We start from the raw sequence: 67661 nt of genomic DNA on the forward strand, positions 1-67661 counted from the left end.
TTGTCTTCTGCTGCTGTGCTGCTGCGCTCTTGCCTTCTGCTGCCGCTGCTGCTGCGCTCTTGCCTTCTGCTGCCGCTGCTGCTGTGCTCTTGCCTTCTGCTGCCGCTGCTGCTGCACTCTTGCCTTCTGCTGCCGCTGCTGCTGCGCTCTTGCCTTCTGCTGCCGCTGCTGCTGCGCTCTTGCCTTCTGCTGCCGCTGCTGCTGCGCTCTTGCCTTCTGCTGCCGCTGCTGCTGCGCTCTTGCCTTCTTCTGCCGCCGCTGCTGCGCTCTTGCCTTCTGCAGCCGCTGCTGCTGCTGCGCTCTTGCCTTCTGCTGCCGCTGCTGCTGCGCTCTTGCCTTCTGCTGCCGCTGCTGCTGCGCTCTTGCCTTCTGCTGCCGCTGCTGCTGCGCTCTTGCTTGCTGCTGCGCTCTTGCCTTCTGCAGCTGCTGCTGCTGCGCTCTTGCCTTCTGCTGCTGCGCTCTTGCCTTCTGCTGCTGCGCTCTTGCCTTCTGCTGCCGCTGCTGCTGCGCTTTTTCCTACTGCTGCCGCTGCTGCTGCGCTCTTGCCTTCTGCTGCTGCTGCTGCTGCGCTCTTGCCTACTGCTGCCGCTGCTGCTGCGCTCTTGCCTTCTGCTGCCACTGCTGCTGCGCTGTTGCCTTCTGCTGCCGCTGCTGCTGCGCTCTTGCCTTCTGCTGCCGCTGCTGCTGCGCTTTTGCCTTCTGCTGCCGCTGGTGCTACTGCGCTCTTGCCTTCTGCTGCCGCTGTTGCTGCGCTCTTGCCTTCTGCTGCCGCTGCTGCTGCGCTCTTGCCTGCTGCTGCGTTCTTGTCTTCTGCTGCTGTGCTGCTGCGCTCTTGCCTTCTGCTGCCGCTGCTGCTGCGCTCTTGCCTTCTGCTGCCGCTGCTGCTGCGCTCTTGCCTTCTGCTGCCGCTGCTGCTGCGCTCTTGCGTTCTGCTGCCGCTGCTGCAGCGCTCTTGCCTTCTGCTGCCGCTGCTGCTGCGCTCTTGCCTTCTGCTGCCGCTGCCCTCTTGCCTTCCGCTGCCGCTGCTGCTGCGCTCTTGCCTTGTTCTGCCGCCGCTGCTGCGCTCTTGCCTTCTGCAGCCGCCGCTGCTGCGCTCTTGCCTTCTGCTGCCGCTGCTGCTGCGCTCTTGCCTTCTGCTGCCGCTGCTGCTGCGCTCTTGCCTTCTGCTGCCGCTGCTGCGCTTTTGCCTTCTGCTGACGCTGCTGCTACTCTGCGCTACTCTGCGCTCTTTCTTACTGCTGCCGCTGCTGCTTAGCTCTTGCCTTCTGCTGCCGCTGCTGCTGCGCTCTTGCCTACTGCTGCCGCTGCTGCTGCGCTCTTGCCTTCTGCTGCCACTGCTGCTGCGCTCTTGCCTTCTGCTGCCGCTGCTGCTGCGCTCTTGCCTTCTGCTGCCGCTGCTGCTGCGCTCTTGCCTTCTGCTGCCGCTGCTGCCGCTGCTGCGCTTTTGCCTTCTGCTGCCGCTGCTGCTACTGCGCTCTTGCCTTCTGCTGTTGCTGTTGCTGCGCTCTTGTCTTCTGCTGCCGCTGCTGGTGCGCTCTTGCCTGCTGCTGCGTTCTTGTCTTCTGCTGCTGTGCTGCTGCGCTCTTGCCTTCTGCTGCCGCTGCTGCTGCGCTCTTGCCTTCTGCTGCCGCTGCTGCTGTGCTCTTGCCTTCTGCTGCCGCTGCTGCTGCACTCTTGCCTTCTCCTGCCGCTGCTGCTGCGCTCTTGCCTTCTGCTGCCGCTGCTGCTGCGCTCTTGCCTTCTGCTGCCGCTGCTGCTGCGCTCTTGCCTTCTGCTGCCGCTGCTGCTGCGCTCTTGCCTTCTTCTGCCGCCGCTGCTGCGCTCTTGCCTTCTGCAGCCGCTGCTGCTGCGCTCTTGCCTTCTGCTGCCGCTGCTGCTGCGCTCTTGCCTTCTGCTGCCGCTGCTGCTGCGCTCTTGACTTCTGCTTCCGCTGCTGCTGCGCTCTTGCCTTCTGCTGCCTGCTGCGCTCTTGCCTTCTGCTGCTGCTGCGCTCTTGCCTTCTTCTGCCGCTGCTCTCTTGCCTTCTGCTGCCGCTGCTGCTGCGCTCTTGCCTTCTGCTGCCGCTGCTGCGGACCTCTTGCCTTCTGCTGCCACTGCTGCTGCGCTCTTGCATTCTGCTGAAGCTGCTGCTGCTGCTGCGCTCTTGCCTTCTGCTGCCGCTGCTGCTGCTGCGCTCTTGCCTTCTGCTGCCGCTGCTGCTGCGCTCTTGCCCGCTGCTGCCGCGCTCTTGCATTCTGCTGCTGCTGCTGCTGCTGCTGCGCTCTTGCCTTCTGCTGCCGCTGCTGCCGCTGCTGCTGCGCTCTTGCCTTCTGCTGCCGCTGCTGTTGCGCTCTTGCCTTCTGCTGCCGCTGCTGCTGCGCTCTTGCCTTCTGCTGCCGCTGCTGCTGCGCTTTTGCCTTCTTCTGCCGCTGCTGCTGCGCTCTTGCCTTCTGCTGCCGCTGCTGCTGCGCTCTTGCCTTCTGCTGCCACTGCTGCAGCGCTCTTGCCTTCTGCTGCCGCTGCTGCTGCGCTCTTGCCTTCTGCTGCCGCTGCTGCTGCGCTCTTGCCTTCTGCTGAAGCTGCTGCGCTCTTGCATTCTCCTGCCGCTGCTGCTGCGCTCTTGCCTTCTGCTGCCGCTGCTGCTGCGCTCTTGCCTTCTGCTACCGCTGCTGCTGCGCTCTTGCCTTCTGCTGCCGCTGCTGCTGCGCTCTTGCCTTTTGCTGCCGCTGCTGCTGCTGCTGCGCTCTTGCCTTCTGCTGCCGCTGCTGCTGCGCTCTTGCATTCTGCTGCCGCTGCTGCTGCTGCTGCGCTCTTGCCTTCTGCTGCCGCTGCTGCTGCGCTCTTGCATTCTGCTGAAGCTGCTGCTGCTGCTGCGCTCTTGCCTTCTGCTGCCGCTGCTGCTGCTGTGCTCTTGCCTTCTGCTGCCGCTGCTGCTGCGCTCTTGCCTTCTGCTGCCGCTGCTGCTGCGCTCTTGCCTTCTGCTGCCGCTGCTGCTGCGCTCTTGCCTTCTGCTGCCGCTGCTGCTGCTGCTGCGCTCTTGCCTTCTGCTGCTGCTGCTGCTGCGCTCTTGCATTCTGCTGCCGCTGCTGCTGCTGCTGCGGTCTTGCCTTCTGCTGCCGCTGCCGCTGCGCTCTTGCCTTCTGCTGCCGCTGCTGCTGCGCTCTTGCATTCTGCTGCCGATGCTGCTGCCCTCTTGCCTTCTGCTGCCGCTGCTGCTGCACTCTTGTCTTCTGCTGCCGCTCTGCTGCGCTCTTGCCTTCTGCTGCCGCTGCTGCTGCGCTCTTGCCTTCTGCTGCCGCTGCTGCTGCGCTCTTGCCTTCTGCTGCCGCTGCTGCTGCGCTCTTGCCTTCTGCTGCCGCTGCTGCTGCGCTCTTGCCTTCTGCTGCCGCTGCTGCTGCGCTCTTGCCTTCTGCTGAAGCTGCTGCGCTTTGCATTCTGCTGCCGCTGCTGCTGCGCTCTTGCCTTCTGCTGCCGCTGCTGCTGCGCTCTTGCCTTCTGCTACCGCTGCTGCTGCGCTCTTGCCTTCTGCTGCCGCTGCTGCTGCGCTCTTGCCTTTTGCTGCCGCTGCTGCTGCTGCTGCGCTCTTGCCTTCTGCTGCCGCTGCTGCTGCTGCGCTCTTGCATTCTGCTGCCGCTGCTGCTGCTGCTGCGCTCTCTTGCCTTCTGCTGCCGCTGCTGCTGCGCTCTTGCATTCTGCTGAAGCTGCTGCTGCTGCTGCGCTCTTGCCTTCTGCTGCCGCTGCTGCTGCTGTGCTCTTGCCTTCTGCTGCCGTTGCTGCTGCGCTCTTGCCTTCTGCTTCCCTTGCTGCCGCGCTCTTGCATTCTGCTGCTGCTGCTGCTGCTGCGCTCTTGCCTTCTGCTGCCGCTGCTGCTGCGCTCTTTCCTTCTGCTGCCGCTGCTGCTGCGCTCTTGCCTTCTGCTGCCGCTGCTGCTGCGCTTTTGCCTTCTTCTGCCGCTGCTGCTGCGCTCTTGCCTTCTGCTGCCGCTGCTGCTGCGCTCTTGCCTTCTGCTGCTGCTGCTGCTGCGCTCTTGCCTTCTGCTGCCGCTGCTGCTGCGCTCTTGCCTTCTGCTCCCGCTGCTGCTGCGCTCTTGCCTTCTGCTGCCGCTGCTGCTGCGCTCTTGCCTTCTGCTGCCGCTGCTGCTGCGCTCTTGCCTTCAGCAGCGGCAGCAGAGGGCAAGAGCGCAGCAGCAGCGGCAGCAGAAGGCAAGAGCGCAGCAGCAGCGGCAGCAGAAGGCAAGAGCGCAGCAGCAGCGGCAGAAGAAGGCAAAAGCGCAGCAGCAGCGGCAGCAGAAGGCAAGAGCGCAGCAGCAGCGGCAGCAGAAGGAAAGAGCGCAGCAGCAGCGGCAGCGGAAGGCAAGAGCGCAACAGCAGCAGCAGCAGCAGAATGCAAGAGCGCGGCAGCAAGGGCAGCAGAAGGCAAGAGCGCAGCAGCAGCGGCAGCAGAAGGCAAGAGCACAGCAGCAGCAGCGGCAGCAGAAGGCTCTTGCCTTCTGCTGCCGCTGCTGCTGCGCTCTTGCCTTCTGCTGCCGCTGCTGCTGCGCTCTTCCATTCTGCTGCCGCTGCTGCTGCGCTCCTGCCTTCTGCTGCCGGTGCTGCTGCGCTCTTGCCTTCTGCTGCCGCTGCTGCTGCGCTCTTGCCTTCTGCTGCCGCTGCTGCGCTCTTGCCTTCTGCTGCTGCTGCGCTCCTGCCTTCTGCTGCAGCTGCTGCTGCGCTCTTGCCTTCTGCTGTCGCTGCTGCTGCGCTCTTGCCTTCTGCTGCCGCAGCTGCTGCGCCCTTGCCTTCTGCTGCCGCTGCTGCTGCGCTCTTGCCTTCTGCTGCCGCTGCTGCTGCGCTCTTGCCTTCTGCTGCCGCTGCTGCTGCGCTCTTGCCTTCTGCTGCCGCTGCTGCTGCGCTCTTGCCTTCTGCTGCCGCTGCTGCTGCGCTCTTGCCTTCTGCTGCCGCTGCTGCTGCGCTCTTGCCTTCTGCTGCTGCGCTCTTGCCTTCTGCTGCCGCTGCTGCTGCGCTCTTGCCTTCTGCTGCCGTTGCTGCTGCGCTCTTGCATTCTGCTGCCGCTGCTGCTGCGCTCTTGCCTTCTGGCGCCGCTCCTGCTGCGCTCTCGCATTCTGCTGCCGCTGCTCCTGCCCTCTCGCCTTCTGCTGCCGCTGCTGCTGCGCTCTTGCCTTCTGCTGCCGCTGGTGCTGCGCTCTTGCCTTCTGCTGCCGCTGCTGCTGCGCTCTTGCCTTCTGCTGCCGCTGCTGCTGCGCTCTTGCCTTCTGCTGCCGCTGCTGCTGCGCTCTTGCCTTCTGCTGCCGCTGCTGCTGCGCTCTTGCCTTCTGCTGCCGCTGCTGCTGCGCTCTTGCCTTCTACTGCCGCTGCTGCTGCATTTTTGCCTTCGGCTGCCGCTACTGCACTCTTGCCTTCTGCTGCTGCCCCTGCTGCTGCGCTCTTGCCTTCTGCTGCCGCTGCTGCTGCGCTCGTGCTTTCTGCTGCCGCTGCTGCTGCGCACTTGCCTTCTGCTGCCGCTGCTGCCGCTGCTGCTGCGCTCTTGCCTTTTGCTCCTGCCGCTGCTGCTGCGCTCTTGCCTTCTGCTGCCGCTACTGCTGCGCTCGTGCTTTTTGCTGCCGCTGCTGCTGCGCTCTTGCCTTCTGCTGCCGCTGCTGCTGCTGCCGCTGCTGCTGCGCTCTTGCCTTCTGCTGCCGCTGCTGCTACGCTCTTGCCTTCTGCTGCCGCTGCTGCTGCACTCTTGCCTTCTGCTGCCGCTGCTGCTGCGCTCTTGCCTTCTGCTGCCGCTGCCGGTCTTGCAATTTGCTGCCGCTGCTGTTGCGCTCCTGCCGCTGCCGCTGCGCTCTTGTGTTCTGCTGGCGCTGCTGCTGCGCTCTTGCCTTCTGATGGCGCTGCTGCTGCGCTCTTGCCTTCTGCTGCCGCTGCTGCTGCGCTCTTGCCTTCTGCTGCCTCTGCTGCTGCGCTCTTGCCTTCTGCTGCTCCTGCAGCTGCTGCTACTGCTGCTGCTGCGCTCTTGCCTTCTGCTGCCGCTGCTGCTGCGCTCTTGCCTTCTGCTGCCGCTGCTGCTGCGCTCTTGCCTTCTGCTGCCGCTGCTGCTGCGCTCTTGCCTTCTGCTGCCGCAGCTGCTGCGCTCTTGCCTTCTGCTGCCGCTGCTGCTGCGCTGTTGCCTTCTGCTGCCGCTGCTGCTGCGCTCTTGCCTTCTGCTGCCGCAGCTGCTGCGCTTTTGCCTTCTGCTGCCGCTGCTGCTGCACTCTTGCCTTCTGCTGCCGCTGCTGCTGCGCTCTTGCCTTCTGCTGCCGCAGCTGCTGCGCTCTTGCCTTCTGCTGCCGCTGCTGCTGCGCTCTTGCCTTCTGCTGCCCTTGCTGCCGCGCTCTTGCATTCTGCTGCTGCTGCTGCTGCTGCTGCGCTCTTGCCTTCTGCTGCCGCTGCTGCTGCGCTCTTGCCTTCTGCTGCCGCTGCTGCTGCGCTCTTGCCTTCTGCTGCCGCTGCTGCTGCGCTCTTGCCTTCTGCTGCCGCTGCTGCTGCGCTCTTGCCTTCTGCTGCCGCTGCTGCGGCGCTCTTGCCTTCTGCTGCCGCTGCTGCTGCGCTCTTGCCTTCTGCTGCCGCTGCTGCTGCGCTCTTGCCTTCTGCTGCCGCTGCTGCTGCGCTCTTGCCTTCTGCTGCCGCTGCTGCTGCGCTCTTGCCTTCTGCTGCCGCTGCTGCTGCGCTCTTGCGTTCTGCTGCCGCTGCTGCTGCGCTCCTGCATTCTGCTGCCGCTGCTGCTGCGCTCTTGCCATCTGCTGTCGCTGCTGCTGCGCTCTTGCCTTGTGCTGCCGCTGCTGCTGCGCTCTTGCCTTCTGCTGCCGCTGCTGCTGCGCTCTTGCCTTCTGCTGCCGCTGCTGCTGCGCTCTCGCCTTCTGCTGCCGCTGCTGCTGCGCTCTTGCCTTCTGATGCCGCTTCTGCTGCGCTCTTGCCTTCTGCTGCCGCTGCTGCTGCGCTCTTGCCTTCTGCTGCCGCTGCTGCTGCGCTCTTGCCTTCTGCTGCCGCTGCTGCTGCGCTCTTGCCTTCTGCTGCCGCTGCTGCTGCGCTCTTGCCTTCTGCTGCCGCTGCTGCTGCGCTCTTGCCTTCTGCTGCTGCCGCTGCTGCTGCGCTCCTGCCTTCTGCTGCCGCTGCTGCTGCGCTCTTGCCTTCTGCTGCCGCTGCTGCTGCGCTCTTGCCTTCTGCTGCCGCAGCTGCTGCGCTCTTGCCTTCTGCTGCCGCTGCTGCTGCGCTCTTGCCTTCTGCTGCCGCTGCTGCTGCGCTCTTGCCTTCTGCTGCCGCTGGTGCTGCGCTCTTGCCTTCTGCTGCCGCTGCTGCTGCGCTCTTGCCTTCTGCTGCCGCTGCTGCTGCGCTCTTGCCTTCTGCTGCCGCTGCTGCTGCGCTCTTGTCTTCAGCTGCCGCTGCTGCTGCGCTCTTGCCTTCTGCTGCCGCTGCTGCTGCTGCTGCGCTCTTGCCTTCTGCTGCCGCTGCTGCTGCGCTCTTGCCTTCTGCTGTCGCTGCTGCTGCGCTCTTGCCTTCTGCTGCCGCTGCTGCTGCGCTCTTGCCTTCTGCTGCTGCTGCTGCTGCTGCTGCGCTCTTGCCTTCTGCTGCCGCTGCTGCGCTCTTGGCTTCTGCTGCCGCTGCAGCTGCGCTCTTGCCTTCTGCTGCCGCTGCTGCTGCGCTGTTGCCTTCTGCTGCCGCAGCTGGTGCGCTCTTGCCTTCTGCTGCCGCTGCTGCTTCGCTGTTGCCTTCTGCTGCCGCTGCTCCTGCGCTCTTGCCTTCTGCTGCCGCAGCTGCTGCGCTTTTGCCTTCTGCTGCCGCTGCTGCTGCACTCTTGCCTTCTGCTGGCGCTGCTGCTTCGCTCTTGCCTTCTGCTGCCGCTGCTGCTGCGCTCTTGCCTTCTGCTGCCGCTGCTGCTGCGCTCTTGCCTTCTGCTGCCGCTGCAGCTGCGCTCTTGCCTTCTGCTGCCGCTGCTGCTGCGCTCTTGCCTTCTGCTGCCGCTGCTGCTGCGCTCTTGCCTTCTGCTGCCGCTGCTGCTGCGCTCTTGCCTTCTGCTGCCGCTGCTGCTGCGCTCTTGCCTTCTGCTGCTGCGCTCTTGCCTTCTGCTGCCGCTGCTGCTGCGCTCTTGCCTTCTGCTGCCGCTGCTGCTGCGCTCTTGCCTTCTGCTGCCGCTGCTGCGGCGCTCTTCCCTTCTGCTGCCGCTGCTGCTGCGCTCTTGCCTTCTGCTGCCGCTGCTGCTGCGCTCTTGCCTTCTGCTGCCGCTGCTGCTGCGCTCTTGCCTTCTGCTGCCGCTGCTGCTGCGCTCTTGCCTTCTGCTGCCGCTGCTGCTGCGCTCTTGCGTTCTGCTGCCGCTGCTGCTGCGCTCCTGCATTCTGCTGCCGCTGCTGCTGCGCTCTTGCCATCTGCTGTCGCTGCTGCTGCGCTCTTGCCTTGTGCTGCCGCTGCTGCTGCGCTCTTGCCTTCTGCTGCCGCTGCTGCTGCGCTCTTGCCTTCTGCTGCCGCTGCTGCTGCGCTCTCGCCTTCTGCTGCCGCTGCTGCTGCGCTCTTGCCTTCTGATGCTGCTTCTGCTGCGCTCTTGCCTTCTGCTGCCGCTGCTGCTGCGCTCTTGCCTTCTGCTGCCGCTGCTGCTGCGCTCTTGCCTTCTGCTGCCGCTGCTGCTGCGGTCTTGCCTTCTGCTGCCGCTGCTGCTGCGCTCTTGCCTTCTGCTGCCGCTGCTGCTGCGCTCTTGCCTTCTGCTGCTGCCGCTGCTGCTGCGCTCCTGCCTTCTGCTGCCGCTGCTGCTGCGCTCTTGCCTTCTGCTGCCGCTGCTGCTGCGCTCTTGCCTTCTGCTGCCGCAGCTGCTGCGCTCTTGCCTTCTGCTGCCGCTGCTGCTGCGCTCTTGCCTTCTGCTGCCGCTGCTGCTGCGCTCTTGCCTTCTGCTGCCGCTGGTGCTGCGCTCTTGCCTTCTGCTGCCGCTGCTGCTGCGCTCTTGCCTTCTGCTGTTGCTGCTGCTGCGCTCTTGCCTTCTGCTGCCGCTGCTGCTGCGCTCTTGTCTTCTGCTGCCGCTGCTGCTGCGCTCTTGCCTTCTGCTGCCGCTGCTGCTGCTGCTGCGCTCTTGCCTTCCGCTGCCGCTGCTGCTGCGCTCTTGCCTTCTGCTGTCGCTGCTGTTGCGCTCTTGCCTTCTGCTGCCGCTGCTGCTGCGCTCTTGCCTTCTGCTGCTGCTGCTGCTGCTGCTGCGCTCTTGCCTTCTGCTGCCGCTGCTGCTGCGCTCTTGGCTTCTGCTGCCGCTGCAGCTGCGCTCTTGCCTTCTGCTGCCGCTGCTGCTGCGCTGTTGCCTTCTGCTGCCGCAGCTGGTGCGCTCTTGCCTTCTGCTGCCGCTGCTGCTTCGCTGTTGCCTTCTGCTGCCGCTGCTCCTGCGCTCTTGCCTTCTGCTGCCGCAGCTGCTGCGCTTTTGCCTTCTGCTGCCGCTGCTGCTGCACTCTTGCCTTCTGCTGGCGCTGCTGCTTCGCTCTTGCCTTCTGCTGCCGCTGCTGCTGCGCTCTTGCCTTCTGCTGCCGCTGCTGCTGCGCTCTTGCCGTCTGCTGCCGCTGCAGCTGCGCTCTTGCCTTCTGCTGCCGCTGCTGCTGCGCTCTTGCCTTCTGCTGCCGCTGCTGCTGCGCTCTTGCCTTCTGCTGCCGCTGCTGCTGCGCTCTTGCCTTCTGCTGCCGCTGCTGCTGCGCTCTTGCCTTCTGCTGCTGCGCTCTTGCCTTCTGCTGCCGCTGCTGCTGCGCTCTTGCCTTCTGCTGCCGCTGCTGCTGCGCTCTTGCCTTCTGCTGCCGCTGCTGCTGCGCTCTTGCCTTCTGCTGCCGCTGCTGCTGCGCTCTTGCCTTCTGCTGCCGCTGCTGCTGCGCTCTTGCCTTCTGCTGCTGCGCTCTTGCCTTCTGCTGCCGCTGCTGCTGCGCTCTTGCCTTCTGCTGTCGCTGCTGCTGCGCTCTTGCATTCTGCTGCCGCTGCTGCTGCGCTCTTGCTTTCTGGCGCCGCTCCTGCTGCGCTCGCACATTCTGCTGCCGCTGCTCCTGCCCTCTCGCCTTCTGCTGCCGCTGCTGCTGCGCTCTTGCCTTCTGCTGCCGCTGGTGCTGCGCTCTTGCCTTCTGCTGCCGCTGCTGCTGCGCTCTTGCCTTCTGCTGCCGCTGCTGCTGCGCTCTTGCCTTCTGCTGCCGCTGCTGCTGCGCTCTTGCCTTCTGCTGCCGCTGCTGCGCTCTTGCCTTCTGCTGCCGCTGCTGCTGCGCTCTTGCCTTCTGCTGCCGCTGCTGCTGCGTTTTTGCCTTCGGCTGCCGCTACTGCGCTCTTGCCTTCTGCTGCTGCCGCTGCTGCTGCGCTCTTGCCTTCTGCTGCCGCTGCTGCTGCGCTCGTGCTTTCTGCTGCCGCTGCTGCTGCGCTCTTGCCTTCTGCTGCCGCTGCTGCCGCTGCTGCTGCGCTCTTGCCTTTTGCTGCTGCCGCTGCTGCTGCGCTCTTGCCTTCTGCTGCCGCTGCTGCTGCGCTCGTGCTTTCTGCTGCCGCTGCTGCTGCGCTCTTGCCTTCTGCTGCCGCTGCTGCTGCTGCCGCTGCTTCTGCGCTCTTGCCTTCTGCTGCCGCTGCTGCTGCGCTCTTGCCTTCTGCTGCCGCTGCTGCTGCGCTCTTGCCTTCTGCTGCCGCAGCTGTTGCGCTCTTGCGTTCTGATGCCGCTGCTGCTGCGCTGTTGCCTTCTGCTGCCGCTGCTGCTGCGCTCTTGCCTTCTGCTGCCGCAGCTGCTGCGCTTTTGCGTTCTGCTGCCGCTGCTGCACTCTTGCCTTCTGCCGCCGCTGCTGCTGCGCTCTTGCCTTCTGCTGCCGCAGCCGCTGCGCTCTTGCCTTCTTCTGCCGCTGCTGCTGCGCTCTTGCCTTCTGCTGCCGCTGCTGCTGCGCTCTTGCCTTCTGCTGCCGCTGGTGCTGCGCTCTTGCCTTCTGCTGCCGCTGCTGCTGCGCTCTTGCCTTCTGCGGCCGCTGCTGCTGCGCTCTTGCCTTCTGCTGCCGCTGCTGCTGCGCTCTTGCCTTCTGCTGCCGCTGCTGCTGCGCTCTTGCCTTCTGCTGCTGCTGCTGCTGCACTCTTGCCTTCTGCTGCTGCTGCTGCTGCTGCGCTCTTGCCTTCTGCTGCCGCTGCTGCTGCGCTCTTGCCTTCTGCTGTCGCTGCTGCTGCGCTCTTGCCTTCTGCTGCCGCTGCTGCTGCACTCTTGCCTTCTGCTGCTGCTGCTGCTGCGCTCTTGCCTTCTGCTGCCGCTGCTGCTGCGCTCTTGGCTTCCGCTGCCGCTGCAGCTGCGCTCTTGCCTTCTGCTGCCGCTGCTGCTGCGCTGTTGCCTTCTGCTGCCGCAGCTGCTGCGCTCTTGCCTTCTGCTGCCGCTGCTCCTTCGCTGTTGCCTTCTGCTGCCGCTGCTGCTGCGCTCTTGCCTTCTGCTGCCGCAGCTGCTGCGCTTTTGCCTTCTGCTGCCGCTGCTGCTGCACTCTTGCCTTCTGCTGGCGCTGCTGCTGCGCTCTTGCCTTCTGCTGCCGCTGCTGCTGTGCTCTTGCCTTCTGCTGCCGCTGCAGCTGCGCTCTTGCCTTCTGCTGCCGCTGCTGCTGCGCTCTTGCCTTCTGCTGCCGCTGCTGCTGCGCTCTTGCCTTCTGCTGCCGCTGCTGCTGCGCTCTTGCCTTCTGCTGCCGCTGCTGCTGCTACTGCGCTCTTGCCTTCTGCTGCTGCGCTCTTGCCTTCTGCTGCCGCTGCTGCTGCGCTCTTGCATTCTGCTGCCGCTGCTGCTGCGCTCTTGCCTTCTGCTGCCGCTGCTGCTGCGCTCTTGCCTTCTGCTGCCGCTGCTGCGCTCTTGCCTTCTGCTGCCGCTGCTGCTGCGCTCTTGCCTTCTGCTGCCGCTGCTGCTGCGTTTTTGCCTTCGGCTGCCGCTACTGCGCTCTTGCCTTCTGTTGCTGCCGCTGCTGCTGCGCTCTTGCCTTCTGCTGCCGCTGCTGCTGCGCTCGTGCTTTGTGCTGCCGCTGCTGCTGCGCTCTTGCCTTCTGCTACCGCTGCTGCCGCTGCTGCTGCGCTCTTGCCTTTTGCTGCTGCCGCTGCTGCTGCGCTCTTGCCTTCTGCTGCCGCTGCTGCTGCGCTCGTGCTTTCTGCTGCCGCTGCTGCTGCGCTCTTGTCTTCTGCTGCCGCTGCTGCTGCTGCCGCTGCTTCTGCGCTCTTGCCTTCTGCTGCCGCTGCTGCTGCGCTCTTGCCTTCTGCTGCCGCTGCTGCTGCGCTCTTGCCTTCTGTTGCCGCTGCTGCTGCGCTCTTGCCTTCTGCTGCCGCTGCCGGTATTGCAATTTGCTGCCGCTGCTGTTGCGCTCCTGCCGCTGCCGCTGCGCTCTTGTGTTCTGCTGCCGCTGCTGCTGCGCTCTTGCCTTCTGATGGCGCTGCTGCTGCGCTCTTGCCTTCTGCTGCCGCTGCTGCTGCGCTCTTGCCTTCTGCTGCCGCTGCTGCTGCGCTCTTGCCTTCTGCTGCTGCTGCTGCTGCTGCTGCTGCTGCGCTCTTGCCTTCTGCTGCCGCTGCTGCTGCGCTCTTGCCTTCTGCTGCGCTCTTGCCTTCTGCTGCCGCTGGTGCTGCGCTCTTGCCTTCTGCTGCCGCTGCTGCTGCGCTCTTGCCTTCTGCTGCCGCAGCTGCTGCGCTCTTGCCTTCTGCTGCCGCTGCTGCTGCGCTGTTGCCTTCTGCTGCCGCTGCTGCTGCGCTCTTGCCTTCTGCTGCCGCAGCTGCTGCGCTTTTGCCTTCTGCTGCCGCTGCTGCTGCACTCTTGCCTTCTGCTGCCGCTGCTGCTGCGCTCTTGCCTTCTGCTGCCGCAGCCGCTGCGCTCTTGCCTTCTTCTGCCGCTGCTGCTGCGCTCTTGCCTTCTGCTGCCGCTGCTGCTGCGCTCTTGCCTTCTGCTGCCGCTGCTGCTGCGCTCTTCCATTCTGCTGCCGCTGCTGCAGCGCTCCTGCCTTCTGCTGCCGGTGCTGCTGCGCTCTTGCCTTCTGCTGCCGCTGCTGCTGCGCTCTTGCCTTCTGCTGCCGCTGCTGCGCTCTTGCCTTCTGCTGCTGCTGCGCTCCTGCCTTCTGCTGCAGCTGCTGTTGCGCTCTTGCCTTCTGCTGTCGCTGCTGCTGCGCTCTTGCCTTCTGCTGCCGCAGCTGCTGCGCCCTTGCCTTCTGCTGCCGCTGCTGCTGCGCTCTTGCCTTCTGCTGCCGCTGCTGCTGCGCTCTTGCCTTCTGCTGCCGCTGCTGCTGCGCTCTTGCCTTCTGCTGCCGCTGCCGCTGCTGCTGCGCTCTTGCCTTCTGCTGCCGCTGCTGCTGCGCTCTTGCCTTCTGCTGCCGCTACTGCTGCGCTCTTGCCTTCTGCTGCCGCTGCTGCTGCGCTCTTGTCTTCTGCTGCCGCTGCTGCTGCGCTCTTGCCTTCTGCTGCCGCTGATGCTGCGCTCTTGCCTTCTGCTGCCGCTGCTGCTGCGCTCTTGCCTTGTGCTCCCGCTGCTGCTGCGCTCTTGCCTTCTGCTGCCGCTGCTGCTGCGCTCTTGCCTTCTGCTGCCGCTGCTGCTGCGCTCTTGCCTTCTGCTGCCGCTGCTGCTGCGCTCTTGCATTCTGCTGCCGCTGCTGCTGCGCTCTTGCCTTCTGCTGCCGCTCCTGCTGCGCTCTTTCATTCTGCTGCCGCAGCTGCTGCGCTTTTGCCTTCTGCTGCCGCTGCTGCTGCACTCTTGCCTTCTGCTGGCGCTGCTGCTGCGCTCTTGCCTTCTGCTGCCGCTGCTGCTGCGCTCTTGCCTTCTGCTGCCGCTGCTGCTGCGCTCTTGCCTTCTGCTGCCGCTGCTGCTGCGCTCTTGCCTTCTGCTGCTGCTGCTGCTGCGCTCTTGCCTTCTGCTGCCGCTGGTGCTGCGCTCTTGCCTTCTGCTGCCGCTGCTGCTGCGCTCTTGCCTTCTGCTGCCGCTGCTGCTGCGCTCTTGCCTTCTGCTGCCGCTGCTGCTGCGCTCTTGCCTTGTGCTGCCGCTGCTGCTGCGCTCTTGCCTTCTGCTGCCGCTGCTGCTGCGCTCGCCTTCTGCTGCCGCTGCTGCTGCGTTTTTGCCTTCGGCTGCCGCTACTGCACTCTTACCTTCTGCTGCTGCCCCTGCTGCTGCGCTCTTGCCTTCTGCTGCCGCTGCTGCTGCGCTCGTGCTTTCTGCTGCCGCTGCTGCTGCGCTCTTGCCTTCTGCTGCCGCTGCTGCCGCTGCTGCTGCGCTCTTGCCTTTTGCTGCTGCCGCTGCTGCTGCGCTCTTGCCTTCTGCTGCCGCTGCTGCTGCGCTCTTGCCTTCTGCTGCCGCTGCTGCTGCACTCTTGCCTTCTGCTGCCGCTGCTGCTGCGCTCTTGCCTTCTGCTGCCGCTGCCGGTCTTGCAATTCGCTGCCGCTGCTGTTGCGCTCCTGCCGCTGCCGCTGCGCTCTTGTGTTCTGCTGGCGCTGCTGCTGCGCTCTTGCCTTCTGATGGCGCTGCTGCTGCGCTCTTGCCTTCTGCTGCCGCTGCTGCTGCGCTCTTGCCTTCTGCTGCCGCTGCTGCTGCGCTCTTGCCTTCTGCTGCTTCTGCTGCTGCTGCTGCTGCTGCTGCGCTCTTGCCTTCTGCTGCCGCTGCTGCTGCGCTCTTGCCTTCTGCTGCCGCTGCTGCTGCGCTCTTGCCTTCTGCTGCCGCTGCTGCTGCGCTCTTGCCTTCTGCTGCCGCAGCTGCTGCGCTCTTGCCTTCTGCTGCCGCTGCTGCTGCGCTGTCGCCTTCTGCTGCCGCTGCTGCTGCGCTCTTGCCTTCTGCTGCCGCAGCTGCTGCGCTTTTGCCTTCTGCTGCCGCTGCTGCTGCGCACTTGCCTTCTGCTGCCGCAGCTGCTGCGCTCTTGCCTTCTGCTGCCGCTGCTGCTGCGCTTTTGCCTTCTGCTGCCCCTGCTGCTGCGCTCTTGCCTTCTGCTGCTGCAGCTGCTGCGCTCTTGCCTTCTGCTGCCGCTGCTGCTGCGCTCTTGCCTTCTGCTGCCGGTGCTGTTGCGCTCTTGCCTTCTGCTGCCGCTGCTGCTGCGCTCTTGCCTTCTGCTGCCGCTGCTGCGCTCTTGCCTTCTGCTGCTGCTGCGCTCCTGCCTTCTGCTGCAGCTGCTGCTGCGCTCTTGCCTTCTGCTGCCGCTGCTGCTGCGCTCTTGCCTTCTGCTGCAGCTGCTGCGCTCTTGCCTTCTGCTGCCGCTGCTGCTGCGCTCTTGCCTTCTGCTGCCGCAGCTGCTGCGCTCTTGCCTTCTGCTGCCGCTGCTGCTGCGCTTTTGCCTTCTGCTGCCGCTGCTGCTGCGCTCTTGCCTTCTGCTGCCGCTGCTGCTGCGCTCTTGCCTTCTGCTGCCGCTGCTGCCGCGCTCTTGCCTTCTGCTGCCGCTGCTGCTGCGCTCTTGTCTTCTGCTGCCGCTGCTGCTGCGCTCTTGCCTTCTGCTGCCGCTGATGCTGCGCTCTTCCCTTCTGCTGCCGCTGCCGGTCTTGCAATTCGCTGCCGCTGCTGTTGCGCTCCTGCCGCTGCCGCTGCGCTCTTGTGTTCTGCTGGCGCTGCTGCTGCGCTCTTGCCTTCTGATGGCGCTGCTGCTGCGCTCTTGCCTTCTGCTGCCGCTGCTGCTGCGCTCTTGCCTTCTGCTGCCGCTGCTGCTGCGCTCTTGCCTTCTGCTGCTTCTGCTGCTGCTGCTGCTGCTGCTGCGCTCTTGCCTTCTGCTGCCGCTGCTGCTGCGCTCTTGCCTTCTGCTGCCGCTGCTGCTGCGCTCTTGCCTTCTGCTGCCGCTGCTGCTGCGCTGTTGCCTTCTGCTGCCGCTGCTGCTGCGCTCTTGCCTTCTGCTGCCGCAGCTGCTGCGCTTTTGCCTTCTGCTGCCGCTGCTGCTGCACTCTTGCCTTCTGCTGCCGCTGCTGCTGCGCTCTTGCCTTCTGCTGCCGCAGCTGCTGCGCTCTTGCCTTCTGCTGCCGCTGCTGCTGCGCTCTTGCCTTCTGCTGCCCTTGCTGCCGCGCTCTTGCATTCTGCTGCTGCTGCTGCTGCTGCTGCGCTCTTGCCTTCTGCTGCCGCTGCTGCTGCGCTCTTGCCTTCTGCTGCCGCTGCTGCTGCGCTCTTGCCTTCTGCTGCCGCTGCTGCTGCGCTCTTGCCTTCTGCTGCCGCTGCTGCTGCGCTCTTGCCTTCTGCTGCCGCTGCTGCGGCGCTCTTGCCTTCTGCTGCCGCTGCTGCTGCGCTCTTGCCTTCTGCTGCCGCTGCTGCTGCGCTCTTGCCTTCTGCTGCCGCTGCTGCTGCGCTCTTGCCTTCTGCTGCCGCTGCTGCTGCGCTCTTGCCTTCTGCTGCCGCTGCTGCTGCGCTCTTGCGTTCTGCTGCCGCTGCTGCTGCGCTCCTGCATTCTGCTGCCGCTGCTGCTGCGCTCTTGCCATCTGCTGTCGCTGCTGCTGCGCTCTTGCCTTGTGCTGCCGCTGCTGCTGCGCTCTTGCCTTCTGCTGCCGCTGCTGCTGCGCTCTTGCCTTCTGCTGCCGCTGCTGCTGCGCTCTCGCCTTCTGCTGCCGCTGCTGCTGCGCTCTTGCCTTCTGATGCCGCTTCTGCTGCGCTCTTGCCTTCTGCTGCCGCTGCTGCTGCGCTCTTGCCTTCTGCTGCCGCTGCTGCTGCGCTCTTGCCTTCTGCTGCCGCTGCTGCTGCGCTCTTGCCTTCTGCTGCCGCTGCTGCTGCGCTCTTGCCTTCTGCTGCCGCTGCTGCTGCGCTCTTGCCTTCTGCTGCTGCCGCTGCTGCTGCGCTCCTGCCTTCTGCTGCCGCTGCTGCTGCGCTCTTGCCTTCTGCTGCCGCTGCTGCTGCGCTCTTGCCTTCTGCTGCCGCAGCTGCTGCGCTCTTGCCTTCTGCTGCCGCTGCTGCTGCGCTCTTGCCTTCTGCTGCCGCTGCTGCTGCGCTCTTGCCTTCTGCTGCCGCTGGTGCTGCGCTCTTGCCTTCTGCTGCCGCTGCTGCTGCGCTCTTGCCTTCTGCTGCCGCTGCTGCTGCGCTCTTGCCTTCTGCTGCCGCTGCTGCTGCGCTCTTGTCTTCAGCTGCCGCTGCTGCTGCGCTCTTGCCTTCTGCTGCCGCTGCTGCTGCTGCTGCGCTCTTGCCTTCTGCTGCCGCTGCTGCTGCGCTCTTGCCTTCTGCTGTCGCTGCTGCTGCGCTCTTGCCTTCTGCTGCCGCTGCTGCTGCGCTCTTGCCTTCTGCTGCTGCTGCTGCTGCTGCTGCGCTCTTGCCTTCTGCTGCCGCTGCTGCGCTCTTGGCTTCTGCTGCCGCTGCAGCTGCGCTCTTGCCTTCTGCTGCCGCTGCTGCTGCGCTGTTGCCTTCTGCTGCCGCAGCTGGTGCGCTCTTGCCTTCTGCTGCCGCTGCTGCTTCGCTGTTGCCTTCTGCTGCCGCTGCTCCTGCGCTCTTGCCTTCTGCTGCCGCAGCTGCTGCGCTTTTGCCTTCTGCTGCCGCTGCTGCTGCACTCTTGCCTTCTGCTGGCGCTGCTGCTTCGCTCTTGCCTTCTGCTGCCGCTGCTGCTGCGCTCTTGCCTTCTGCTGCCGCTGCTGCTGCGCTCTTGCCTTCTGCTGCCGCTGCAGCTGCGCTCTTGCCTTCTGCTGCCGCTGCTGCTGCGCTCTTGCCTTCTGCTGCCGCTGCTGCTGCGCTCTTGCCTTCTGCTGCCGCTGCTGCTGCGCTCTTGCCTTCTGCTGCCGCTGCTGCTGCGCTCTTGCCTTCTGCTGCTGCGCTCTTGCCTTCTGCTGCCGCTGCTGCTGCGCTCTTGCCTTCTGCTGCCGCTGCTGCTGCGCTCTTGCCTTCTGCTGCCGCTGCTGCGGCGCTCTTCCCTTCTGCTGCCGCTGCTGCTGCGCTCTTGCCTTCTGCTGCCGCTGCTGCTGCGCTCTTGCCTTCTGCTGCCGCTGCTGCTGCGCTCTTGCCTTCTGCTGCCGCTGCTGCTGCGCTCTTGCCTTCTGCTGCCGCTGCTGCTGCGCTCTTGCGTTCTGCTGCCGCTGCTGCTGCGCTCCTGCATTCTGCTGCCGCTGCTGCTGCGCTCTTGCCATCTGCTGTCGCTGCTGCTGCGCTCTTGCCTTGTGCTGCCGCTGCTGCTGCGCTCTTGCCTTCTGCTGCCGCTGCTGCTGCGCTCTTGCCTTCTGCTGCCGCTGCTGCTGCGCTCTCGCCTTCTGCTGCCGCTGCTGCTGCGCTCTTGCCTTCTGATGCTGCTTCTGCTGCGCTCTTGCCTTCTGCTGCCGCTGCTGCTGCGCTCTTGCCTTCTGCTGCCGCTGCTGCTGCGCTCTTGCCTTCTGCTGCCGCTGCTGCTGCGGTCTTGCCTTCTGCTGCCGCTGCTGCTGCGCTCTTGCCTTCTGCTGCCGCTGCTGCTGCGCTCTTGCCTTCTGCTGCTGCCGCTGCTGCTGCGCTCCTGCCTTCTGCTGCCGCTGCTGCTGCGCTCTTGCCTTCTGCTGCCGCTGCTGCTGCGCTCTTGCCTTCTGCTGCCGCAGCTGCTGCGCTCTTGCCTTCTGCTGCCGCTGCTGCTGCGCTCTTGCCTTCTGCTGCCGCTGCTGCTGCGCTCTTGCCTTCTGCTGCCGCTGGTGCTGCGCTCTTGCCTTCTGCTGCCGCTGCTGCTGCGCTCTTGCCTTCTGCTGTTGCTGCTGCTGCGCTCTTGCCTTCTGCTGCCGCTGCTGCTGCGCTCTTGTCTTCTGCTGCCGCTGCTGCTGCGCTCTTGCCTTCTGCTGCCGCTGCTGCTGCTGCTGCGCTCTTGCCTTCCGCTGCCGCTGCTGCTGCGCTCTTGCCTTCTGCTGTCGCTGCTGTTGCGCTCTTGCCTTCTGCTGCCGCTGCTGCTGCGCTCTTGCCTTCTGCTGCTGCTGCTGCTGCTGCTGCGCTCTTGCCTTCTGCTGCCGCTGCTGCTGCGCTCTTGGCTTCTGCTGCCGCTGCAGCTGCGCTCTTGCCTTCTGCTGCCGCTGCTGCTGCGCTGTTGCCTTCTGCTGCCGCAGCTGGTGCGCTCTTGCCTTCTGCTGCCGCTGCTGCTTCGCTGTTGCCTTCTGCTGCCGCTGCTCCTGCGCTCTTGCCTTCTGCTGCCGCAGCTGCTGCGCTTTTGCCTTCTGCTGCCGCTGCTGCTGCACTCTTGCCTTCTGCTGGCGCTGCTGCTTCGCTCTTGCCTTCTGCTGCCGCTGCTGCTGCGCTCTTGCCTTCTGCTGCCGCTGCTGCTGCGCTCTTGCCGTCTGCTGCCGCTGCAGCTGCGCTCTTGCCTTCTGCTGCCGCTGCTGCTGCGCTCTTGCCTTCTGCTGCCGCTGCTGCTGCGCTCTTGCCTTCTGCTGCCGCTGCTGCTGCGCTCTTGCCTTCTGCTGCCGCTGCTGCTGCGCTCTTGCCTTCTGCTGCTGCGCTCTTGCCTTCTGCTGCCGCTGCTGCTGCGCTCTTGCCTTCTGCTGCCGCTGCTGCTGCGCTCTTGCCTTCTGCTGCCGCTGCTGCTGCGCTCTTGCCTTCTGCTGCCGCTGCTGCTGCGCTCTTGCCTTCTGCTGCCGCTGCTGCTGCGCTCTTGCCTTCTGCTGCTGCGCTCTTGCCTTCTGCTGCCGCTGCTGCTGCGCTCTTGCCTTCTGCTGTCGCTGCTGCTGCGCTCTTGCATTCTGCTGCCGCTGCTGCTGCGCTCTTGCTTTCTGGCGCCGCTCCTGCTGCGCTCGCACATTCTGCTGCCGCTGCTCCTGCCCTCTCGCCTTCTGCTGCCGCTGCTGCTGCGCTCTTGCCTTCTGCTGCCGCTGGTGCTGCGCTCTTGCCTTCTGCTGCCGCTGCTGCTGCGCTCTTGCCTTCTGCTGCCGCTGCTGCTGCGCTCTTGCCTTCTGCTGCCGCTGCTGCTGCGCTCTTGCCTTCTGCTGCCGCTGCTGCGCTCTTGCCTTCTGCTGCCGCTGCTGCTGCGCTCTTGCCTTCTGCTGCCGCTGCTGCTGCGTTTTTGCCTTCGGCTGCCGCTACTGCGCTCTTGCCTTCTGCTGCTGCCGCTGCTGCTGCGCTCTTGCCTTCTGCTGCCGCTGCTGCTGCGCTCGTGCTTTCTGCTGCCGCTGCTGCTGCGCTCTTGCCTTCTGCTGCCGCTGCTGCCGCTGCTGCTGCGCTCTTGCCTTTTGCTGCTGCCGCTGCTGCTGCGCTCTTGCCTTCTGCTGCCGCTGCTGCTGCGCTCGTGCTTTCTGCTGCCGCTGCTGCTGCGCTCTTGCCTTCTGCTGCCGCTGCTGCTGCTGCCGCTGCTTCTGCGCTCTTGCCTTCTGCTGCCGCTGCTGCTGCGCTCTTGCCTTCTGCTGCCGCTGCTGCTGCGCTCTTGCCTTCTGCTGCCGCAGCTGTTGCGCTCTTGCGTTCTGATGCCGCTGCTGCTGCGCTGTTGCCTTCTGCTGCCGCTGCTGCTGCGCTCTTGCCTTCTGCTGCCGCAGCTGCTGCGCTTTTGCGTTCTGCTGCCGCTGCTGCACTCTTGCCTTCTGCCGCCGCTGCTGCTGCGCTCTTGCCTTCTGCTGCCGCAGCCGCTGCGCTCTTGCCTTCTTCTGCCGCTGCTGCTGCGCTCTTGCCTTCTGCTGCCGCTGCTGCTGCGCTCTTGCCTTCTGCTGCCGCTGGTGCTGCGCTCTTGCCTTCTGCTGCCGCTGCTGCTGCGCTCTTGCCTTCTGCGGCCGCTGCTGCTGCGCTCTTGCCTTCTGCTGCCGCTGCTGCTGCGCTCTTGCCTTCTGCTGCCGCTGCTGCTGCGCTCTTGCCTTCTGCTGCTGCGCTCTTGCCTTCTGCTGCCGCTGCTGCTGCGCTCTTGCCTTCTGCTGCCGCTGCTGCTGCGCTCTTGCCTTCTGCTGCCGCTGCTGCTGCGCTCTTGCCTTCTGCTGCCGCTGCTGCTGCGCTCTTGCCTTCTGCTGCCGCTGCTGCTGCGCTCTTGCCTTCTGCTGCTGCGCTCTTGCCTTCTGCTGCCGCTGCTGCTGCGCTCTTGCCTTCTGCTGTCGCTGCTGCTGCGCTCTTGCATTCTGCTGCCGCTGCTGCTGCGCTCTTGCTTTCTGGCGCCGCTCCTGCTGCGCTCGCACATTCTGCTGCCGCTGCTCCTGCCCTCTCGCCTTCTGCTGCCGCTGCTGCTGCGCTCTTGCCTTCTGCTGCCGCTGGTGCTGCGCTCTTGCCTTCTGCTGCCGCTGCTGCTGCGCTCTTGCCTTCTGCTGCCGCTGCTGCTGCGCTCTTGCCTTCTGCTGCCGCTGCTGCTGCGCTCTTGCCTTCTGCTGCCGCTGCTGCGCTCTTGCCTTCTGCTGCCGCTGCTGCTGCGCTCTTGCCTTCTGCTGCCGCTGCTGCTGCGTTTTTGCCTTCGGCTGCCGCTACTGCGCTCTTGCCTTCTGCTGCTGCCGCTGCTGCTGCGCTCTTGCCTTCTGCTGCCGCTGCTGCTGCGCTCGTGCTTTCTGCTGCCGCTGCTGCTGCGCTCTTGCCTTCTGCTGCCGCTGCTGCCGCTGCTGCTGCGCTCTTGCCTTTTGCTGCTGCCGCTGCTGCTGCGCTCTTGCCTTCTGCTGCCGCTGCTGCTGCGCTCGTGCTTTCTGCTGCCGCTGCTGCTGCGCTCTTGCCTTCTGCTGCCGCTGCTGCTGCTGCCGCTGCTTCTGCGCTCTTGCCTTCTGCTGCCGCTGCTGCTGCGCTCTTGCCTTCTGCTGCCGCTGCTGCTGCGCTCTTGCCTTCTGCTGCCGCAGCTGTTGCGCTCTTGCGTTCTGATGCCGCTGCTGCTGCGCTGTTGCCTTCTGCTGCCGCTGCTGCTGCGCTCTTGCCTTCTGCTGCCGCAGCTGCTGCGCTTTTGCGTTCTGCTGCCGCTGCTGCACTCTTGCCTTCTGCCGCCGCTGCTGCTGCGCTCTTGCCTTCTGCTGCCGCAGCCGCTGCGCTCTTGCCTTCTTCTGCCGCTGCTGCTGCGCTCTTGCCTTCTGCTGCCGCTGCTGCTGCGCTCTTGCCTTCTGCTGCCGCTGGTGCTGCGCTCTTGCCTTCTGCTGCCGCTGCTGCTGCGCTCTTGCCTTCTGCGGCCGCTGCTGCTGCGCTCTTGCCTTCTGCTGCCGCTGCTGCTGCGCTCTTGCCTTCTGCTGCCGCTGCTGCTGCGCTCTTGCCTTCTGCTGCTGCTGCTGCTGCACTCTTGCCTTCTGCTGCTGCTGCTGCTGCTGCGCTCTTGCCTTCTGCTGCCGCTGCTGCTGCGCTCTTGCCTTCTGCTGTCGCTGCTGCTGCGCTCTTGCCTTCTGCTGCCGCTGCTGCTGCACTCTTGCCTTCTGCTGCTGCTGCTGCTGCGCTCTTGCCTTCTGCTGCCGCTGCTGCTGCGCTCTTGGCTTCCGCTGCCGCTGCAGCTGCGCTCTTGCCTTCTGCTGCCGCTGCTGCTGCGCTGTTGCCTTCTGCTGCCGCAGCTGCTGCGCTCTTGCCTTCTGCTGCCGCTGCTCCTTCGCTGTTGCCTTCTGCTGCCGCTGCTGCTGCGCTCTTGCCTTCTGCTGCCGCAGCTGCTGCGCTTTTGCCTTCTGCTGCCGCTGCTGCTGCACTCTTGCCTTCTGCTGGCGCTGCTGCTGCGCTCTTGCCTTCTGCTGCCGCTGCTGCTGTGCTCTTGCCTTCTGCTGCCGCTGCAGCTGCGCTCTTGCCTTCTGCTGCCGCTGCTGCTGCGCTCTTGCCTTCTGCTGCCGCTGCTGCTGCGCTCTTGCCTTCTGCTGCCGCTGCTGCTGCGCTCTTGCCTTCTGCTGCCGCTGCTGCTGCTACTGCGCTCTTGCCTTCTGCTGCTGCGCTCTTGCCTTCTGCTGCCGCTGCTGCTGCGCTCTTGCATTCTGCTGCCGCTGCTGCTGCGCTCTTGCCTTCTGCTGCCGCTGCTGCTGCGCTCTTGCCTTCTGCTGCCGCTGCTGCGCTCTTGCCTTCTGCTGCCGCTGCTGCTGCGCTCTTGCCTTCTGCTGCCGCTGCTGCTGCGTTTTTGCCTTCGGCTGCCGCTACTGCGCTCTTGCCTTCTGTTGCTGCCGCTGCTGCTGCGCTCTTGCCTTCTGCTGCCGCTGCTGCTGCGCTCGTGCTTTGTGCTGCCGCTGCTGCTGCGCTCTTGCCTTCTGCTACCGCTGCTGCCGCTGCTGCTGCGCTCTTGCCTTTTGCTGCTGCCGCTGCTGCTGCGCTCTTGCCTTCTGCTGCCGCTGCTGCTGCGCTCGTGCTTTCTGCTGCCGCTGCTGCTGCGCTCTTGTCTTCTGCTGCCGCTGCTGCTGCTGCCGCTGCTTCTGCGCTCTTGCCTTCTGCTGCCGCTGCTGCTGCGCTCTTGCCTTCTGCTGCCGCTGCTGCTGCGCTCTTGCCTTCTGTTGCCGCTGCTGCTGCGCTCTTGCCTTCTGCTGCCGCTGCCGGTATTGCAATTTGCTGCCGCTGCTGTTGCGCTCCTGCCGCTGCCGCTGCGCTCTTGTGTTCTGCTGCCGCTGCTGCTGCGCTCTTGCCTTCTGATGGCGCTGCTGCTGCGCTCTTGCCTTCTGCTGCCGCTGCTGCTGCGCTCTTGCCTTCTGCTGCCGCTGCTGCTGCGCTCTTGCCTTCTGCTGCTGCTGCTGCTGCTGCTGCTGCTGCGCTCTTGCCTTCTGCTGCCGCTGCTGCTGCGCTCTTGCCTTCTGCTGCGCTCTTGCCTTCTGCTGCCGCTGGTGCTGCGCTCTTGCCTTCTGCTGCCGCTGCTGCTGCGCTCTTGCCTTCTGCTGCCGCAGCTGCTGCGCTCTTGCCTTCTGCTGCCGCTGCTGCTGCGCTGTTGCCTTCTGCTGCCGCTGCTGCTGCGCTCTTGCCTTCTGCTGCCGCAGCTGCTGCGCTTTTGCCTTCTGCTGCCGCTGCTGCTGCACTCTTGCCTTCTGCTGCCGCTGCTGCTGCGCTCTTGCCTTCTGCTGCCGCAGCCGCTGCGCTCTTGCCTTCTTCTGCCGCTGCTGCTGCGCTCTTGCCTTCTGCTGCCGCTGCTGCTGCGCTCTTGCCTTCTGCTGCCGCTGCTGCTGCGCTCTTCCATTCTGCTGCCGCTGCTGCAGCGCTCCTGCCTTCTGCTGCCGGTGCTGCTGCGCTCTTGCCTTCTGCTGCCGCTGCTGCTGCGCTCTTGCCTTCTGCTGCCGCTGCTGCGCTCTTGCCTTCTGCTGCTGCTGCGCTCCTGCCTTCTGCTGCAGCTGCTGTTGCGCTCTTGCCTTCTGCTGTCGCTGCTGCTGCGCTCTTGCCTTCTGCTGCCGCAGCTGCTGCGCCCTTGCCTTCTGCTGCCGCTGCTGCTGCGCTCTTGCCTTCTGCTGCCGCTGCTGCTGCGCTCTTGCCTTCTGCTGCCGCTGCTGCTGCGCTCTTGCCTTCTGCTGCCGCTGCCGCTGCTGCTGCGCTCTTGCCTTCTGCTGCCGCTGCTGCTGCGCTCTTGCCTTCTGCTGCCGCTACTGCTGCGCTCTTGCCTTCTGCTGCCGCTGCTGCTGCGCTCTTGTCTTCTGCTGCCGCTGCTGCTGCGCTCTTGCCTTCTGCTGCCGCTGATGCTGCGCTCTTGCCTTCTGCTGCCGCTGCTGCTGCGCTCTTGCCTTGTGCTCCCGCTGCTGCTGCGCTCTTGCCTTCTGCTGCCGCTGCTGCTGCGCTCTTGCCTTCTGCTGCCGCTGCTGCTGCGCTCTTGCCTTCTGCTGCCGCTGCTGCTGCGCTCTTGCATTCTGCTGCCGCTGCTGCTGCGCTCTTGCCTTCTGCTGCCGCTCCTGCTGCGCTCTTTCATTCTGCTGCCGCAGCTGCTGCGCTTTTGCCTTCTGCTGCCGCTGCTGCTGCACTCTTGCCTTCTGCTGGCGCTGCTGCTGCGCTCTTGCCTTCTGCTGCCGCTGCTGCTGCGCTCTTGCCTTCTGCTGCCGCTGCTGCTGCGCTCTTGCCTTCTGCTGCCGCTGCTGCTGCGCTCTTGCCTTCTGCTGCTGCTGCTGCTGCGCTCTTGCCTTCTGCTGCCGCTGGTGCTGCGCTCTTGCCTTCTGCTGCCGCTGCTGCTGCGCTCTTGCCTTCTGCTGCCGCTGCTGCTGCGCTCTTGCCTTCTGCTGCCGCTGCTGCTGCGCTCTTGCCTTGTGCTGCCGCTGCTGCTGCGCTCTTGCCTTCTGCTGCCGCTGCTGCTGCGCTCGCCTTCTGCTGCCGCTGCTGCTGCGTTTTTGCCTTCGGCTGCCGCTACTGCACTCTTACCTTCTGCTGCTGCCCCTGCTGCTGCGCTCTTGCCTTCTGCTGCCGCTGCTGCTGCGCTCGTGCTTTCTGCTGCCGCTGCTGCTGCGCTCTTGCCTTCTGCTGCCGCTGCTGCCGCTGCTGCTGCGCTCTTGCCTTTTGCTGCTGCCGCTGCTGCTGCGCTCTTGCCTTCTGCTGCCGCTGCTGCTGCGCTCTTGCCTTCTGCTGCCGCTGCTGCTGCACTCTTGCCTTCTGCTGCCGCTGCTGCTGCGCTCTTGCCTTCTGCTGCCGCTGCCGGTCTTGCAATTCGCTGCCGCTGCTGTTGCGCTCCTGCCGCTGCCGCTGCGCTCTTGTGTTCTGCTGGCGCTGCTGCTGCGCTCTTGCCTTCTGATGGCGCTGCTGCTGCGCTCTTGCCTTCTGCTGCCGCTGCTGCTGCGCTCTTGCCTTCTGCTGCCGCTGCTGCTGCGCTCTTGCCTTCTGCTGCTTCTGCTGCTGCTGCTGCTGCTGCTGCGCTCTTGCCTTCTGCTGCCGCTGCTGCTGCGCTCTTGCCTTCTGCTGCCGCTGCTGCTGCGCTCTTGCCTTCTGCTGCCGCTGCTGCTGCGCTCTTGCCTTCTGCTGCCGCAGCTGCTGCGCTCTTGCCTTCTGCTGCCGCTGCTGCTGCGCTGTCGCCTTCTGCTGCCGCTGCTGCTGCGCTCTTGCCTTCTGCTGCCGCAGCTGCTGCGCTTTTGCCTTCTGCTGCCGCTGCTGCTGCGCACTTGCCTTCTGCTGCCGCAGCTGCTGCGCTCTTGCCTTCTGCTGCCGCTGCTGCTGCGCTTTTGCCTTCTGCTGCCCCTGCTGCTGCGCTCTTGCCTTCTGCTGCTGCAGCTGCTGCGCTCTTGCCTTCTGCTGCCGCTGCTGCTGCGCTCTTGCCTTCTGCTGCCGGTGCTGTTGCGCTCTTGCCTTCTGCTGCCGCTGCTGCTGCGCTCTTGCCTTCTGCTGCCGCTGCTGCGCTCTTGCCTTCTGCTGCTGCTGCGCTCCTGCCTTCTGCTGCAGCTGCTGCTGCGCTCTTGCCTTCTGCTGCCGCTGCTGCTGCGCTCTTGCCTTCTGCTGCAGCTGCTGCGCTCTTGCCTTCTGCTGCCGCTGCTGCTGCGCTCTTGCCTTCTGCTGCCGCAGCTGCTGCGCTCTTGCCTTCTGCTGCCGCTGCTGCTGCGCTTTTGCCTTCTGCTGCCGCTGCTGCTGCGCTCTTGCCTTCTGCTGCCGCTGCTGCTGCGCTCTTGCCTTCTGCTGCCGCTGCTGCCGCGCTCTTGCCTTCTGCTGCCGCTGCTGCTGCGCTCTTGTCTTCTGCTGCCGCTGCTGCTGCGCTCTTGCCTTCTGCTGCCGCTGATGCTGCGCTCTTCCCTTCTGCTGCCGCTGCTGCTGCGCTCTTGCCTTCTGCTGCCGCTGCTGCTGCGCTCTTGCCTTCTGCTGCCGCTGCTGCTGCGCTCTTGCCTTCTGCGCTCTTGCCTGCTGCTGCGCTCTTCCATTCTGCTGCCTCTGCTGCTGCGCTCTTGCCTTCTGCTGCCGCTGCTGCTGCGCTCTTGCCTTCTGCTGCCGCTGCTGCTGCGCTCTTGCCTTCTGCTGCCGCTGCTGCTGCGCTCTTGCCTTCTGCTGCCGCTGCTGCTGCGCTCTTGCCTTCTGCTGCCGCTGCGCTCTTGCCTTCTGCTGCCGCTGCTGCTGCGCTCTTGCCTTCTGCTGCCGCTGCTGCTGCTGCTGCGCTCTTGCCTTCTGCTGCCGCTGCTGCTGCGCTCTTGCCTTCTGCTGCCGCTGCTGCTGCGCTCGTGCTTTCTGCTGCCGCTGCTGCTGCGCTCTTGCCTTCTGCTGCCGCTGCTGCCGCTGCTGCTGCGCTCTTGCCTTTTGCTGCTGCCGCTGCTGCTGCGCTCTTGCCTTCTGCTGCCGCTGCTGCTGCGCTCGTGCTTTTTGCTGCCGCTGCTGCTGCGCTCTTGCCTTCTGCTGCCGCTGCTGCTGCTGCTGCCGCTGCTGCTGCGCTCTTGCCTTCTGCTGCCGCTGCTGCTGCGCTCTTGCCTTCTGCTGCCGCTGCTGCTGCACTCTTGCCTTCTGCTGCCGCTGCTGCTGCGCTCTTGCCTTCTGCTGCCGCTGCCGGTCTTGCAATTTGCTGCCGCTGCTGTTGCGCTCCTGCCGCTGCCGCTGCGCTCTTGTGTTCTGCTGGCGCTGCTGCTGCGCTCTTGCCTTCTGATGGCGCTGCTGCTGCGCTCTTGCCTTCTGCTGCCGCTGCTGCTGCGCTCTTGCCTTCTTCTGCCGCTGCTGCTGCGCTCTTGCCTTCTGCTGCTTCTGCTGCTGCTGCTGCTCCTGCTGCTGCTGCTGCGCTCTTGCCTTCTGCTGCCGCTGCTGCTGCGCTCTTGCCTTCTGCTGCCGCTGCTGCTGCGCTCTTGCCTTCTGCTGCCGCTGCTGCTGCGCTCTTGCCTTCTGCTGCCGCAGCTGCTGCGCTCTTGCCTTCTGCTGCCGCTGTTGCCTTCTGCTGCCGCTGCTGCTGCGCTCTTGCCTGCTGCTGCCGCAGCTGCTGCGCTTTTGCCTTCTGCTGCCGCTGCTGCTGCACTCTTGCCTTCTGCTGCCGCTGCTGCTGCGCTCTTGCCTTCTGCTGCCGCAGCTGCTGCGCTCTTGCCTTCTGCTGCCGCTGCTGCTGCGCTCTTGCCTTCTGCTGCCGCTGCTGCTGCGCTCTTGCCTTCTGCTGCCGCTGCTGCTGCGCTCTTCCATTCTGCTGCCGCTGCTGCTGCGCTCTTGCCTTCTGCTGCCGGTGCTGCTGCGCTCTTGCCTTCTGCTGCCGCTGCTGCTGCGCTCTTGCCTTCTGCTGCCGCTGCTGCGCTCTTGCCTTCTGCTGCTGCTGCGCTCCTGCCTTCTGCTGCAGCTGCTGCTGCGCTCTTGCCTTCTGCTGCCGCTGCTGCTGCGCTCTTGCCTTCTGCTGCCGCAGCTGCTGCGCTCTTGCCTTCTGCTGCCGCTGCTGCTGCGCTCTTGCCTTCTGCTGCCGCTGCTGCTGCGCTCTTGCCTTCTGCTGCCGCTGCTGCTGCGCTCTTGCCTTCTGCTGCCGCTGCTGCTGCGCTCTTGCCTTCTGCTGCCGCTGCTGCCGCGCTCTTGCCTTCTGCTGCCGCTGCTGCGCTCTTGCCTTCTGCTGCCGCTGCTGCTGCGCTCTTGTCTTCTGCTGCCGCTGCTGCTGCGCTCTTGCCTTCTGCTGCCGCTGATGCTGCGCTCTTGCCTTCTGCTGCCGCTGCTGCTGCGCTCTTGCCTTCTGCTGCCGCTGCTGCTGCTGCTGCGCTCTTGCCTTCTGCTGCCGCTGCTGCTGCGCTCTTGCCTTCTGCTGCCGCTGCTGCTGCGCTCTTGCCTTGTGCTCCCGCTGCTGCTGCGCTCTTGCCTTCTGCTGCCGCTGCTGCTGCGCTCTTGCCTTCTGCTGCCGCTGCTGCTGCGCTCTTGCCTTCTGCTGCCGCTGCTGCTGCGCTCTTGCATTCTGCTGCCGCTGCTGCTGCGCTCTTGCCTTCTGCTGCCGCTCCTGCTGCGCTCTTGCCTTCTGCTGCCGCTCCTGCTGCGCTCTTTCATTCTGCTGCCGCTGCTGCTGCCCTCTCGCCTTCTGCTGCCGCGCTCTTGCCTTCTGCTGCCGCTGGTGCTGCGCTCTTGCCTTCTGCTGGCGCTGCTGCTGCGTTCTTGCCTTCTGCTACCGCTGCTGCTGCGCTCTTGCCTTCTTCTGCCGCTGCTGCTGCGCTCTTGCCTTCTGCTGCCGCCGCTGCTGCGCTCTTGCCTTCTGCTGCTGCTGCTGCTGCTGCTGCGCTCTTGCTTTCTGCTGCCGCTGCTGCTGCGCTCTTGCCTTCTGCTGCCGCTGCTGCTGCGCTCTTGCCTTCTGCTGCCGCTGCTGCTGCGGTCTTGCCTTCTGCTGCCGCTGCGCTCTTGCCTTCTGCTGCCGCTGCTCCTGCGCTCTTGCCTTCTGCTGCCGCTGCTGCTGCGCTCGTGCTTTCTGCTGCCGCTGCTGCTGCGCTCTTGCCTTCTGCTGCCGCTGCTGCCGCTGCTGCTGCGCTCTTGCCTTTTGCTGCTGCCGCTGCTGCTGCGCTCTTGCCTTCTGCTGCCGCTGCTGCTGCGCTCGTGCTTTCTGCTGCCGCTGCTGCTGCGCTCTTGCCTTCTGCTGCCGCTGCTGCTGCTGCCGCTGCTGCTGCGCTCTTGCCTTCTGCTGCCGCTGCTGCTGCGCTCTTGCCTTCTGCTGCCGCTGCTGCTGCGCTCTTGCCTTCTGCTGCCGCTACTGCTGCGCTCTTGCCTTCTGCTGCCGCTGCCGGTCTTGCAATTTGCTGGCGCTGCTGTAGCGCTCCTGCCGCTGCCGCTGCGCTCTTGCTTTCTGCTGCCGCTGCTGCTGCGCTCTTGCCTTCTGATGGCGCTGCTGCTGCGCTCTTGCCTTCTGCTGCCGCTGCTGCTGCGCTCTTCCATTCTGCTGCCGCTGCTGCTGCGCTCTTGCCTTCTGCTGCCGGTGCTGCTGCGCTCTTGCCTTCTGCTGCCGCTGCTGCTGCGCTCTTGCCTTCTGCTGCCGCTGCTGCGCTCTTGCCTTCTGCTGCTGCTGCGTTCCTGCCTTCTGCTGCAGCTGCTGCTGCGCTCTTGCCTTCTGCTGCCGCTGCTGCTGCGCTCCTGCCTTCTGCTGCCGCAGCTGCTGCGCTCTTGCCTTATGCAGCCGCTGCTGCTGCGATCTTGCCTTCTGCTGCCGCTGCTGCTGCGCTCTTGCCTTATGCTGCCGCTGTTGCTGCGCTCTTGCCTTCTGCTGCCGCTGCTGCTGCGCTCTTGTCTTCTGCTGCCGCTGCTGCTGCGCTCTTGCCTTCTGCTGCCGCTGATGCTGCGCTCTTGCCTTCTGCTGCCGCTGCTGCTGCGCTCTTGCCTTCTGCTGCCGCTGCTGCTGCTGCTGCGCTCTTGCCTTCTGCTGCCGCTGCTGCTGAGCTCTTGCCTTCTGCTGCCGCTGCTGCTGCGCTCTTGCCTTGTGCTCCCGCTGCTGCTGCGCTCTTGCCTTCTGCTGCCGCTGCTGCTGCGCTCTTGCCTTCTGCTGCCGCTGCTGCTGCGCTCTTGCCTTCTGCTGCCGCTGCTGCTGCGCTCTTGCATTCTGCTGCCGCTGCTGCTGCGCTCTTGCCTTCTGCTGCCGCTCCTGCTGCGCTCTTGCCTTCTGCTGCCGCTCCTGCTGCGCTCTTTCATTCTGCTGCCGCTGCTGCTGCCCTCTCGCCTTCTGCTGCCGCGCTCTTGCCTTCTGCTGCCGCTGGTGCTGCGCTCTTGCCTTCTGCTGGCGCTGCTGCCGCGCTCTTGCCTTCTGCTACCGCTGCTGCTGCGCTCTTGCCTTCTTCTGCCGCTGCTGCTGCGCTCTTGCCTTCTGCTGCCGCCGCTGCTGCGCTCTTGCCTTCTGCTGCTGCTGCTGCTGCTGCTGCGCTCTTGCTTTCTGCTGCCGCTGCTGCTGCGCTCTTGCCTTCTGCTGCCGCTGCTGCTGCGCTCTTGCCTTCTGCTGCCGCTGCTGCTGCGGTCTTGCCTTATGCTGCCGCTGCGCTCTTGCCTTCTGCTGCCGCTGCTGCTGCGCTCTTGCCTTCTGCTGCCGCTGCTGCTGCGCTCGTGCTTTCTGCTGCCGCTGCTGCTGCGCTCTTGCCTTCTGCTGCCGCTGCTGCCGCTGCTGCTGCGCTCTTGCCTTTTGCTGCTGCCGCTGCTGCTGCGCTCTTGCCTTCTGCTGCCGCTGCTGCTGCGCTCGTGCTTTCTGCTGCCGCTGCTGCTGCGCTCTTGCCTTCTGCTGCCGCTGCTGCTGCTGCCGCTGCTGCTGCGCTCTTGCCTTCTGCTGCCGCTGCTGCTGCGCTCTTGCCTTCTGCTGCCGCTGCTGCTGCGCTCTTGCCTCCTGCTGCCGCTGCTGCTGCGCTCTTGCCTTCTGCTGCCGCTGCTGCTGCGCTCTTGCCTTCTGCTGCTGCGCTCTTGCCTTCTGCTGCCGCTGCTGCTGCGCTCTTGCCTTCTGCTGCCGCTGCTGCTGCGCTCTTGCCTTCTGCGGCTGCTGCGCTCTGCCGCTGCTGCTGCGGTCTTGCCTTCTGCTGCCACTGCCCTCTTGCCTTCTGCTGCTGCTGCTGCTGCTGCGCTCTATAACATGACCCACTAGTGATGTGAGTGGTCGCATTGATTTGATTTTTGGTTTGCTTGTAGGCCGCTGGCAGCCGCATTCAGGGACGCCTAAAATTTGGCACTGCTGTGAATAGTTTAGTCGCAAAGTGAAGAATCACGGGCGAAAAGGCCCAAAACTTCGAGATAGTTTGATATCAGCTTTGAGCAGCCCTGGGCGAGTTGTTTCTTGAAATGTGGAATTTTTTCTTGGTTCACTTCCCTATGTCCAGCTAAACCGCAAGATCAGGGTGGCTATGGTCAGTTCTTGAGCTTCGAACGGGCAGAAAGGTGAGAAATTGTCGCTTTTTGCCCATTTGTGCCCACGTGTCACTTTCAAGTACCTCTCTATAACATGATCCAGCTGTGATGTGAGTGGTCGCATTGATTTGATTTTTGGTTTGCTTGTAGGCCGCTGGCACCCGCATTTAGTGACACTTAAGATTTGGCACTGCTGTGAATAGTTTAGTCGCAAAGTGAAGAATCACGGGCAAAAAGGCCCAAAACTTCGAGATAGTTTGATATCAGCTTTGAGCAGCCCTGGGCGAGTTCTTTATTGAAATGTGGAATTTTTTCTTGGTTCACTTCCCTATGTCCAGCTAAACAACAAGATCAGGGTGGCTATGGTCAGTTCATGAGCTTCGAATGGGCAGAAAGGTGAGAAATTGTCGGTTTTTGCCCATTTGTGCCCACATGTCACTTTCAACGTACCTCTCTATAACATGACCCAGCTGTGATGTGAGTGTTCGCATTGATTTGATTTTTGGTTTGCTTGTAGGCCGCTGGCACCCGCATTCAGTGACGCCTAAAATTTGGCACTGCTGTGAATAGTTTAGTCGCAAAGTGAAGAATCACGGGCAAAAAGGTCCAAAACTTCGAGATAGTTTGATATCAGCTTTGAGCAGCCCTGGGGGAGTTGTTTATTGAAATGTGGAATTTTTTCTTGGTTCACTTCCCTATGTCCAGCTAAACAACAAGATCAGGGTGGCTATGGTCAGTTCATGAGCTTCGAACGGGCAGAAAGGTGAGAAATTGTCGCTTTTTGCCCATTTGTGCCCACGTGTCACTTTCAACGTACCTCTCTATAACATGACCCAGCTGTGATGTGAGTGGTCGCATTGATTTGATTTTTGGTTTGCTTGTAGGCCGCTGGCACCCGCATTCAGTGACGCTTATAATTTGGCACTGCTCTGAATAGATTAGTCGCAAAGTGAAGAATCTAGGGCAAAAAGGCGCAAAACTTCGAGATAGTTTGATATCAGCTTTGAGCAGCCCTGGGCGAGTTGTTTATTGAAAAGTGGAATTTTTTCTTGGTTCACTTCCCTATGTCCAGCCAAACAACAAGATCAGGGTGGTGATTGTCGGTTCTTGAGCTTCGAACGGGCAGAAAGGTGAGAAATTGTCGCCTTTTTCCCATTTGTGACCACGTGTCACTTTCAACGTATCTCTCTATACCTTGACCCAGTTGTGATGTGAGTGGTCGCATTGATTTGATTTTTGGTTGGCTTGTAGGCCGCTGGCACCCGAATTCAGTGACGCCTAAAATTTGGCACTGCTGTGAATAGTTTAGTCGCAAAGTGAAGAATCATGGGCAAAAAGGTCCAAAACTTCGAGATAGTTTGATATCAGCTTTGAGCAGCCCTGGGCGAGTTGTTTATTGAAATGTGGAATTTTTTCTTGGTTCACTTCCCTATGTCCAGCTAAACAACAAGATCAGGGTGGCTATGGTCAGTTCTTGAGCTTCGAACGGGCAGAAAGGTGAGAACTTTTCGCTTTTTGCCCATTTGTGCCCACGTGTCACTTTCAACGTACCTCTCTATAACATGACCCAGCTGTGATGTGAGTGGTCGCATTGATTTGATTTTTGGTTTGCTTGTAGGACGCTGGCACCCGCATTCAGTGACACTTATAATTTGGCACTGCTGTGAATAGATTAGTCGCAAAGTGAAGAATCACGGGCAAAAAGGCCCAAAACTTCGAGATAGTTTGATATCAGCTTTGAGCAGCCCTGGGCGAGTTGTTTATTGAAAAGTGGAATTTTTTCTTGGTTCACTTCCCTATGTCCAGCCAAACAACAAGATCAGGGTGGTGATTGTCGGTTCTTGAGCTTCGAACGGGCAGAAAGGTGAGAAATTGTCGCCTTTTTCCCATTTGTGACCACGTGTCACTTTCAACGTATCTCTCTATACCTTGACCCAGTTGTGATGTGAGTGGTCGCATTGATTTGATTTTTGGTTTGCTTGTAGGCCGTTTTTTTTTTTTTTTTTTTTTTTTTTTTTTTTTTTTTTTTTTGGTTTGCTTGTAGGCCGCTGAAAGGCAGGCAGGCATAGTGGGATGGTCTAAGACCATGATTGAGAAACAGAGGGTACCAGGTTCAATTCCTGCTTGGAAGCGGAAGGATTTTTCCAGCCGTGCTGCGACCCACAGTTAATTGGGAACTCGTGGCCTGGCACGAGGGAAACATGGATGCAGTGAATGGGATTTCGGTCTTTGACCACTTTGTGGTGGGTCTGATCTACTCACCTCCCACCGCTTAGGAGCTGCATCTGCGCCTTGATCCAAGAGGGTGGTGGCGTTCCTGCGGATGCGGAAAACTGGGCCTTTGGCCGAGTCTCACGCGAACCGTGAAATTTTTCAACGTACCTCTCTATAACATGACCCAGTTGTGATGTGAGTGGTCGCATTGATTTGATATTTGGTTTGCTTTTAGGGTTGGCGCGTGCATTCAGTGACGGCTGTCGCCAAGTGAAGAATCACGGGCAAAAAGGCCCAACACTTCGAGATAGTTTGATATCAGCTTTGAGCAGCCCTGGGCGAGTTGTTTATTGAAATGTGGAATTTTTTCTTGGTTCACTTCCCTATGTCCAGCCAAACCACAAGAAACCACAAGATCAGGGTGGCTATGGTCAGTTCTTGAGCTTCGAACGGGCAGAAAGGTGAGAAATTGTCGCTTTTTGCCCATTTGTGCCCACGTGTAACTTTCAACGTACCTCTCTATAAGATGGACCAGCTGTGATGTGAGTGGTCGCATGGATTTGATTTTTGGTTTGCTTGTAGGCCGCTGGCACCCGCATTCAGTGACGCTTAAAATTTGGCACTGCTGTGAATAGTTTAGTCGCAAAGTGAAGAATCACGGGCAAAAAGGCCCAAAACTTCGAGATAGTTTGATATCAGCTTTGAGCAGCCCTGGACGAGTTGTTTATTGAATTGTGGAATTTTTTCTTGGTTCACTTCCCTATATCCAGCGAAACAACAAGATCAGGGTGGCTATGGTCAGTTCATGAGCTTCGAATGTGCAGAAAGGTGAGAAATTGTCGCTTTTTGCCCATTTTTGCCCACATGTCACTTTCAACGTACCTCTCTATAACATGACCCAGCTGTGATGTGAGTGGTCGCATTGATTTGATTTTTGGCTTGCTTGTAGGCCGCTGGCACCCGCATTCAGTGACGCCTAAAATTTGGCACTGCTGTGAATAGTTTAGTCGCAAAGTGAAGAATCACGGGCAAAAAGGCCCAAAACTTCGAAATAGTTTGATATCAGCTTTGAGCAGCCCTGGGCGAGTTCTTTATTGAAATGTAGAGTTTTTTCTTGGTTCACTTCCCTATGTCCAGCTAAACAACAAGATCAGGGTGGCTATGGTCAGTTCTTGAGCTTCAAACGGGCAGAAAGGTGAGAACTTTTCGCTTTTTTGCCCATTTGTGCCCAAGTGTCAATTTCAACGTACCTCTCTATAACATGACCCAGCTGTGATGTGAGTGGTCGCATTGATTTGATTTTTGGTTTGCTTGTAGGCCGCTGGCACCCGCATTCAGTGACGCCTAAAATTTGGCACTGCTGTGAAGAGTTTAGTCGCAAAGTGAAGAATCACGTGCAAAAAAGGCCCAAAACTTCGAGATAGTTTGATATCAGCTTTGAGCAGCCCTGGGCGAGTTGTTTATTGAAAAGTGGAATTTTTTCTTGGTTCACATCCCTATGTCCAGCCAAACAAAAAATCAGGGTGGTGATTGTCGGTTCTTGAGCTTCGAACGGGCAGAAAGGTGAGAAATTGTCGCCTTTTTCCCATTTGTGACCACGTGTCACTTTCAACGTATCTCTCTATACCTTGATCCAGCTGTGATGTGAGTGGTCGCATTGATTTGATTTTTGGTTTGCTTGTAGGCCGCCGGCACCCGCATTCAGTGACGCTTATAATTTGGCACTGCTGTGAATAGATTAGTCGCAAAGCGAAGAATCACGGCCAAAAAGGCCCAAAACTTCGAGATAGTTTGATATTAGCTTTGAGCAGCCCTGGGCGAGTTGTTTATTGAAATGTGGAATTTTTTCTTGGTTCACTTCCCTATGTCCAGCCAAACAACAAGATCAGGGTGGTGATGGTCAGTTCTTGAGCTTCGAACGGGCAGAAAGGTGAGAAATTGTCGCTTTTTTCCCATTCGTGCCCACGTGTCACTTTCAACGTACCTCTCTATAACATGACCCAGTTGTGATGTTAGTGGTCGCATTGATTTGATTTTTGGTTTGCTTGTAGGCCGCTGGCAGCCGCATTCAGTGACGCTTAAAATTTGGCACTGCTGTGAATAGATTAGTCGCAAGATGAAGAATCACGGGCAAAAAGGCCCAAAACTTCGAGATAGTTTGATATCAGCTTTGAGCAGCCCTGGGCAAGTTAAATATTGAAATGTGGAATTTTTTCTTGGTTTACTTCCCTATGTCCAGCTAAACAACAAGATCAGGATGGCGATGGTCAGTTCTTGAGCTTCGAACGGGCAGAAAGGTGAGAAATTGTTGCTTTTTGTCCCTTTGTGCCCACGTGTCACTTTCAACGTACCTCTCTATAACATGACCCAGTTGTGATGTGAGTGGTCGCATTGATTTGATATTTGGTTTGCTTTTCGGGTTGGCACCCGCATTCAGTGACGGCTAAAATTTGGCACTGCTGTAAATAGATTAGTCGCCAAGTGAAGAATCACGGGCAAAAAGGCCCAACACTTCCAGATAGTTTGATATCAGCTTTGAGCAGCCCTGGGCGAGTTGTTTATTGAAATGTGGAATTTTTTCTTGGTTCACTTCCCTATGTCCAGCCAAACCACAAGATCAGGGTGGCTATGGTCAGTTCTTGAGCTTCGAACGGGCAGAAAGGTGAGAAATTGTCGCTTTTTGCCCATTTGTGCCCACGTGTCACTTTCAACGTACCTCTCTATAAGATGGACCAGCTGTGATGTGAGTGGTCGCATTGATTTGATTTTTGGTTTGCTTGTAGGCCGCTGGCACCCGCATTCAGTGACGCTTAAAATTTGGCACTGCTGTGAATAGTTTAGTCGCAAAGTGAAGAATCACGGGCAAAAAGGCCCAAAACTTCGAGATAGTTTGATATCAGCTTTGAGCAGCCCTGGACGAGTTGTTTATTGAATTGTGGAATTTTTTCTTGGTTCACTTCCCTATATCCAGCGAAACAACAAGATCAGGGTGGCTATGGTCAGTTCATGAGCTTCGAATGTGCAGAAAGGTGAGAAATTGTCGCTTTTTGCCCATTTTTGCCCACATGTCACTTTCAACGTACCTCTCTATAACATGACCCAGCTGTGATGTGAGTGGTCGCATTGATTTGATTTTTGGCTTGCTTGTAGGCCGCTGGCACCCGCATTCAGTGACGCCTAAAATTTGGCACTGCTGTGAATAGTTTAGTCGCAAAGTGAAGAATCACGGGCAAAAAGGCCCAAAACTTCGAAATAGTTTGATATCAGCTTTGAGCAGCCCTGGGCGAGTTCTTTATTGAAATGTGGAATTTTTTCTTGGTTCACTTCCCTATGTCCAGCTAAACAACAAGATCTGGGTGGCTATGGTCAGTTCTTGAGCTTCGAACGGGCAGAAAGGTGAGAACTTTTCGCTTTTTTGCCCATTTGTGCCCAAGTGTCAATTTCAACGTACCTCTCTATAACATGACCCAGCTGTAATGTGAGTGGTCGCATTGATTTGATTTTTGGTTTGCTTGTAGGCCGCTGGCACCCGCATTCAGTGACGCCTAAAATTTGGCACTGCTGTGAATAGTTTAGTCGCAAAGTGAAGAATCACGGGCAAAAAAGGCCCAAAACTTCGAGATAGTTTTATATCAGCTTTGAGCAGCCCTGGGCGAGTTGTTTATTGAAATGTGGAATTTTTTCTTGGTTCAATTCCCTATGTCCAGCTAAACAACAAGATCAGGGTGGCTATGGTCAGTTCTTGAGCTTCGAACGGGCAGAAAGGTGAGAAATTGTCGGTTTTTGCCCATTTATGCCCACGTGTCACTTTCAACGTACCTCTCTATAACATGACCCAGCTGTGATGTGAGTGGTCGCATTGATTTGATTTTTGGTTTGCTTGTAGGCCGCTGGCACCCTCATTCAGTGACGCTTAAAATTTGGCACTGCTGTGAATAGTTTAGTCGCAAAGTGAAGAATCACGGGCAAAAAGGCCCAAAACTTCGAGATAGATTGATATCAGCTTTGAGCAGCCCTGGTCGGGTTGTTTATTGAAATATGGAATTTTTTCTTGGTTCACTTCCCTATGTCCAGCTAAACAACAAGATCAGGGTGGTGATTGTCAGTTCTTGAGCTTCGAACGGGCAGAAAGGTGAGAAATTGTCGCTTTTTGCCCATTTGTGCCCACGTGTTCATTTCAATGTACCTCTCTATAACATGACCCAGCTGTGATGTGAGTGGTCGCATTGATTTGATTTTTGGTTTGCTTGTAGGCCGCTGGCAGCCGCATCAATGGCGCCTAAAATTTGGCACTGCTGTGAATAGTTTAGTCGCAAAGTGAAGAATCACGGGCAAAAAGGCCCAAAACTTCGAGATAGTTTGATATCAGCTTTGAGCAGCCCTGGGCGAGTTCTTTATTGAAATGTGGAATTTTTTCTTAGTTCACTTCCCTATGTCCAGCTAAACAACAACATCAGGGTGGCTATGGTCATTTCATGAGCTTCGAACGGGCAGAAAGGTGAGAAATTGTCGCTTTTTGCCCATTTGTGCCCACGTGTCACTTTCAACGTACCTCTCTATAACATGATCCAGCTGTGATGTGAGTGGTCGCATTGATTTGATTTTTGGTTTGCTTGTTGGCCGCTGGCGCTCGCATTCAGTGACGCTTAAAATTTGTAACTGCTGTGAATAGTTTAGTCGCAAAGTGAAGAATCACGGGCAAAAAGGCCCAAAACTTCGAGAGAGTTTGATATCAGCTTTGAGCAGCCCTGGGCGAGTTGTTTATTGAAATGTGGAATTTTTTCTTGGTTCACTTCCCTATGTCCAGCTAAACAACAAGATCAGCGTGGCTATGGTCAGTTCATGAGCTTCGAACGGGCAGAAAGGTGAGAAATTGTCGCTTTTTGCCCATTTTTGCCCACGTGTCACTTTCAACGTACCTCTCTATAACATGACCCAGCTGTGTTGTGAGTGGTCGCATTGATTTGATTTTTGGTTTGCTTGTAGGCCGCTGGCACCCGCATTCAGTGACGCTTAAAATTTGGCACTGCTGTGTATAGTTTAGTCGCAAAGTGAAGAATCACGGGCAAAAAGGCCCAAAACTTCGAGATAGTTTGATATCAGCTTTGAGCAGCCCTGGGCGGGTTGTTTATTGAAATGTGGAATTTTTTCTTGGTTCACTTCCCTATGTCAAGCTAAACAACAAGATCAGGGTGGCTATGGTCAGTTCTTGAGCTTCGAACGGGCAGAGAGGTGAGAACTTTTCACTTTTTGCCCATTTGTGCCAACGTGTCACTTTCAACGTACCTCTCTATAACATGACCCAGCTGTGATGTGAGTGGTCGCATTGATTTGATTTTTGGTTTGCTTGATGGCCGCTGGCACTCGCATTCAGTGACGCTTATAATTTGGCACTGCTGTGAATAGATTAGTCGCAAAGTGAAGAATCACGGGCAAAAAGGCCCAAAACTTCGAGATAGTTTGATATCAGCTTTGAGCAGCCCTGGGCGAGTTGTTTATTGAAATGTGGAATTTTTTCTTGGTTCACTTCCCTATGTCCAGCTAAACAACAAGATCAGGGTGGTGATTGTCAGTTCTTGAGCTTCGAACGGGCAGAAAGGTGAGAAATTATCGCTTTTGCCCATTTGTGCCCACGTGTCACTTTGAACGTACTTCTCTATAACATGACCCAGTTGTGATGTGAGTGGTCGCAATAATATGATTTTTGGTTTGCTTGTAGGCCGCTGGCAGCCGCATTCAGTGACGCTTAAAATTTGGCACTGCTGAGAATAGATTAGTCGCAAAGTGAAGAATCACGGGCAAAAAGGCCCAAAACTTCGAGATAGTTTGATATCAGCTTTGAGCAGCCCTGGGCGAGTTGTTTATTGAAATGTGGAATTTTTTCTTGGTTTACTTCCCTATGTCCAGCTAAACAACAAGATCAGGGTGGCGATGGTCAGTTCTTAAGCTTCGAACGGGCAGAATGGTGAGAAATTGTCGCTTTTTGTCCATTATTGCCCACGTGTCACTTTCAACGTACCTCTCTATAACATGACCCAGTTGTGATGTGAGTGGTCGCATTGATTTGATATTTGGTTTGCTTGTAGGCCGTTGGCACCCGCATTCAGTGACGCCTAAAATTTGGCACTGCTGTGAATAGATTAGTCGCCAAGTGAAGAATCACGAGCAAAAAGGCCCAAAACTTCGAGATAGTTTGATATCAGCTTTGAGCAGCCCTGGGCGAGTTGTTTATTGTAATGTGGAATTTTTTCTTGGTTCACTTCCCTATGTCCAGCCAAACCACAAGATCAGGGTGGGTATGGTCAGTTCTTGAGCTTCGAACGGGCAGAAAGGTGATAAATTGTCGCTTTTTGCCCATTTGTGCCCACGTGTCACTTTCAACGTACCTCTCTATAACATGATCCAGCTGTGATATGAATGGTCGATTGATTTGATTTTTGGTTTGCTTGTAGGCTGCTGGTACTCGCATTCAGTGACGCTTAAAATTTGGCACTGCTGTGAATAGTTTAGTCGCAAAGTGAAGAATCACGGGCAAAAAGGCCCAAAACTTCGAGATAGTTTGATATCAGCTTTGAGCAGCCCTGGGCGGGTTGTTTATTGAAATGTGGAATTTTTTCTTGGTTCACTTCCCTATGTCCAGCTAAACAACAAGATCAGGGTGGCTACGGTCAGTTCATGAGCTTCGAATGGGCAGAAAGGTGAGAAATGGTCTTTTTTTACCCATTTTTGCCCACATGTCACTTTCAACGTACCTCTCTATAACATGACCCAGCTGTGATGTGAGTGGTCGCATTGATTTGATTTTTGGTTTGCTTGTAGGCCGCTGGCACCCGCATTCAGTGACGCCTAAAATTTGGCACTGCTGTGAATAGTTTAGTCGCAAAGTGAAGAATCACGGGCAAAAAGGCCCAAAACTTCGAGATAGTTTGATATCAGCTTTGAGCAGCCCTGGGCGAGTTGTTTATTGAAATGTGGAATTTTTTCTTGGTTCACTTCCCTATGTCCAGCTAAACAACAAGATCAGGGTGGTGATTGTCAGTTCTTGAGCTTCGAACGGGAAGAAAGTTGAGAAATTGTCGCTTTTTGCCCATTTGTGCCCACGTGTTCATTTCAACATACCTCTCTATAACATGACCCAGTTGTGATGTGAGTGGTAGCATTGATTTGATTTTTGGTTTGCTTGTAGGCCGCTGGCACCCGCATTCAGTGACGCTTATAATTTGGCACTGCTGTGAATAGTTTAGTCGCAAAGGGAAGAATCACAGGCAAAAAGGCCCAAAACTTCGAGATAGTTTGATATCAGCTTTGAGCAGCCCTGGGCGAGTTGTTTATTGCAATGTGGAATTTTTTCTTGGTTCACTTCCCTATGTCCAGCCAAACAACAAGATCAGGGTGGCTATGGTCAGTTCTTGAGCTTCGAACGGGCAGAAAGTTGAGAAATTGTCGCTTTTTGCCCATTTGTGCCCACGAGTCACTTTCAACGTACCTCTCTATAACATGACCCAGCTGTGATGTGAGTGGCCGCATTGATTTGATTTTTGGTTTGCTTGTAGGCCGCTGGCACCCGCATTCAGTGACGCTTATAATTTGGCACTGCTGTGAATAGTTTAGTCGCAAAGGGAAGAATCACGGGCAAAAAGGCACAAAACTTCGAGATAGTTTGATATCAGCTTTGAGCAGCCCTGGGCGAGTTGTTTATTGAAATGTTGAATTTTTTCTTGGTTCACTTCCCTATGTCCAGCCAAACAACAAGATCAGGGTGGTGATTGTCAGCTCTTGAGCTTCGAACGGGAAGAAAGTTGAGAAATTGTCGCTTTTTGCCCATTTGTGCCCACGTGTCACTTTCAACGTACCTCTCTATAACATGACCCAGCTGTGATGTGAGTGGCCGCATTGATTTGATTTTTGGTTTGCTTGTAGGCCGCTGGCAGCCGCATTCAGTGACGCTTAAAATTTGGCACTGCTGTGTATAGTTTAGTCGCAAAGTGAAGAATCACGGGCAAAAAGGCCCAAAACTTCAAGATAGTTTGATATCAGCTTTGAGCAGCCCTGGGCGGGTTGTTTATTGAAATGTGGAATTTTTTCTTGGTTCACTTCCCTATGTCCAGCTAAACAACAAGATCAGGGTGGAGATGGTCAGTTCATGAGCTTCGAATGGGCAGAAAGGTGAGAAATGGTCTTTTTTTGCCCATTTTTGCCCATATGTCACTTTCAACGTACCTCTCTATAACATGACCCAGCTGTGATGTGAGTGGTCGCATTGATTTGATTTTTGGTTTGCTTGTAGGCCGCTGGCACCCGCATTCAGTGACCCAGGAAATTTGGCACTGCTGTGAATAGTTTAGTCGCAAAGTGAAGAATCACGGGCAAAAAGGCCCAAAACTTCGAGATAGTTTGATATCAGCTTTGAGCAGCCCTGGGCGAGTTGTTTATTGAAATGTGGAATTTTTTCTTGGTTCACTTCCCTATGTCCAGCTAAACAACAAGATCAGGGTGGCTATGGTCAGTTCTTGAGCTTCGAACGGGCAGAAAGGTGAGAACTTTTCACTTTTTGCCCATTTGTGCCAACGTGTCACTTTCAACGTACCTCTCTATAACATGACCCAGCTGTGATGTGAGTGGTCGCATTGATTTGATTTTTGGTTTGCTTGATGGCCGCTGGCACTCGCATTCAGTGACGCTTATAATTTGGCACTGCTGTGAATAGATTAGTCGCAAAGTGAAGAATCACGGGCAAAAAGGCCCAAAACTTCGAGATAGTTTGATATCAGCTTTGAGCAGCCCTGGGCGAGTTGTTTATTGAAATGTGGAATTTTTTCTTGGTTCACTTCCCTATATCCAGCCAAACAACAAGATCAGGGTGGTGATTGTCAGTTCTTGAGCTTCGAACGGGCAGAAAGGTGAGAAATTATCGCTTTTTGCCCATTTGTGCCCACGTGTCACTTTCAACGTACCTCTCTATAACATGACCCAGCTGTGGTGTGAGTGGTCGTATTGATTTGATTTTTGGTTTGCTTGTAGGCCGCTGGCACCCGCATGCAGTGACGCTTATAATTTGGCACTGCTGTGAATAGATTAGTCGCAAAGTGAAGAATCACGGGCAAAAAGGCCCAAAACTTCGAGATAGTTTGATATCAGCTTTGACCAGCCCTGGGCGAGTTGTTTATTGAAATGTGGAATTTTTTCTTGGTTCACATTCCTATGTCCAGCGAAACAACAAGATCAGGGTGGTGATTTTCAGTTCTTGAGCTTCGAACGGGCAGAAAGGTGAGAAATTGTCGCTTTTTTCTAGGGGTGAAAGTGTGCATGCAAAACTCGAGTACGAGTACTCTATTTTTTTCCGATCGAGTATTCGAGTATAAGACTATTGCCTGCACTGTCACTTTCCCCATTTCCAGCATCACGCCACATGCCACGGTTCACTTGTCCGCATGCACACACATTACGTACATACATGGATCACGTGTTCACGCATTCACGCCCGACCTCAATAAAAATAGCCTTGAATAGGGCACAAATGTGCAGTATTATCAGATGTGATATCAATCATATCAATCATAATATTATTATCATCGATATGTGACGGTGAAATTCTCACAACAGCCAACCCTAGAAGGCAACCAAGAGCCACTAGTCAAATAAATTGAAACTAAAAGAAGTACACACAATCAGTGATTCTGAGCTCCACTGAGGAGACTAAACGCGTTCAAACAGCCACCTGCTCAGAAGTTAGTTAAATAAATGAATAAAGAAAGAACTGATGGAACATCATGATACGCACTGGCTGCAACTATCTGTCTACAGGTCAGGCAAAGGAGGCAAGTCATCGGCTTCTTCCTCTGCAAACCTCTCAAGCCGTGGCATCAACTGCTGGACCGCCACAGGGGCAGCAGTTCTTGCTGCCTGAAGACCACTGTTTGCATGAAGGAAGACGAGTGCATCAACGTTCTCGTGCGTTAGACTTGCTCGTAGTTTGCTGACAATGATGCCAGCCGCTGAAAATACTCGCTCCGACGGCACAGAGGTGGCAGGTATGCACAGCACGCGCTTTGCCAACCTTGCCATGGTGGGAAACCTGTCCGCATTCGTCCTCCACCAATCGAGTGGGTCCACAGATGAGCCTACTTGTTTCTCCGTGAAGAATTGGGTTACCTCCACCTCACAATCCGATGCTGCCGATGAAGTTGTGGATGGCTCGACGCTAGGGCACGCGAAGAACAACGACATGTCCTCTTCCATAGGTCGCTTGGCAGGTGGCTCCAGAATACATTCGTCATCAGAGCTGCCCCCTTGCTGTCGGCAGTGATTTGAGCACACACCCGGCGAACAATCTCTGACTTCAACTCGTCCTTGTCTTCGTCACTGTCCAAGAATCCGAGGCTCCGTGACCTGGGATCCAGTGCTGCAGATACAGATGGCAGCGAGATTGGGTCAAATGGATCGAGGGACAACTTCACCTCGATTTCCATTGCCAGTGATTTCCGGAAATCCGCAGCCGATGCCGAGAGTTCCTCATTCGCAGTACGAAGACCACGTAGCAAAGACTTGGCCACCGGCACCACCAACGTCTGTGTACAGTAGGTTTCCCCACCAAGAACAGTGGTAGCCTTTGCTGGTGCCTCCAGTGCTGCCACTATCTCCTTGGCGAGATTCCACTGGTGGTCCTTCAACTGCAGGTGCCGATGGGAGCTCTTGGTCAGCTCGGGGTCTTCCAAAACCGCCATGATTGGCAGCCTCAGGTGAATCAGGCGCTGGAGCATCAGAAAGGAGCTGTTCCATCGCGTTGGAACATCCTGGATGACTCGTAGAGGAGTGCCAGACTTGCTAGCTGACGCCATAGCTACTTGCTTGTTGTTTAGCGCCTCTGTGCTCTTGGCACTGTGGCTGAAGTGACCAACAAGTTGCCTGGAAGAAGCCAGCAGTTTCGTGACAGGCCTTGATGCTGTTATAGCATGCCTGATGCAGGTTTGCAACCGATGGGCAGCGCAAGCTTGGTAATCCCAGTGATGTTGGCTGCGAAGAAGTCTGCTCGCTGCCATCTGGTTTGGTGCTTCATCATGGACTAAGCACTGCACAGTGTCATGCGCAATGTTGAATCTGCTAAGAACTGCTTCTGTGCTGGCAGCAAGGGTTTCCGCTGTGTGACTCCCGTTGAAGCGCTTGGTCTCAAGAACGTGCGACACCAGTTTCCAGTCGTCCGTGACATAGTGGCTCGTGTACGTTACAAAGGAGACCACAGCCTTCGATGTCCACGCATCCGTTGTGATAGCAATTGATGTAGCACCTGCTAATTTTGTCACAAGCTCCTTTCGTGCAGCATCGTGCCGCCGACGCACCATGGATGCGATGGTCGTCCGTGAGGGAACGGTGAATGAAGGTTCCACGAAGGACAGCAATTGCCTGAACCCAGGATCGTTGACTATCCCAAGAGGACGCATATCAGCAGTGACCCAGTCGGCGATGAGCCCCCGAATCTGAGTTGACCTGGCCGAATTACAAGTTCTCTTCGAGTGCGATACTGCAAACGATTCCATTGGCTTTGTCCCAACCGTGGTACGTGTTGCTGCCGCTGCGCTGCGCTCGCTCGGCTCGCTGCCTTTCTCACTTTCTCACTTTCCCTCTTCTCCTTGTAACTTTGGCATGTTAGCAGATGATTGGACAAGTTCGTTATACCACCCGTATATTTGTATGTGCCCTGGCAATGTTTGCACAAGACTTGCTTTGACACTGGTTGGGAGAAGTGGTCCCAGACCTTCGATCTCTGACCAGTCTTTCGTGGTAAGCCAGCCCCGCTTGATGACGATGCTTGTTGCAACTCCATTTTTCGTCAGGCAACACTACACTTCACTCAAGCCAACTACTGCAAACGAAAATCACTCAACTACGAAAGGAACTCTTGGATGTGACTGCGAGACCCACGAAGAAAACTGAAGGAGCAGCGACAGCTAGCACGTCTTCTCCGAGTTTCGCTACACGACTGTATTCACGGAGCCCTTCACATCTTTCGTTATGTAAACGGCTCCGTAGTACACGATTGACTCCCGCTCGATCCCACGCGCAGGGATTCCTGCTGAGCTCAACCACGCAAACCGGTACGGTAGCTATCCATAGTCGCATGTACAGGAACTGCTCTTCTCACAACCAAAACCGTTTTCCAGAACCTTTCCAGAACCAAAAGAAGTGCATGCCGCACTGCCCCTGACACTGGAAGCGAAAAGGTGAGAACTCAAACTGCATGCAGCATAGCACAACTTTGAACTAGGTACGCGGAGCGCCGCACTGACACTTGGCTACATGTACCACAAGACCATTTGGCAGCAGTATGCGGCATTGCGTGTTACTTTTAGAGAGAGTACGCTAGTAGGTCTACTAGTACTAGTACTCTGCACGCCTTCTGGGCTGTGCACGTAGGTCTACGAGTATGTGACTTGTGACCATGGTTGTTGACTGCATGCACAACACTCTACATGCTCAGGTATAATAAGGTGATCATGTGTGTACAAAACTTGTATTGGCAATAACTTTGGCATACAATAATATTTTTCAACCAAATGTTCTGTGTTGATACATTGGGTTAGTTGTCATCGATTTCCAATATCAAATTTAAATTATGAGCTGAATGACGTCATCAGTGCTACTTTTTATGTTCAGATTTCAACCCAAAACGCGGAGAAAACGAAAAATAGTAAGGCCACAAATCCTGGTGAACTGGATAGCCTTTGAGCGCTAGATAAAGGATATTGGTGGATATTGTACATAGATAACAACATTTCGCTGGAAACCAGTATCGACTTGTTTCACCATACGCACTGTACACATTTAGTATACGAAGCTGTCATACCTCGGGGTCTGTTCAGACTCACCACCGCGATGAACGGGTGTTTAGTATCGATATCCAGCACATTCCCGCTTGCTGGGATGTACAGCTAGCCAATACAACAGCTCTCATTCGCCAAAGACATTCCCCACGCTCCGCGTTTATGGATGAAGCTGTCATTGCCGTTTCAAAATAGCCGACATTGTCTCTTACACATAAATGACTGCGCTGTACATGTAGTGCATCACACCAGCAATCTGCTGTAGACTACAGACAGTGCATGCAGCGAGCCGAGCATGCGCACTTGAGTAGGGTACTTTACTCCCACGCGCGCGCGATCGCTGGTCACAACTGAGTCTGTACACGCGACTGTGCTCGTGTCGTTGTGACTTGCAAGTGCACTCTGTACTGCACTGATGTACTGTATGACTGGACAGGAACAATGCAAGTGCAGTTTTCAGTGCGTGGACTCGGCTACTAAAACATTTTGTGGAAGGAAACAAGCCTTCTTTATGATCTTGGTCATTTTTCTCAATCGACTCTGCGCTTCGAGCTAGATGTGTCCGTGGGGTATTGCCCAACTAGAACTAGAGTCCTCACATGCCCCAGGTCGCGAGGAGCTAATCACTTTTGTCAGCAGAACTCCTGCTGGGGACTCGACATATTTATTCCGTCCGATGTCATCCCCGCTGCGAGTGGGGAGCTTCATGCCCACGATAAAAGAGAACGTCATGATATTTGAATCCTTCATCAGAGAAAGCTATTCGAGCTCAAAACGACACAAGACAATGGCCATGATAAAGATACTCGTACAGATCGCGATGTGACTGGCCTCCAAAAGTGCTGCAAAAGACTTGAAGTATTTTTCAAAACAAGATTGCGAAAAAAAGCTGAGCGCTCGAGTGCGGCGAACACGGCCAAACGCCATATTTTCCTTGGTAACATGACGTCAGCCACATTATCACCATGGCGAATTGCAGCGCTGATCTTGAAGTACAGCGGCACCAGAAAAGTGTCCTTATTCTACCTGAGTGCATGCATGCATGATAGAGTACTCGAATTTTTTCCGAGTACTCGATCGTTCAAAAAAAGCGATCGAGTACTCGAGTATTCGGTATAATCGTTTCACCCCTACTTTTTTCCCATTTGTGCCCACGTGTCACTTTCAACGTACCTCTCTATACCATGACCCAGTTGTGATGTGAGTGGTCGCATTGATTTGATTTTTGGTTTGCTTGTAGGCCGCTAGCACCCGCATTCAGTGACGCTTATAATTTGGCACTGCTGTGAATAGATTAGTCGCAAAGTGAAGAATCACGGGCAAAAAGGCCCAAAACTTCGAGATAGTTTGATATCAGCTTTGACCAACCCTGGGCGAGTTGTTTATTGAAATGTGGAATTTTTTCTTGGTTCACTTCCCTATGTCCAGCCAAACAACAAGATCAGGGTGGTGATTGTCAGTTCTTGAGCTTCGAACGGGCAGAAAGTTGAGAAATTCTCGCTTTTTTCCCATTTGTGCCCACGTGTCACTTTCAACGTACCTCTCTATACCATGACCCAGTTGTGATGTGAGTGGTCGCATTGATTTGATTTTTGGTTTGCTTGTAGGCCGCTGGCACCCGCATTCAGTGACGCTTATAATTTGGCACTGCTGTGAATAGATTAGTCGCAAAGTGAAGAATCACGGGCAAAAAGGCCCAAAACTTCGAGATAGTTTGATATCAGCTTTGAGCAGCCCTGGGCGAGTTGTTTATTGAAATGTGGAATTTTTTCTTGGTTCACTTCCCTATGTCCAGCCAAACAACAAGATCAGGGTGGTGATTGTCAGTTCTTGAGCTTCGAACGGGCAGAAAGTTGAGAAATTGTCGCTTTTTTTCCCATTTGTGCCCACGTGTCACTTTCAACGTACCTCTCTATAACATGACCCAGTTGTGATGTGAGTGGTCGCATTGATTTGATTTTTGGTTTGCTTGTAGGCCGCTGGCAGCCGCATTCAGTGACGCCTAAAATTTGGCACTGCTGTGAATAGTTTAGTCGCAAAGTGAAGAATCACGGGCAAAAAGGCCCAAAACTTCGAGATAGTTTGATATCAGCTTTGAGCAGCCCTGGGCGAGTTGTTTATTGAAATGTCGAATTTTTTCTTGGTTCACTTCCCCATGTCCAGCCAAACAACAAGATCAGGGTGGCGATTGTCAGTTCTTGAGCTTCGAACGGGCAGAAAGGTGAGAAATTGTCGCTTTTTGCCCATTTTTGCCCACGCGTCACTTTCAACGTACCTCTCTATAACATGATCCAGCTGTGATGTGAGTGGCCGCATTGATTTGATTTTTGGTTTGCTTTTAGGCCGCTGGCACCCGCATTCAGTGACGCTTAAAATTTGGCACTGCTGTGAATAGTTTACTCGCAAAGTGAAGAATCACGGGCAAAAAGGCCCAAAACTTCGAGATAGTTTGATATCAGCTTTGACCAGCCCTGGGCGAGTTGTTTATTGAAATGTGGAATTTTTTCTTGGTTCACTTCCCTATGTCCAGCTAAACAACAAGATCAGGGTGGCTATGGTCAGTTCTTGAGCTTCGAACGGGCAGAAAGGTGAGAACTTTTCGCTTTTTGCCCATTTGTGCCCACGTGTCACTTTCAACGTACCTCTCTATACCATGACCCAGCTGTGATGTGAGTGGTCGCATTGATTTGATTTTTGGTTTGCTTGTAGGCCGCTGGCACCCGCATTCAGTGACGTATATAATTTGGCACTGCTGTGAATAGATTAGTCGCAAAGTGAAGAATCACGGGCAAAAAGGCCCAAAACTTCGAGATAGTTTGATATCAGCTTTGACCAACCCTGGGCGAGTTGTTTATTGAAATGTGGAATTTTTTCTTGGTTCACTTCCCTATGTCCAGCCAAACAACAAGATCAGGGTGGTGATTGTCAGTTCTTGAGCTTCGAACGGGCAGAAAGTTGAGAAATTGTCGCTTTTTTCCCATTTGTGCCCACGTGTCACTTTCAACGCACCTCTCTATAACATGACCCAGTTGTGATGTGAGCGGTCGCATTGATTTGATTTTTGGTTTGCTTGTAGGCCGCTGGCAGCCGCATTCAGTGACGCTTAAAATTTGGCACTGCTGTGAATAGTTTAGTCGCAAAGTGAAGAATCACGGGCAAAAAGGCCCAAAACTTCGAGATAGTTTGATATCAGCTTTGAGCAGCCCTGGGCGAGTTGTTTATTGAAATGTCAAATTTTTCTTGGTTCACTTCCCCATGTCCAGCCAAACAACAAGATCAGGGTGGCGATTGTCAGTTCTTGAGCTTCGAACGGGCAGAAAGGTGAGAAATTGTCGCTTTTTGCCCATTCTTGCCCACTGTCACTTTCAACGTACCTCTCTATAACATGATCCAGCTGGGATGTGAGTGGTCGCATTGATTTGATTTTTGGTTTGCTTGTAGGCCGCTGGCACCCGCATTCAGTGACGCTTAAAATTTGGCACTGCTGTGAATAGTTTACTCGCAAAGTGAAGAATCAAGGGCAAAAAGGCCCAAAACTTCGAGATAGTTTGATATCAGCTTTGAGCAGCCCTGGGCGAGTTGTTTATTGAAATGTGGAATTTTTTCTTGGTTCACTTCCCTATGTCCAGCTAAACAACAAGATCAGGGTGGCTATGGTCAGTTCTTGAGCTTCGAACGGGCAGAAAGGTGAGAACTTTTCGCTTTTTGCCCATTTGTGCCCACGTGTCACTTTCAACGTACCTCTCTATACCATGACCCAGCTGTGATGTGAGTGGTCGCATTGATTTGATTTTTGGTTTGCTTGTAGGCCGCTGGCACCCAAATTCAGTGACGCTTATAATTTGGCACTGCTGTGAATAGATTAGTCGCAAAGTGAAGAATCACGGGCAAAAAGGCCCAAAACTTCGAGATAGTTTTATATCAGCTTTGACCAACCCTGGGCGAGTTGTTTATTGAAATGTGGAATTTTTTCTTGGTTCACTTCCCTATGTCCAGCCAAACAACAAGATCGGGGTGGTGATTGTCAGTTCTTGAGCTTCGAACGGGCAGAAAGTTGAGAAATTGTCGCTTTTTTCCCATTTGTGCCCACGTGTCACTTTCAACGTACCTCTCTATAACATGACCCAGTTGTGATGTGAGTGGTCGCATTGATTTGATTTTTGGTTTGATTGTAGGCCGCTGGCAGCCGCATTCAGTGACGCTTAAAATTTGGCACTGCTGTGAATAGATTAGTCGCAAAGTGAAGAATCGAGGTAAAAAGGCCCAAAACTTCGAGATAGTTTGATATCAGCTTTGAGCAGCCCTGGGCGAGTTGTTTATTGAAATGTGGAATTTTTTCTTGGTTCACTTCCCTATTTCCAGCTAACCAACAAGACCAGGGTGGCTATGGTCAGTTCTTGAGCTTCGAACGGGCAGAAAGGTGAGAATTTTTCGCTTTTTGCCCATTTGTGCCCACGTGTCACTTTCAACGTACCTCTCTATAACATGACCCAGCTGTGATGTGAGTGGTCGCATTGATTTGATTTTTGGTTTGCTTGAAGGGCGCTGGCACCCGCATTCAGTGACGCTTATAATTTGGCACTGCTGTGAATAGATTAGTCGCAAAGTGAAGAATCACAAGCAAAAAGGCCCAAAACTTCGAGATAGTTTGATATCAGCTTAGAGCAGCCCTGGGCGAGTTGTTTATTGAAATGTGGAATTTTTTCTTGGTTCACTTCCCTATGTCCAGCCAAACAACAAGATCAGGGTGGCGATTGTCAGTTCTTGAGCTTCGAACGGGCGGAAAGGTGAGAAATTGTCGCTTTTTGCCCATTTGTGCCCACGTGTCACTTTCAACGTACCTCTCTATAACATGACCCAGCTGTGATGTGAGTGGTCGTATTGATTTGATTTTTGGTTTGCTTGTAGGCCGCTGGCACCCGCATTCAGTGACCCAGGAAATTTGGCACTGCTGTGAATAGTTTAGTCGCAAAGTGAAGAATCACGGGCAAAAAGGCCCAACACTTCGAGATAGTTTGATATCAGCTTTGAGCAGCCCTGGGCGAGTTGTTTATTGAAATGTGGAATTTTTTCTTGGTTCACTTCCCTATGTCCAGCTAAACAACAAGATCAGGGTGGCTATGGTCAGTTCTTGAGCTTCGAACGGGCAGAAAGGTGAGAACGTTTCGCTTTTTGCCCATTTGTGCCCACGTGTCACTTTCAACGTACCTCTCTATAACATGACCCAGCTGTGATGTGAGTGGTCGCATTGATTTGATTTTTGGTTTGCTTGTAGGCCGCTGGCACCCGCATTAAGTGACGCTTATAATTTGGCACTGCTGTGAATAGATTAGTCGCAAAGTGAAGAATCACGGGCAAAAAGGCCCAAAACTTCGAGATAGTTTTATATCAGCTTTGAGCAGCCCTGGGCGAGTTGTTTATCGAAATGTCGAATTTTTTCTTGGTTCACTTCCCTATGTCCAGCCAAACAACAAGATCAGGGTGGTGATTGTCAGTTCTTGAGCTTCGAACTGGCAGAAATGTGAGAAATTTTCGCTTTTTGCCCATTTGTGCCCACGTGTCACTTTCAACGCACCTCTCTATAACATGACCCAGTTGTGATGTGAGTGGTCGCATTGATTTGATTTTTGGTTTGCTTGTAGGCCGCTGGCAGTCGGATGCAGTGACGCTTGAAATTTGGCACTGCTGTGAATAGTTTAGTCGCAAAGTGAAGAATCACGGGCAAAAAGGCCCAAAACTTCGAGATAGGTTGATATCAGCTTTGAGCAGCCCTGGGCGAGTTGTTTATCGAAATGTGGAATATTTTCTGGGTTCACCTCCCTATGTCCAGCCAAACAACAAGATCAGGGTGGCGATTGTCAGTTGTTGAGCTTCGAACGGGCAGAAAGGTGAGAACTTTTCGCTTTTTGCCCATTTGTGCCCACGTGTCACTTTCAACGTACCTCTCTATAACATGACCCAGCTGTGATGTGAGTGGTCGCATTGATTTTTTTTAGTTTGCTTGTAGGCCGCTGGCACCCGCATTCAGTGGCGTCTAAAATTTGGCACTGCTAAGAATAGTTTAGTCGCAAAGTGAAGAATCACGGGCAAAAAGGCCCAAAACTTCGAGATAGTTTGATATCAGCTTTGTGCATCCCTGGGCGAGTTGTTTATTGAAATGTGGAATTTTTTCTTGGTTCACTTCCCTATGTCCAGCTAACCAACAAGATCAGGGTGGCTATGGTCAGTTCTTGAGCTTCGAACGGGCAGAAAGGTGAGAACTTTTCGCTTTTTGCCCATTTGTGCCCACGTGTCACTTTCAACGTGCCTCTCTATAACATGACCCAGTTGTGATGTGAGTGGTCGCATTGATTTGATTTTTGGTTTGCTTGTAGGCCGCTGGCGGCCGCATTCAGTGACGCTTAAAATTTGGCACTGCTGTGATGAGATTAGTCGCAAAGTGAAGAATCACGGGCGAAAAGGCCCAAAACTTCGACATAGTTTGATATCAGCTTTGAGCAGCCCTGGGCGAGTTGTTTATTGAAATGTGGAATTTTTTCTTGGTTTACTGCCCTATTTCCAGCTAAACAACAAGATCAGGGTGGCAATGGTCAGTTCTTGAGCTTCGAACGGGCAGAAAGGTGAGAAATTGTCGCTTTTTGCCCATTTGTGCCAACGTGTCACTTTCAACGTACCTCTCTATAACATGACCCAGCTGTGATGTGAGTGGTCGCATTGATTTGATTTTTGGTTTGCTTGTAGGCTGCTGGCACCCGCATTCAGTGACGCTTAAAATTTGGCACTGCTGTGAATAGTTTAGTCGCAAAGTGAAGAATCACGGGCAAAAAGGCCCAAAACTTCGAGGTAGTTTGATATCAGCTTTGAGCAGCCCTGGACGAGTTGTTTATTGAAATGTGGAATTTTTTCTTCGTTCACTTCCCTATGTCCAGCTAAACAAGATCAGGGTGGCTATGGTCAGTTCAGGAGCTTCGAATGGGCAGAAAGGTGAGAAATAGTCGCTTTTTGCCCATTTTTACCCACATGTCACTTTCAACGTACCTCTCTGTAACATGACCCAGCTGTGATGTGAGTGGTCGCATTGATTTGATTTTTGGTTTGCTTGAAACCCGCTGGCACCCGCATTCAGTGACGCTTATAATTTGGCACTGCTGTGGATAAATTAGTCGCAAAGTGAAGAATCACGGGCAAAAGGCCCAAAACTTCGAGATAGTTTGATATCAGCTTTGAGCAGCCCTGGGCGAGTTGTTTATTGAAACGTGGAATTTTTCCTTGGTTCACTTCCCTATCTCCAGCCAAACAACAAGATCAGGGTGGTGATTGTCAGTTCTTGAGCTTCGAACGGGCAGAAAGGTGAGAAATTATCGCTTTTGCCCATTTGTGCCCACGTGTCACTTTGAACGTACTTCTCTATAACATGACCCAGTTGTGATGTGAGTGGTCGCAATAATATGATTTTTGGTTTGCTTGTAGGCCGCTGGCAGCCGCATTCAGTGACGCTTAAAATTTGGCACTGCTGAGAATAGATTAGTCGCAAAGTGAAGAATCACGGGCAAAAAGGCCCAAAACTTCGAGATAGTTTTATATCAGCTTTGAGCAGCCCTGGGCGAGTTGTTTATTGAAATGTGGAATTTTTTCTTGGTTTACTTCCCTATGTCAAGCTAAACAACAAGATCAGGGTGGCGATGGTCAGTTCTTGAGCTTCGAACGGGCAGAATGGTGAGAAATTGTCGCTTTTTGTCCATTATTGCCCACGTGTCACTTTCAACGTACCTCTCTATAACATGACCCAGTTGTGATGTGAGTGGTCGCATTGATTTGATATTTGGTTTGCTTGTAGGCCGCTGGCACCCGCATTCAGTGACCCCTAAAATTTGGCACTGCTGTGAATAGATTAGTCGCCAAGTGAAGAATCACGAGCAAAAAGGCCCAAAACTTCGAGATAGTTTGATATCAGCTTTGAGCAGCCCTGGGCGAGTTGTTTATTGTAATGTGGAATTTTTTCTTGGTTCACTTCCCTATGTCCAGCCAAACCACAAGATCAGGGTGGGTATGGTCAGTTCTTGAGCTTCGAACGGGCAGAAAGGTGAGAAATTGTCGCTTTTTGCCCATTTGTGCCCACGTGTCACTTTCAACGTACCTCTCTATAACATGATCCAGCTGTGATATGAATGGTCGCATTGGTTTGATTTTTGGTTTGCTTGTAGGCTGCTGGTACTCGCATTCAGTGACGCTTAAAATTTGGCACTGCTGTGAATACTTTAGTCGCAAAGTGAAGAATCACGGGCAAAAAGGCCCAAAACTTCGAGATAGTTTGATATCAGCTTTGAGCAGCCCTGGACGAGTTGTTTATTGAAATGTGGAATTTTTTCTTGGTTCACTTCCCTATGTCCAGCTAAACAACAACATCAGGGTGGCTATGGTCAGTTCTTGAGCTTCGAACGAGCAGAAAGGTGAGAAATTGTCGCTTTTTGCCCATTTGTGCCCACGTGTCACTTTCAACGTACCTCTCTATAACATGACCCAGCTGTGATGTGAGTGGTCGCATTGATTTGATTTTTGGTTTGCTTGTAGGCCGCTGGCACCCGCATTCAGTGACGCTTAAAATTTGGCACTGCTGTGAATAGATTATTCGCAAAGTGAAGAATCACGGGCAAAAAGGCCCAAAACTTCGACATAGTTTGATATCAGCTTTGAGCAACCCTGGGCGAGTTGTTTATTGAAATGTGGAAATTTTCTTGGTTTACTTCCCTATGTCCAGCTAAACAACAAGATCAGGGTGGAGATGGTCAGTTCTTGATCTTCGAACGGGCAGAAAGGTGAGAAATTGTCGCTTTTTGCCCATTTGTGCCCACGTGTCACTTTCAACGTACCTCTGTTATCCGGACCCCGAAGTTACGGGTACTTCGGTCTACCGGGCATTATTTGGGCGAGTTTCATGGGAAATATTACTACTCTTTTGTCACTTTTCGTAGAATTATTGACGTCATATGCCACATCGATGGCCTTTTCCCCATCAAGATGTATATGATTCGGAGTTACGGACATTTCAAAGTTACGGGCAGTGTAAAGTCCCGGACTGCCCGGATAAACGAGGTATGAGTGTAGTTAAAAAAAACCAAACTTCTCGATAGGTCCTTTTTCAGCTTTCAGCAGCCCTGGGCGAGTTCTTTAGAGAAATGTGGCTCTTTTTCAAGGTGCTATTTTCTATGTCCAGCTACACAACGAGATGAGGATGGTCATTGTCATTTTCTGAGCTGCCAACGGGCAGAAAGGTGAGAAAATGTCGGATTTTGACCATTTGTGCTGACCTTTCAATTTCAACGTACCTCTCTATAACATGACCCAGCTGTAATTTCAGTGGTCGCATTGATTTCATTTTTGGTTTGCTTGTAGGGCGCTGGCACCCGCATTCAGTGACCCAGGAAATTTGGCACTGCTGTGAATAGTTTAGTCGCAAAGTGAAGATTCACGGGTAAAAAGCCCCAAACTTCTAGATAGGTTCTTTTTCAGCTTTCAGCAGCCCTGGGTGAGTTCTTTAGAGAAATGTGGCTCTTTTTCATGGTGCTATTTTCTATGTCCAGCTACACAACGAGATGAGGATGGTCATTGTCATTTGAGCCAGGGACTATAGAAACCGCCCTACGACGTTTGATATCAAAATCAAGTTATGACGTTTCAAAGTCACGCGACTCAAAGTTACACGAAGCGCAGAACTCGTCACTTTTGTTTTGACAAGACTCAAGAGCTGTCCTCTTGTTAGGTGTTCGGGGAAGGATTCCGAGCTCGAGCGATTGTCAAGTAACTCATGAGGCTCCACTTACTGTGATTGATTATGGCAACAACATCTAGTAGACGACGCAGCTCGATTCTGTGTGTAGTCGACTAGTCCCTGATGCGAAGGCGCTTGAATCGGACGACGAGAATTTTTACGGATTCAGCGCTGGCACCCGCGAGTCGTCCGCGAGCGATTCCGACGCCGATGCTGACAGCGACGGCGATGATATGCCACCCAGAAGGAGAAGAAGACGTATGGAGTCACAGCAAGCTCGAGTGCTGCTAGTGTTGTGTCGAAAACGCCAAGCCCCGACAGCTCGGAAATTTCAAACGCGGAGAGTGACACCGACTACTCGGAATCGGATGGCGAACCAGATACCCCGCACCTGAGCCACCGACGACGGAGCAGGTGAAGCGTGGTCTCCTCGGACATACGCGATGGGATTGAGAGAGGCTGTGGATGCAAGTCGAAGAATCATTGGAAAGTCATCCCAGAGAAGCAGCTCGAGGACTACATATTTGAAGTCTCTAAACTGCGAGAATCGAAAAAGCGCTTCAACAGTTCAAGCAGTTTGTTCTGGGCGCACTGACTGGAAGCATGCGAAAGTCGATGACTGGCGGTGGTGATCGACCTTTCTATTTCCGCTATCATGTACGTGGTTACGAGTTGTGCAAAGACGTGTTCATGGCAGTTCCTGCTGTTGGAAGTCATGTAATGAAGCGCCTTCAAAAAAAGCAAACAAAGGAGTCGTTCAACTGGCACAACATGGCTTGACTGGGAGAACACCAGAGCACTTGGCCATTTCAGCAGACATGGAGCAGGATGTAGTGCAGTTTATTTAGTCATAATTAACAACCACACAAGCCGACCTGTTTGGGAGCTATTACGTGTTGTATTATCAGGGCATAGGCAACAATTGCCGCATGCAGTATGCAATACTATGGACCAATGCCGTAGTATCGCAGGCAACAATTGCCGCATGCAGTATGCAATACTATGGACCAATGCCGTAGTATCGCAGGCAACAATTGCCGCATGCAGTATGCAATACTATGGACCAATGCCGTAGTATCGCAAGCACCAATGTGCGTTAGACTGGCCAATGCCAGGGCTAATGGGGGCAACAATTGCCCGGCGTGTCAATACACGCATACGGTAGGGATGCACTTGTGAGCACATGTAGGCGCACTTGGCTCAATGCCGGCCTGACCCACGATCCCTACCGTTCTCCCTTCCGGGATGGCTTAGAATAGAATGATGGTTAGAGATGATGGGGTGGGTGGTGGTGCTCAAAAACTGGCCAAGGTTGTCAAGCGATCTGACTGTTGGCGCAGCAAGGATGAAGAAGAAGCAGCATCGAGAGCCGGAGTAATGCGCATGCTCCGCGTGGTCCCGTTCCGGGGCGCGGGAGTTCGGAGTGCGTGTTCTGCACGGGCACGTGATGCGCTATGGCAAGTACGTGCAAATTATGTTAGGAATGTAATTGTTGGTGGGTTGCTAACTTCACTTACCGTGCCATGCACGGAAACTTATATTTAACAACCACACAAGCCGATCTGTTTGGGAGCTATTACGCGTTGTATTATCAGGGCATAGGCAACAATTGCCGCATGCAGTATGCAATACTATGGACCAATGCCGTAGTATCGCAGGCAACAATTGCCGCATGCAGTATGCAATACTATGGACCAATGCCGTAGTATCGCAGGCAACAATTGCCGCATGCAGTATGCAATACTATGGACCAATGCCGTAGTATCGCAAGCACCAATGTGCGTTAGACTGGCCAATGCCAGGGCTAATGGGGGCAACAATTGCCCGGCGTGTCAATACACGCATACGGTAGGGATGCACTTGTGAGCACATGTAGGCGCACTTGGCTCAATGCCGGCCTGACCCACGATCCCTACCGTTCTCCCAAAATACAACATGACCCAAACAGGAATTATCGGCATTACTATAGTTATAGTAGCGTTACTATAGTTATAGTATAATAGGTATATCATATGTACACTACAGCTGTTGCTAGGGCCGTCCAATGCGGCTACCCATTAGCATAACGGGCAGAGACTAGAACAATGCCGCTGGCAATGCTCTGTCTGCGACAGGGGTGCGGACATAGCGGAGGTAGGCAGAGCTTTGCCACCTGCCGGCGGTCTTCAGCACGTACTCAGGCACGCCAGCTTTGCCTGCCAGCGTTGCAGCGCCTCGTCTGAGGCTGTGGCTGCGCACGTCTTTGTTAGGCAAGGCTGTTTGTAGTAGCCTGTTGATGTTATGCGGCTTCAGGGGCGTGCCGTCATCATAGCGATAGAGCGGGCCAGGTGCCGAGCCACGGGCTGCTAGGTAGCTGGTGGCTGCCGTGTGCGGGCATGTCGGCGAGCCTGTCCTCCTGACGCTAATGTCCTGGCCGCTGCCGTATTGGCTCGTCTTTGTCACACGCAGGCGCAGCTCCACGCGGTCTGGGTACATGGTCGCATCGCTGTACTCAAGGCCGGCGCCCCGTGCCGTGAAGGTGTACTCGTTGACTCTGAGCAGCCCGTGGAAGGCCAGAGTCACGGCGCTCCAGAGCATGGCGCGGTTGTGCGGGCTAGGCACGGTGGACTGCAGGTAGTGCTGTACGCCAGCCAGATCGTCCAAAGTTGCGGCCCGCGTCGTCAACTGCTGAAGGGTGGACTGCGCTGGTTGTGTCGGCACTGCGTCGGCAGTTGGGCTGCGAGTCCAGAAGCGTCGACAACCTGACCCAAACAGGATTTATCTACATTACTATTACACTACAATTGATGTGAGTGCCGTCCAATGCGGCTGCCCATTAGCATAGTGGGCAATGCGCTCAACGTACCGGATATGGAACAATGCTGCTGGCACTGATCAGTCACTGGGTATGGCTTGCCCTAGTGCGGGGTGACAAGCGTTCGGAGCGCTGCAGCGAAGCGTATGTTGTGCTGGAGCTGCCCGCCAGGCCCTGGCGGATGAGGTCCATGGTTGCGTCATCAACTGCTGAAGGGTGAACTGCGCTGGTTGTGCCGGCACCGCTTCGGCAGTTGGGCTGCAAGTCCAGACGCGCTGACAACCGGACCCAGACAGGATTTATCTGCATTACTATTACACTGCAATTGATGTGAGTGCCGTCCAATGCGGCTGCCCATTAGCATAGTGGGCGATGTGCTCGAAGTACAGGATCTGGAACAATGCTGCCGGCACTGATCAGTCCCTGAGGTTGGCTTGCCCTGGCGCAGGGCGACAAGCGTTCGGAGTGCTGCGGCGAAGCGCATGCCATGCTGGAGCTGTCCGCCAGGCCTTGGCGGATGAGGTCCATGGTTGCGTCGTCAACTGCTGGAGGGTGGACTGCGCTGGTTGTGTCTGCACCACTTCGGCAGTTGGGATGCGAGTCCGGCAGCGCTGACAACCTGACCCAAACAGGATTTATCTGCATTACTATTACACTGCATTTGATGTGAGTGCTGTCCAATGCGGCTAGCCATTAGCACAGTGGGCAATGCACTCAAAGTACAGGATCTGGAACAATGCTGCCGGCACTGATCAGTCCCTGAGTGTGGCTTGCCCTGGCGCAGGGCGACAAGTGTTCGGAGCGCGGCAGCGAAGCGCATGTTATGCTGGAACTGGCCGCCAGGCCCTGGCGGATGAGGTCCATGGTTGCGTCGTCAACTGCTGGAGGGTGGACTGTGCAGGGCGTGTCAGCACTGCGTCGGTAGATGGGCTGAGAGTCCGGAAGCGCTGTACTCGAAGACGAGTAAGAGACTTAGCAGGATCATTGCAGAGTCGCCGTTGGGCTGAGAGTCCACATCAGCCGGTCTGTTGAACGGAAGGGGGAGGATCTAAGGCCAAATGGTGGTGCCTTATCTACATGGTACGAACCTTCCAAAAAATGCCAAGCCGGGGCCAGACATGAGGGGAAACAGACCAAAGCCGCCAGGCATACTTCGTGTCAGCTTTAGAGAGGAGAGCTCAGCATCAGGGACCTAAATTTCCGAGCCATCTTCAAGATTATGGGCTGGTGGGAAAACAGCTCCGGGGGCCCTGGAGGGGTGTGCTGCTGCGTCAGTCGCACAATACGTGCTCCAAGCATCGCGAACCTCCTCCCGACTTAAGTCTCCCAGGCCAGGGATGGGGCTGCAGTTGCCTCGGCTAGGTTCTGCTCCGCTGCCGGAGCGGCCAAGTCCTCGCGTACAGTAGTCTGGAGCCAACTTCAACTCGAGCAGGCGAGTCCGCGGAGTAGGTTTTGTTCCTGTCGGGTCTAAATAATTGCGGGATTCCAGTGCGTTTCGCAGCTCAGCAGAGCGCATTTTGACTGGACATCGCTCACTGACAGAGACATGGTTGATCGGATATTGATCAGAAACTGGCCGCGATTGTCAAACAATTTGACCGTCAAGGCAGCAAAGCAAAGAGCGTTATGGCTGGACATCGCTCACTGACAGAGACATGGTTGATCGGATATTGATCAGAAACTGGCCGCGATTGTCAAACAATTTGACCGTCACTGCGTCAGCGCAGCAAAGCAAACGGAGCGTTTTGGCTGGACATCGCTCACTGACAGAGACCTGGTTGATCGGATATTGATCAGAAACTGGCCGCGATAGTCAAACAATTTGACCGTCAGCACAGCAAAGCGAAGAGCAAGCTCAAAAACTGGCCAAGGTTGTCAAGCGATCTGACTGTTGGCGCAGCAAGGATGAAGAAGAAGCAGCATCGAGAGCCGGAGTAATGCGCATGCTCCGCGTGGTCCCGTGCCGGGGCGCGGGAGTTCGGAGTGCGTGTTCTGCACGGGCACGTGATGCGCTATGGCAAGTACGTGCAAATTATGTTAGGAATGTAATTGTTGGTGGGTTGCTAACTTCACTTACCGTGCCATGCACGGAAACTTATATTTATGCTAAAATGTACGGTCTACGTCAACCTGCAGCGGAGCGAGGTCGTGCTGAGGACCCTCCAGTATACTTACCAGCATCCGAGAACAAGAAGTCTGCATACAACATCTACACCAAGACCGTCACACAGTATTCGCCTGTTCATTACAGGTCATTTTGCCACATTTGGAGGAGACAGGCAGCACATATCAAAGTGATGAAGCCAAGGACAGACGTATGCGCATTGTGTCACAATTTGTGTAACAATCTGCGGTACAAAATTCGTGTCGCCCGTACAGAGGAAGAGACGGAATGTAGTGTCCAGGCGCTGCGTTCGCACACATCGCTAGCACAAGAGGAGCGGCAGTACTACCGAGATTTAGTGGACGGCGCGCAGGCGTCACTGGATGAAGCTGAGGGCATAGTTCACTATACATTTGAACTGCCTAACTAGCAAGAATGAAGATATACAAAGAACATTACATACTGTGTACATAAATTTGCTCTATATCGCTCAATTGATATGCCATTATTAAATAGGTGGTTAGGCACATTTTACCATCGCAGATCGACTTGAAATTTTGTTTGAGCACATTACCATACCATACCAACTTTTTGAGAGAACATTTTTTTTTCTCCAAAAGTGCCATAGGGTGGTTTCTGTAGTCCCTGGCTCATTTTCTGAGCTGCGAACGGGCAGAAAGGTGAGAAAATGTCGGATTTTGACCATTTGTGCTGACCTTTCAATTTCAACGTACCTCTGTATAAAATGACCCAGCTGTAATTTCAGTGGTCGCATTGGTTTGATTTTTGGTTTCCTTGTAGGGCGCTGGCACCCGCATTCAGTGACCCAGAAAATTTGGCACTGCTGTGAATAGTTTAGTCGCAAAGTGAAGATTCACGGGTAAAAAGCCCCAAACTTCTAGATAGGTTCTTTTTCAGCTTTCAGCAGCCCTGGGCGAGTTCTTTAGAGAAATGTGGCTCTTTTTCATGGTGCTATTTTCTATGTCCAGCTACACAACAAGATGAGGATGGTCATTGCCATTTTCAGAGCTGCGAACGGGCAGAAAGGTGAGAAAATGTCGGATTTTGACCATTTGTGCTGACCTTTCAATTTCAACGTACCTCTCTATAACATGACCCAGCTGTAATTTCAGTGGTCGGATTGGTTTCATTTTTGGTTTGCTTGTAGCGCGCTGGCACCCGCATTCAGTGACCCAGAAAATTTGGCACTGCTGTGAATATTTTATTCGCAAAGTGAAGATTCACGGGTAAAAAGCCCCAAACTTCTAGATAGGTTCTTTTTCAGCTTTCAGCAGCCCTGGGTGAGTTCTTTAGAGAAATGTGACTCTTTTTCATGGTGCTCTTGTCTATGTCCAGCTAACCAACGAGATGAGGATGGTCATTGTCATTTTCTAAGCTGCGAACGGGCAGAAATTGAGAAAATGTCTGACTTTGACCATTTGTGCTGACCTTCCAATTTTAACGTACCTCTCTATAACATGACCCAGCTGTAATGTCAGCGGTCGCATTGGTTTCATATTTGGTTTGCTTGTAGGGCGCTGGCACCCACAATCAGTGACCCTAAAAAATTGGCACTGCTGTGAATAGTTTAGTCGCAAAGTGAAGATTCACGGGTAAAAAGCCCCAAACTTCTAGATAGGTTCTTTTTCAGCTTTCAGCAGCCCTGGGCGAGTTCTTTAGAGAAATGTGGGTCTTTTTCTTGGTGCTCTTGTCTATGTCCCGCTATACAACGAGATGAGAATGGTCATTGTCATTTTCTGAGCTGCGAACGGGCAGAAAGGTGAGAAAATGTCGGATTTTGACCATTTGTGCTGACCTTTCAATTTCAACGTACCTCTCTATAACATGACCCAGCTGTAATTTAAGTGGTCGCATTGGTTTCATTTTTGGTTTGCTTGTAGGGCGCTGGCACCCGCATTCCGTGACCCAGAAAATTTGGCACTGCTGTGAATAGTTTAGTCGCAAAGTGAAGATTCACGGGTAAAAAGCCCCAAACTTCTAGATATTTTCTTTTTCAGCTTTCAGCAGCCCTGGGTGAGTTCTTTAGAGAAATGTGGGTCTTTTTCTTGGTGCTCTTGTCTATGTCCAGCTACACAACGAGTTGAGGATGGTCATTGCCATTTTCTGAGCTGCGAACGGGCAGAAAGGTGAGAAAATGTCGGATTTTGACCATTTGTGCTGACCTTTCAATTTCAACGTACCTCTCTATAACATGACCCAGCTGTATTTTCAGTAGTCACATTGGTTTCATTTTTGGTTTGCTTGTAGGGCGCTGGCAACCGCATTCAGTGACCCAGAAAAGTTGGCACTGCTGTGAATAGTTTAGTCGCAAAGTGAAGATTCACGGGTAAAAAGCCCCAAACTTCTAGATAGGTTCTTTTTCAGCTTTCAGCAGCCCTGGGCGAGTTCTTTAGAGAAATGTGACTCTTTTTCATGGTGCTATTTTCTATGTCCAGCTACACAACAAGATGAGGATGGTCATTGTCATTTTCTGAGCTGCGAACGGGCAGAAAGGTGAGAAAATGTCGGATTTTGACCATTTGTGCTGACCTTTCAATTTCAACGTACCTCTCTATAACATGACCCAGCTGTAATTTCAGTGGTCGCATTTGTTTTCATTTTTGGTTTGCTTGTAGGGCGCTGGCACCTGCATTCAGTGACCCAGAAAATTTGGCACTGCTGTGAATATTTTAGTCGCAAAGTGAAGATTCACGGGTAAAAAGCCCCAAACTTCTAGATAGGTTCTTTTTCAGCTTTCAGCAGCCCTGGGTGAGTTCTTTAGAGAAATGTGACTCTTTTTCATGGTGCTCTTGTCTATGTCCAGCTAACCAACGAGATGAGGATGGTCATTGTCATTTTCTAAGCTGCGAACGGGCAGAAAGGTGAGAAAATGTCTGACTTTGACCATTTGTGCTGACCTTCCAATTTTAACGTACCTCTCTATAACATGACCCAGATGTAATGTCAGCGGTCGCATTGGTTTCATATTTGGTTTGCTTGTAGGGCGCTGGCACCCACAATCAGTGACCCTAAAAATTCGGCACTGCTGTGAATAGTTTAGTCGCAAAGTGAAGATTCACGGGTAAAAAGCCCCAAACTTCTAGATAGGTTCTTTTCCAGCTTTCAGCAGCCCTGGGCGAGTTCTTTAGAGAAATGTGGGTCTTTTTCTTGGTGCTCTTGTCTATGTCCCGCTATACAACGAGATGAGGATGGTCATTGTCATTTTCTGAGCTGCGAACGGGCAGAAAGGTGAGAAAATGTCGGATTTTGACCATTTGTGCTGACCTTTCAATTTCAACGTACCTCTCTATAACATGACCCAGCTGTAATTTCAGTGGTCGCATTGGTTTGATTTTTGGTTTGCTTGTAGGGCGCTGGCACCCGCATTCAGTGACCCAGAAAATTTGGCACTGCTGTGAATAGTTTAGTCGCAAAGCGAAGATTCACGGGTAAAAAGCCCCAAACTTCTAGATAGGTTCTTTTTCAGCTTTCAGCAGCCCTGGGTGAGTTCTTTAGAGAAATGTGGCTCTTTTTCATGGTGCTATTTTCTATGTCCAGCTACACAACGAGATGAGGATGGTCATTGTCATTTTCTGAGCTGCGAACGGGCAGAAAGGTGAGAAAATGTCGGATTTTGACCATTTGTGCTGACCTTTCAATTTCAACGTACCTCTCTATAACATGACCCACCTGTAATTTCAGTGGTCGCATTGGTTTAATTTTTGGTTTGCTTGTAGGGCGCTGGCACCCGCATTCAGTGACCCAGAAAATTTGGCACTGCTGTGAATATTTTAGTCGCAAAGTGAAGATTCACGGGTAAAAAGCCCCAAACTTCTAGATAGGTTCTTTTTCAGCTTTCAGCAGCCCTGGGTGAGTTCTTTAGAGAAATGTGGCTCTTTTTCATGGTGGTATTTTCTATGTCCAGCTACACAACGAGATGAGGATGGTCATTGTCATTTTCTGAGCTGCGAACGGACAGAAAGGTGAGAAAATGTCGGATTTTGACCATTTGTGCAGACCTTTCAATTTCAACGTACCTCTCTATAACATGACCCAGCTGTAATTTCAGTGGTCGCATTGGTTTGATTTTTGGTTTGCTTGTAGGGCGCTGGCACCCGCATTCAGTGACTCAGAAAATGTGGCACTGCTGTGAATAGTTTAGTCGCAAAGTGAAGATTCACGGGTAAAAAGCCCCAAACTTCTAGATAGGTTCTTTTTCAGCTTTCAGTAGCCCTGGGCGAGTTCTTTAGAAAAATGTGGGTCTTTTTAGAGCCGAAACGATTATACCGATTACTCGTATATCACTCGTTATGGATGAAATCGATAATCGTTATGATCGATAACGATTATGACTGTACAGTGCGAGAGCGGTCATGACGTCAGTGCATGCAGACCATGCATGGCATCATGCACGCGCGTCATGCGCACAAGTACATGAACGTCGAAGTAGACGTGCATGAAGCCGTAGGTCCGCACGCTTGACCCTTTTTGGGTAGTCGTACATAGTCACTACATTCACTGCACTAGTCAGCGTAGCCGGAAAATGTAACAACCGGAAAGCTTCATTACTGTTAGGTTGTAGCGAAACTGTGAGTGTGGCTGCCGTCCTTCTAATTTGTTCAGTTCTTGTCAAAAACTTAGTTAGTTTTGATTTTTTGGCGAGGAGAGCAGTGACAATGCTGGAAAAGCGAAAGTTAATCTGACCAAGAGATCGCCAGCGTGGGCATATTTCGAGGAAGCTGATAGCGTAGCGAGATGCAATTCGTGCAGCCGCGAGTTCGTCCGTCAAAGCGGCACAACCAACTTGTTCCAGCACCTGATTTCTGCTCATAAAGACCAGTACGCCGCTGCGGTAGGGAAAGGATCAGCAACCCAGTCGACAACAACGGCGACTACCAGCAATGTTGAGCGCAGTGACAATGCGACGAACAGTGCTGGATATGAAGCCCGTCGCGTCGTTCTTCGGCACAGATAACTTGCGAACGTGCGACAGCAGGCGCTCAGGCATGTTGACGGAGTCGATCATCGACTGGATTGTCGATTCCAGTCGACCCTTCTCCATTGTAGATGACGGACGACTGATCGTTGATGTTTAATGGCAGAGGAACACTGCTCATATCACTTTGCAAATTTCATTTTGGTCTTTTTGGGGCCTGTGTGGATCTTTCACCCATACGTACCTGTATATAGTTGAACAAATTGAATTGTTTTTGCTGTATACTGATGTCCAACATGACACGTATAAAACTTGTTCGGAAAATCGGTAAAACCAATAAATCGATCGTTAGTGTTATTGGTTAATCGTTAAGGCAAAATGGGCAATCGTTTCGGCCCTAGTCGCAAAGTGAAGATTCACGGGTAAAAAGCCCCAAACTTCTAGATAGGTTCTTTTTCAGCTTTCAGCAGCCCTGGGCGAGTTCTTTAGAGAAATGTGGGTCTTTTTCATGGTGCTATTTTCTATGTCCAGCTACACAACAAGATGAGGATGGTCATTGTCATTTTCTGAGCTGCGAACAGGCAGAAAGGTGAGAAAATGTCGGATTTTGACCATTTGTGCTGACCTTTCAATTTCAACGTACCTCTCTATAACATGACCCAGCTGTAATTTCAGTGGTCGCATTGGTTTCATTTTTGGTTTGCTTGTAGGGCGCTGGCACCCGCATTCAGTGACCAAGAAAATTTGGCACTGCTGTGAATAGTATAGTCGCAAAGTGAAGATTCACGGGTAAAAAGGCCCAAAATTCTAGATAGGTTCTTTTTCAGCTTTCAGCAGCCCTGGGTGAGTTCTTTGGAGAAATGTTACTCTTTTTCATGGTGCTCTTGTCTATGTCCAGCTAACCAACGAGATGAGGATGGTCATTGTCATTTTCTAAGCTGCGAACGGGCAGGAAGGTGAGAAAATGTCGGATTTTGACCATTTGTGCTGACCTTTCAATTTCAACGTACCTCTCTATAACATGACCCAGCTGTAATGTCAGCGGTCGCATTGGTTCCATTTTTGGTTTGCTTGTAGGGCGCTGGCACCCACAATCAGTGACCCTAAAAATTTGGCACTGCTCTGAATAGTTTAGTCGCAGAGATAAGATTCACGGGTAAAAAGCCCCAAACTTCTAGATAGGTTCTTTTTCAGCTTTCAGCAGCCCTGGGCGAGTTCTTTAGAGAAATGTGGGTCTTTTTCTCGGTACTCTTGTCTATGTCCAGCAACAGAACAAGATGAGGATGGTCATTGTCATTTTCTGAGCTGCGAACGGGCAGAAGGTGAGAAAATGTCGGATTTTGACCATTTGTGCTGACCTTTTAATTTCAACGTTCCTCTCTATAACATGACCCAGCTGTAATGTTAGCGGTCGCATTGGTTTCATATTTGGTTTGCTTGTAGGGCGCTGGCACCCACAATCAGTGACTCTAAAAATTTGGCACTGCTGTGAATAGTTTAGTCGCAAAGTGAAGATTCACGGGTAAAAAGCCCCAAACTTCTAGATAGGTTCTTTTTCAGCTTTCAGCAGCCCTGGGCGAGTTCTTTAGAGAAATGTGGGTCTTTTTCTTGGTGCTCTTGTCTATGTCCCGCTATACAACAAGATGAGGATGGTCATTGTCATTTTCTGAGCTGCG

At 55.3% G+C, this 67661-nt stretch overlaps 3 protein-coding genes across 3 annotated transcripts; 1 reads left to right on the forward strand and 2 right to left on the reverse strand.

The window, feature by feature from the left end:
* Positions 1-2669: 2669 nt before the first annotated feature.
* On the reverse strand, positions 2670-3101 carry LOC135806973 (UPF0746 protein DDB_G0281095-like; the record flags this gene model as incomplete). Its single annotated transcript, XM_065321087.1, has 1 exon — positions 2670-3101. A coding segment is annotated over one exon (432 nt), but the record flags the coding sequence as incomplete, so codon positions are not given.
* Positions 3102-25811: 22710 nt separating this feature from the next.
* LOC135831060 (ice-structuring glycoprotein-like) lies at positions 25812-31521 on the forward strand (the record flags this gene model as incomplete). Its single annotated transcript, XM_065343315.1, has 4 exons — positions 25812-26436; positions 27283-27344; positions 27430-27717; positions 31501-31521. Coding segments are annotated over 4 exons (996 nt in total), but the record flags the coding sequence as incomplete, so codon positions are not given.
* An 11841-nt stretch (positions 31522-43362) lies between these two features.
* LOC135831070 (zinc finger BED domain-containing protein 4-like) lies at positions 43363-44402 on the reverse strand. Its single transcript, XM_065343326.1, has 2 exons — positions 43893-44402; positions 43363-43857 (listed from the first exon to the last, which is right to left on the reverse strand). The coding sequence occupies exons 1-2, from the start codon at positions 44400-44402 to the stop codon at positions 43363-43365; spliced, it is 1005 nt and encodes a 334-aa protein (XP_065199398.1).
* Between the last annotated feature and the right edge of the window lie 23259 nt (positions 44403-67661).

This window comes from Sycon ciliatum, chromosome 1 (genome assembly GCF_964019385.1).
Source record: "Sycon ciliatum chromosome 1, ocSycCili1.1, whole genome shotgun sequence".
Lineage (NCBI taxonomy): Eukaryota > Metazoa > Porifera > Calcarea > Leucosolenida > Sycettidae > Sycon > Sycon ciliatum.

Bases quoted from the DNA above. Each gene is read 5' to 3' on its own strand.
- LOC135831070 (XM_065343326.1), bottom strand. From the start codon at position 44,402: ATGGCGTCAGCTAGCAAGTCTGGCACTCCTCTACGAGTCATCCAGGAT. The intron at 43,858-43,892 runs GTTCGCCGGGTG...CACTGCCGACAG, and splicing joins ACGAGTTGAAGTCAGAGATT to CAAGGGGGCAGCTCTGATGA.